This window comes from Apium graveolens, chromosome 2 (genome assembly GCF_009905375.1).
Source record: "Apium graveolens cultivar Ventura chromosome 2, ASM990537v1, whole genome shotgun sequence".
NCBI lineage: Eukaryota > Viridiplantae > Streptophyta > Magnoliopsida > Apiales > Apiaceae > Apium > Apium graveolens.
The window spans coordinates 103,013,302-103,085,390 of record NC_133648.1 but is presented as its reverse complement, the minus strand read 5'-3'; the positions used below and the strand labels follow the sequence as shown (position 1 = coordinate 103,085,390).

The window sequence follows — 72,089 nt, the reverse complement described above, 5'->3', positions numbered from 1 at the left end:
AGAGTTCGATATAAAATAAAATTGAAATTAGTAAACAATAGAGGAAGTTGACTTTAAGATCAATTAGAATTAGAATGGATCGACCCAAAAATTAGAATTAACAATTAAGTACGGATAATTAAATAATTTCAGCAAGTACCGACAGACCAACTACCAAACTTTTAATGTTTCGTCTATTATAATATAGTACTGTACTAGTTTAAAACCCGTGCGATGCACGGATCGTTTTAATATTATATATTAAAATAAAATCATTGAAAAATTTAAGATAAAAAATTTGTTTATATCTTATTACTTTATTTTAACCCAGATAAAAGTATATTTAATTTTATTTTAGTTATTCAATTTATTTTTTTATTTTAATTTTATATACAAATCATTTTGATCCGGGATGAATATTTATATTATTTTATTTTATTACGACACTAATATACAAACTAACAAATTATTTTTAGTTTCTTTTTACAAAAATAGTATGAATATTTTTGATATAGAATAAAACCATAATGACATATAAGCCGGTTATATCAACCAAATCCTTATAATTATATTCGGGTTGTTTTAAATTTTATTTTAGTCTGATATTATTATGTCAATCTGTTAGGTCACACACACTGTATAGGGGGTGAATACAGTGTAAAGTACAATCAAATCGAACTCTAATAACTCAAGTAACAGAAAACAAACTTTATTGAAACAATAAACTCTGTTACAATATGGAACTGTTACCTCTCAGTGATGAACAAATATCACGAGAGCTGCTAGGGTTACAATGAATAACCTTCTCGAATATGATAACACTTATAGTGTAAACCCTATGTCTGTGTTTATATACTACACAGTTACAAGATAGTCGCTAATTGATATGGAATATAATTCTGCTTCCTAAAATATATCAATCAGATATCTTTTCTTCCAAGTGTTCTATTCTTCATAGAATTCCTTCTTCATGCATATCTCTTCTTATGTTTATCTCGATCTTCTTTCCTTTAATCAGCTACTGTCCTTATCTGAACGTCCTTCAGCACTTAAGTTCTGATATCCATCTTCTGATGATTATCTCCTGATAATATAAGTACTGATATCCTTAAGTCCTGACTTCCAGTAAGTACTGATTTATCCTGTTTAAGTAAGATCTAAAAACTAAACATAAATCATATTAGCCATGACATTATCAAATATATCTAACAATCTCCCCCAACTTGTAAATTAGCATAATATACAAGTTTAATAGATATTTGATGATGTCAAAAACATTAAGTACAAATGCATGAGAATTAGACTAGATAACTACAACTTACAGTCCTTAAAACTTTACCAATATTTAACTTCTGATAACAGCTTCAGTGTGTACAAATATCAGAATTTAATCAGTTGTAGATCTTGACTTGGCTTCATCTTCTGATCTCTCTGATGTCAGGAGTTGTTCTGAGATAGTTCTTCAACAAACATCTCTCAGCATATTTAAGTTCATCAATCATCCTCCTTTTAGCATCTTTAAGCTCTGCAGTATCTTCACCAATTTGAAAGATTGCAGCCCTGAGATCATTAATCTTAGCTTTTCTTATATCCTGATCCAGTCTGATCAAATATGCCTTATCAGACTCAAGATTTAATTTCACAGCCCTGTAACCCAGAAAGGTAGTTATAATCTTAGCAGTGTTGGGCTTCATTTCAACTATATCACCCTTGTGATCTTTGTACTTTGGAACATATGTGCTGTCAGACTTAACAGAATAAAGCCTTTTCTGTCTCTGAATCTGATCCTTCAAGTAGTTTGCAGCACTTCCTGTCAATCTGTCATCCACTTGAAGTAAGAATAGTACATGCTCCAATTCTTCAAAATACTTCAATGGAATGGCATTTTGCCTTATATGATAAACCCTACCATCTGTCATGAAGTACAACAAGATGTGTTCTTTCAAGTAGGTATGGTAAACCATTCGTACAGATTCTAGTTGATTCAATCTCTCAGGAGTTGCTCCAATACCTGGTTCACTCAAGGAAGTTGGATCATTGGTAGTGTTATGTATTCTTCTTTCATCAGCACTTCCCAATCCAGTTTTATCTCTTGCTTCCTTTCCGGTAACTACTCTTGCTTCAAAACCACTTGCAGCAGTCTTCAAATGTTGAGTCTGTTTTGCTTTAGTGAATCCCGGTAGGAGTTTCTTTGATCTATCTTCTGATATCAAGTTAACTTGAGTTGTGTCAGAGGTTACTTGCTTCTTCAAAATATCAGAACTTACAGTCTCTTGACTCTGAACAACTTGAGCCATGTCAGAGGTTGTTTTAAGAACTTTTCTTGAAGTTAGAGCAAGATCATCCTTTTCATTAGTGATTTCTTCATTCTCAGGAGGCACATAAACCTTGATAGGTTCACCAACCTTTTCTTTACCCTTGGATCTTGGATCTATCTGCGGTTGTGATTTAGCCAATGTTGCTTCAGTATTTGTCCTTTCTTTTATCACAATGCCTTTGAGTTTTGGAACTGTCTTTTCACCAGAAGCTTCAGATTTAGATGTGACTTTCTCTGATTTAAGTGTAGCTTCTTCTTCCATTAAACTCTCCAAGTCCATTCCTGGATTTTTCTGAAGAAATAACTGTCTTGACATTTCTTCATCAAGATCTAAAAGTTCATCAGAACTTATCCTTTTACCAGTAGCAGAACTAATTCTTTTCCCAGTAACAGAGTTTGTCCTATGACTTGTGATTTCAGCTTTTCTTGATGAGAAACTTCTACCTTGACTATGACCTCTACCCATTCCAGAGTTTCCTTGATCATCCTTTTCGTCATCCTTCCCCTTCAGTGTCTTATCAGTTTTGCATTTGGACTTAATTACTTTCTCCCCCTTTTTGGCATCAGCAGGTAATAGAAGAGAGACAAGTAATTCCACTGAGGCTTGGATTTCATTAAGTTGAGATTGCTGAGAAGCTTGATTTTTCAGAATATCATCAATCTGAGCTTGTTGAGTCTCTTGAGTCTTCTCAATATAAGCAATCCTATCAAAGGTAGGTTAGAAGAACTTTTTCTTATCAATCTTTTGAATTTGTTCCTGTTTGATGAATTCTTCCTGAATCTTGTGTAGCTCTGCATGAGTAGTAGAATGAAGACCTTGTAGATGTTTAGTACTCAATGCAGTGACTCTAAGCTGTGTTTTAAAATCATCAGTATTTAACATCTCATCAGCTTTTGTCAATTGCTCAGCCAGATTCTTTGCAGATGGAACGCAAGTAATTGAGTTCCATTCCTTAGTCCACTCCCGTCCTGTAGGAGTTTCACTCCAAGGCACTGGTGCTTCTCTTATAACAAACTTCTTAACAAGTTCAGATTTAAGAACAGTTTGTTGAGGGGCATGTCCTGAAGGACCTGCTTCATCAGCATCTGCATTTGGAGCAGCATCACCAGTATATCCATCATTTGCAGCATCAAAACTTACAGAATCAGTATCTTCTGATAAAACAACAGTGTGAGTAGCAATGGAGGCTTCAACATCCTCTAATTGCTGATCTGGTTCCAAGTTCTGATCAACAGCCATATCCTGATGCTCACCTATATTCTGATCATCAGTATTTAGATGCAGAGAAGGTGTAGTAGATAATTCTGGAGTTTGAGCAGCATCAGTAACAGGTGTTGTTGATGGATTAGTTGCTGTTGGAGCTTCTAAGAAAATTACTTCTGGCACAACCAAGGTCTGGATATCAATATCAGCACTTGTGCCTGTATTAACACGAGATACAGACTTTTGAACATGAGACACAGATGGTGTGTTGGCCTTTTTAGTAACAGCTTCCTGAGTTGGAGTTGATGGAGAAACAGTGGCTTTAGCAGATTCTGGTTCTTGTGAGATCAGAGATTCCTGATCTCCTTCCTTAGCTGCTGCTTCCTCATCATCTGAAATTGGCCTTTTTGCCCTTTGTTTCTTGTATCTCTTTAAAGATATAGATTCCTTGGGAGTTTCAGCAACAGTCATTCTTCTAAGCCTTTTGAGAAGCTTAGATCCCTCAATTCCAGAATCCTTCTGGAAAGTCACTTTCTCAGCTTCTTTGACAACAGGTTCTGATGTAGAAACATGTTCCTCACTGTCTGACTCATCTCTCAAAGCAATCCTCCTTCTCTTTTGAGGTGTTTGAGTAACAGTCTTTGTCCTCTTAGGCTTGGAAGATGAAGGCTTCACAGTAGGTTCTGAGGATGAAGATTGAACTTTCTGTGAAGTGGTGAGATATGATTTGAGATATTGCCTGAGGGTTGGTTGAGTAGTATGGGTGGTATGTTCTGTTTGGGAGGTGGTTGTTGGTTGAACATCAGGATAAACAGATCTATAGGATCCAGGATCAGCATTTACTAAGATCTGTTTTACAGACTGAGGAATATGTAAAGGTCTAACCACTTGTTTCTTAGTGTCAGCATTTACTAGGTCATTAAAGTAACGTTTCGCAACTTTGAAAGGTGGAGTTAAGGTATTGGCTAGTCGAGGTTCATCAGTACAAAAAGTATATATAAGTTGACAGAATCTAGCAAAGTAGACAACATTCCTATCCTCTGTCATCCTATCCCCAATAAAACCTATTACAGCAGTTGCAAAATCAAAATGAGTTTGGTTAATGATGGCATATCCGATGTGCTGACTCATTATAGGGATGGCATCAAAGTTTGAACACTTATTCCCAAAAGCTTTAGTGATGCAGTCAAAGAAGAAACTCCATTCCCTCCTGATATGAGCCCGTTTCAACTGTCCAAACTTGGCCAAACTCTGCTCATACCCCAAACTGGCCATTAACTCCTGAAGAGCTGATTCCTCTGGAGTTGAAAAAGTACATCCTTCTGGTAGATGTAGAGTCTTGCGTATTGTACCAGGAGTGACTGTATATGGAGAATCACCCACTTCGAAGACAATACTAGGAGTACCATTTTGACCAGCATTATCAAAGTTTCCCGTCCTCCAAAATGTCAGAACTTGTTGGCTTGAGAAGACTGAAGGTTGGGTCAATGCATACCCTATTTCACTGTGTGCAAGAAGATCTTGCACAAAATGCAATTCAGACGGAGCTTCAGCATTATCAAGAATTGCAGCATAGTTGTTTGGAACAAATTTAGCTCCATCAATGATTAAATCCTTAGATGCCATGAAAATAATCAAGATTTATAAGTGCCTGTTAGGTGTTTGATAGAATGTCTATATGAAAAACCAACGTTAGAAGAAGAAAGAGAGTAAAAGCAAATAGAGAGAAAAAGTATAAAAGTGAATAAAAGATTAGAAAATCCTCTCTCTGTCTTACTTATACTTTTAAAAAAAATGTAACCGTTGGACACCTGTCAGACATGTAGTAATAACGAATAGTTAATGAGCACGGGAAAACAGTAATCATTACTTACCCACTTGCAGTTTTTCAAGGAAAAATCGTTCCATTTACCCAGTTATTCCATTAATCAAGGTAAATCAGTTTTAATTCAAAATTGAAACTGTTCCACTTATTCAATTTTTGTTTTTACTGAAACACCAATATTCAAAAAAAAAATCGAGTGAAAATGACCAAAATAAATCAGATGAGCAAGTACTGATAAAGTAAAATCAGAACTTAATTTAAAACAAAATTTATATGGTCAACAGAATATGAATATTTATCAGGATTTATCAATGCATTACAAAATATCTCAGAGACAAGATCTTGAAAAAAAAACAAATTTCATTAATATATCAGGAGAATACATTCATGAAATTTAAATTACATCAGAACTTTTACAAGATTGCCCTAAGCTGCTAAACCTAACGTCAACAGCCTTTGTCCTAGCTCAAGAAGCAGGGCAAGGCTGATGTAAGTCATATGTCATAGCCTATTTGTATATTCGAGGATTCAACTCAACTCAAATAAGAATGTAATAAGTAAATAGTGGATCGACCGTCAGAGAGATCTCGCAAAGTAATATCTGTCAAAGGATTCAGAAACAAGGTTCATCTACAGACTTGAGGAGGTAATTCACTGGAAGAAGTTCAAGAAGTTGATCATGCCTCAGTGATATAAATCAAGATCGTGGATTTAATCAAGTGACAGAGATCTCGTCAGGGTATCAATTAATTACAAGGATTTAATCTGAAGAAAATCAAAGCGTCAAAGTCAAGACATGAAGAAACGTCACGGAAGTTAGTCACTCATGAACCAGACAGTACATCGAGTGTCAACGTTGAAGTGGTGGAATTGATTCATAATTTTCAGTGATTTTCAGAAGATTTGCAGAAGAATGGTTGCTGCTCAAGACTAGAATTAATTCTCTATTAATTAATTAAGTCATCTAATTTAATTAAGAAAATAAATTATATCTGCGAAGAATAATTTATTTATTAATTGAATTAATTGATTAATTAATTCTGAATTAATTTTAGGAATTTTTAGAATTTAAATTGGATTAAAATCTGCATTAAATCAACAAGACAATTGAAAATGAACTAGCATGACAATCAGGATTGTCATACGGATTGTCATGCTAGGCCATTTTCAATAGTCTCACCGAAAGTTACACTAGGAGAAGGATTGTCTTGCTAGTTCATTCTGATTGTCATGCTAGTTCATTCAGATTGTCTTGCTAGTTCAATCCATTGTCCTACCGAAAGTCTTGCCAGCTATAGGATTGTCATGCCAATTCAATTCTATTCGGCTGTTGATTAAAAAGCAGCAGAGAAGCAGCAACTCAATAATCCAGAACACAGAAGTCAAGAACAAAGCAGAAAAGAAAAATAAGAAGAAATATTTCATCTTTTCATCTGCATACTTCAAGATTAAATTTCTAGATTGTAAAGTTAAATCCAATCCACTAGAAATCTTTATCTTGCTCTTGTGTAACAATCTAGCGGATCAAAATCCCTAGAACTTAATCTTAAATTGCGTTTAGCATTTGATTCTAATTATTGCAAAAATAGAAAAAGTTCATGTCGAATTTATTCTAGATTTGTGATAATTAATTTGAGATTAATTCCTTGTAATCGATACAGTTGTTGTAACACCTTTCAAGTTTAATAATATTTTTATTTAACTTGAATTTTGTTTCACATTTTTTATTCCGCATTTAATTCGATTATTCGGTACTGTTTGTATTCAACCCCCCTTCTACAAACACATTGGGACCTAACAATTGGTATCAGAGCCTTCTGATTAACGTACAAATCTAGATCCTAGACTTTTGTGATTTTTCAACTCCTTGAATTTTTATTTATTCAAAAATTCATAATGACTTCACATAAAGTTGGAACCGTTAAAATTCCACAATTTGATAAAGAGAATTATATCATGTGGAAGAAGAAGATGCTATTATTTTTACAAGTTGCAAATCCCAAATATTCAAACTTGTTAAAGAAGGGTATAAAAACTCCGATGGTTATTGAACCGGAGGTAATAATAGATGGTGTGGTGACTACTAAAGCTAGAACCTATCCAAAAGAGCCCGAAGATTTTACTCCTGCTGAGAAGGAAGAAGCCTCCTTGGATGCCAGCCTTCAATTAATATTGATTGATTCCCTTGATCCCTTGATGAACAGACATGTGATGAACTGTAAAAATTCTAAACACATGTGGGAAACTATTGAGGTAATTAATGAAGGCACAGAGGAAGTTAGGGAGAACAAGTTGGAAATCCTAACCTCTGAATATGAACATTTCAAATCAAATCCAGGAGAAGGAATTACTGAAGTGTTTGAGAGGTACAATGCGTTGATCAACAACCTGAACATCAATGGAAAGTATTATTCAATCAGGGAGGTCAACAAAAAGTTCCTTTTAACACTGCCAGCTCATCTTGAACATAGAATCACTGCCATTAGAGAAGCTAGAGATCTGAGTGAGATTTCTTTGGACAGGCTCTATGGAGTGTTAAAAACCTATGAGTTGGAGCAGATTCAACAGAAGGAAGTCTACGGGAAGGATAGAATGGTCAGCACATCTACTGCACTTGTAGCTGAAGGTCAACAACAACAACAATCTCAACAGTTAGAAAGAATGGTACAGTTTTCCAAGGGTGAGGAAAATGAGTTAGTAGCAGAATATGATACTCCTACTACAAATCAATCAAGTGATGATTTTTATTTCTTGGAAGAACTGGAGCAATTGGAAGACGAGTCAATGGCCCAAATTGTCAAGAGATTCTCCCATGTCAGATTCAAGAAGAATCTCAAGCTTAAGTACAAGTCCAACTACAACAAATTCCAGAAAGGTGGATCTTCATCCTCTAACACCAGCAGTGGTGGATACAAAATAGGGATGGTTGATCGGAGCACCATTAGATGCTATAACTGCAATGAGTTGGGACACTTTGCCACAGAATGTAGGAAGCCAAAGCAAGTAAGAAAGAACTCTGAAAGGGCTTATCTGGCAAAGGGAAGAAGCTGGGATGATACTGACAGTGAAGATGAAGATGAAGGAAATCTTGCTCTTATGGCTATTGATGGAAAAGCTTCATCGTCAAGAATAGAGGTAAAACTTTCTGATGCTGAAATGGTTTATCATCTAAGAGGTAACTTAGATTGTGCACGTCGTGATAATGAACTGTTAAGTTTACAGATCACAGACCTTGAGAAAGAGGTCAATGAATTAAGACTTGTGCACATTAATCAAGACAAATTAAAAGAACAAGTATCTTTTCTAGAGAATAGAGTTGACTGTTATAGAAAACTCGAAACTATTCTCAAAGACAAGATCACCGGTCTTGAGACTAAGGTTAGAGCCTACTTCAATTCTTGTTCGAAGGCTAAAGAGTTCTACAGTAAGCAAGCTGTTAATCAAACATCTGGAATAGGTTATGATTACAATGCTGCTATTGGAGAATTAGGCATAAACTCCCCTCCCCATGTCTGTGCTAAAGGGAGGGAAGTACCACATGTGCTTAAGGGTGTTGATGAACCCCTCTATAAAGCATCAATTGCTGAACCATTTGATGCGACCTCTTCTGTTATTCAAGAAGAAATACGTGCTGAGGATCATGCTTATGAGAAGATTGTTTCCAAGTCAAGTGAGTCGAAAGTTCCAGTCAAAGTTGTGAAAGCAACTGAGACTAACTCAGACACACATGAGTTGGATAACAATAATGCCATGTCTACCATGCATAAATTACCTGCTGTTAATCACTCTCATAAAGCATGTGGTGTTGCTAATTGTATGTCTTGTGCTTTTAATATGATGTATGCTTATTTTAATGGTAAGCATGTGTCTAATGATAAGACTACTCCTCGTCAGCATGTGAATAACAAGAAGCATGATAGGTCTAAGACTGCTAGTCCTTCTAAGGCTAGAAAGGAGACATTTGTGCCTAAGCTTAAACAGAAATTTGTTAACGCTGTTTACAAGGTCAAATGTTCAGTCATTGAGAAAGTTGAGGCAATTAAAATTAAAAATGTTGTTTTGCCTGACAAAGGACAGTTCTACAAATATGCCGGGCCCAACCAAGTTTGGGTTCCGAAGAAGGTCTAATCCATTTGAAGTGCAGGGCAGTATACAGGTGTAACCGGTAGTGTGGATTCTTGACAGTGGATCATCAAGACATATGACCGGAGATAGAGCCCTACTATCAAATGTGGATTGAGAAAGCTGGCCCCCTGATTACCTTTGGAGATAACAGCAAAGGTTTATCTGAGGGATATGGCTGTTTGCAAGCTGGGAATGTTATCATTGAAATTTTGTATATTGTGCTAGGTTATTATCAGGAAGCAGTATCTAACATATAGCACCAGTGACGAGACTTGAGAATATTATGACATATCAGGCACCTGCTGCACATTACACTTGGAATTGGACTCTAGTAAGATGTGTACAAGTGTACTCCTGGTTGGTGAGTTAAAAGAGGAAGTCACCACAGTTCATGGACTTTGCAGCTGCATATCTATTGGACTATGCAATCTCTTCTTCACAATCTCACTTCAGGTTGGTATGAACTAGTATACTGCTCAAGCAATCATCAAGGACATGGTATGGCACTCTAACTGCAGTTACAGTTTTATATGAATAAATAGAGTCGTCATATTTATAACTATCTTATCACTAGGCACAATCATATTGTTTTATATGTGCAGTGGTATATTGTTTATGCAACATAACAATTAGTATCTAAAGTACTTGACAAGTATCGGTCAATGATATGTTGTTAACATTATGTTGCAGATATTTGTAAGTTTTTGACATGAATGAGAATTACTTAGACTTTACCCTAAGTGATCAATGTTTTATCAAAAACTCATTCATATTGAAAAAAAAAATCAAACTTCTTTCTACATTAGTGATTTCTTATTTCATGTAAAATCTTTTGAAATCACTATTGTAAATCATTTTATCTCTCTATATTGCTCTATGTTCTGTGATACAGGTTCAGTCTCCAATGACTTTCTTTCATTGACAGTCATGAGGTTGAAAACCCACAACGTCTATCCCAGACTGTAAAGACAAACACAAAAACAGAACCAACCAACACTCTTTTACCACTAAAAGTAGTATGAATGAGCGTGAGGGAGATAGTGCCTAGTGCACCACATAAGGAAGGTTCTGTAGTAAACCCAGTAGCTCTGTCTCCTACATAGATGAGTAGTATTTAAACCGAGACAACTGCTAGCCCCCATACATCTTCTCAAAAAGATGTAATGGCTGAAAAGGCACAAAAACAGTTACTAGATTCATTCTCTCAACAGGGTGCGTCTATTGAATTTTGCCTGTCGGCCAAGGTATCCGATGTAGTGTCACCACTTCAAACATAATCAATTCTTGATGCACAGGGAGAGGTTACACACACAAAGGATGAGTTGACGGAAATAAGAGTTTCGACCATTTTAAGGTCAGATTCGATTGTTCAAGGTTCGTTAGTGGACCAATTTCCTTTACAGGTGTTAGGAGAGGATACTGATCCAAAAGCCATATGTCAGTGGTCAGTATCTACCTCCCCAGGCTTTAAATCCCCTGGATGCATCTGCGGATAGTGGATCTGACATAGGTGCAGATCGGCAACTTGTTGACAATGATTCAGATATTACCTGATGAGTCACAAGGAAGTGTCTTCACAGACATTAGAAGGGAACTTTGATCTTTATGCTAAAATCGTTGGATCATTGTTTACCTTCCCAGAATTCAAATCTGGAACCCTAAAAGGGAAACTAGCAACTTGTAGATTATGACTCAGATTTATCTGATGAGTTTAACAAGGATGGGGATTTGTGAACTCCCATTGCACCACCTGTGACCTCCTTTAAGGATGGCTAAGGTGATTTTCCTTGCAGGTACAACTGGATTATGGAGCTATGAGAGAAGAGTGATACACTTGTGAGAATGAGTGTAAACACGAGTGGAGAGAAGAGTGAAACACATGTGAGGTACACTAAAACACAATCACACACTCACAGTGAGGAAGAAAGAGAAACTACTTGTTATTTCTTTTCCAACCAAGTGAAATATGAGAACTCCTTCAGACGACGGCATACATTCCTTCTTTAAGGGGGAGATAAAAGCTTAAGTAATAGTTTGGAGGATTCCTCAACTAAGGGGGAGAAATAGCAGGGAGGAAGAAAAAGATCCTAAAAAATGTACACTACACCACACCATTGTTATTTGTAACTACGGATCCTATTGTACGGGAGAGGTGGTAAACACAAGGTGATTTCCTAGTAAGGGAAGAAGCTGTTAGGGGAGTACCATTGGTTTTTATCTGCGGATCCTATTGTACGGGAGAGGTGGTAAAACGAAGGTGATCTTCTTTAATGAGTTGATTCTCATAGGGGGAGAAGCAAGAGATATGGGCTTCTCAACAGGAAATGTGGTTGTACAAATGAAGATGGAACTACTTGAAGATATGTTCAGTCTAGAGGAACATCTACTTGGAATCTGGAAAATGTTAAATCTCATCCAGAACTTTTCTGCTATTTACTTTGCATGTATGTTTATATCTTTTTCTTATTTGTTAGTTGAGTTATCCTCTAGGTATTTGTGTGTTATTGTCTAACAAACAAATAGGGGGAGATTGTAAGTCATATGTCATAGCCTATTTGTATATTCGAGGATTCAACTCAACTCAAATAAGAATGTAATAAGTAAATAGTGGATCGACCGTCAGAGAGATCTCGCAAAGTAATATCTGTCAAAGGATTCAGAAACAAGGTTCATCTACAGACTTGAGGAGGTAATTCACTGGAAGAAGTTCAAGAAGTTGATCATGCCTCAGTGATATAAATCAAGATCGTGGATTTAATCAAGTGACAGAGATCTCGTCAGGGTATCAATTAATTACAAGGATTTAATTTGAAGAAAATCAAAGCGTCAAAGTCAAGACATGAAGAAACGTCACGGAAGTTAGTCACTCATGAACCAGACAGTACATCGAGTGTCAACGTTGAAGTGGTGGAATTGATTCATAATTTTCAGTGATTTTCAGAAGATTTGCAGAAGAATGGTTGCTGCTCAAGACTAGAATTAATTCTCTATTAATTAATTAAGTCATCTAATTTAATTAAGAAAATAAATTATATCTGCGAAGAATAATTTATTTATTAATTGAATTAATTGATTAATTAATTCTGAATTAATTTTAGGAATTTTCAGAATTTAAATTGGATTAAAATCTGCATTAAATCAACAAGACAATTGAAAATGAACTAGCATGACAATCAGGATTGTCATACCGATTGTCATGCTAGGCCATTTTCAATAGTCTCACCGAAAGTTACACTAGGAGAAGGATTGTCTTGCTAGTTCATTCTGATTGTCATGCTAGTTCATTCAGATTGTCTTGCTAGTTCAATCCATTGTCCTACCGAAAGTCTTGCCAGCTATAGGATTGTCATGCCAATTCAATTCTATTCGGCTGTTGATTAAAAAGCAGCAGAGAAGCAGCAACTCAATAATCCAGAACACAGAAGTCAAGAACAAAGCAGAAAAGAAAAACAAGAAGAAATATTTCATCTTTTCATCTGCATACTTCAAGATTAAATTTCTAGATTGTAAAGTTAAATCCAATCCACTAGAAATCTTTATCTTGCTCTTGTGTAACAATCTAGCGGATCAAAATCCCTAGAACTTAATCTCAAATTGCGTTTAGCATTTGATTCTAATTATTGCAAAAATAGAAAAAGTTCATGTCGAATTTATTCTAGATTTGTGATAATTAATTTGAGATTAATTCCTTGTAATCGATACAGTTGTTGTAACACCTTTCAAGTTTAATAATATTTTTATTTAACTTGAATTTTGTTTCACATTTTTTATTCCGCATTTAATTCGATTATTCGGTACTGTTTGTATTCAACCCCCCCTTCTACAAACACATTGGGACCTAACAGCTGATGATGAAGAAAAACAGGAAGAAGAAAATAAATCATTTCTTCTTCCTACTCTCGACAAACAGAATAGCGAGTCGTATGATTCGCTCTTGCTGGCGGAGAGCTTCCAACCTTTCCTCCTCCAATCGCTCCAGATGGCGATGGTAGTCCATGTAGAAGAACAGGAGGTGGGTGAGTACCTCATGGGGAACTGAGTCCCATATCTCATCAGGAATGGCAGTGACGTGCCATTCCTGCTGCCAATCGGCACAGCTCAGCTCCATGTTGAATGTTTCATAGTTCAAATATATATTGTAATTTATCATGGTATTTTTGATATAAAGATTATGAAGGTGAGTTTGTGATAAAAGATCTGATGGGAAGGCTGATGTGAAATGGTTGTTTTTTTATAGGCAAGAGAATGCCAGGAGACGCAAAGAAATTTAATGCTGACAGGTAGAATTAATTCTACCTCGTCTCCCCAGACTTGGAAAAAGAAAAACAGCCATTGGAAAGGTAAAACATGGTTTAATGCGCACAAGTAGCAAGTAAAAAATTGACTGTGCATGTACGAGTATCACTATCCCTAAAGATAGTGACTGTTAATCTTCCACTTCAACATATTCTGGTTTAAACTGAGACTGTTTTTAAATTTTATCCACAAATAAGTCAAGTGAAAAATCAGAATTTAATATCAGAACTTAGACTTATATCAGAACTTAACGGTCATCAGAACATGATTTCTTAACTCGATAAATGAATGTCTATCTTAGTAAGTCCTCACACAAGTTCTGATATAGGTTCTTCAGAACTTAATCATCAGAACGTGCAATCAGAACTTGTCCTCAGAATTTGTGCAATGTGACACAGAAACTGTTCATCTAAAATAACATAGGTCACCACAGTTATTTTCATCATTCATATGGAGTGTGGAGTGTGTGCATTAAGCTAAATATCAGACAAAGAGTAAAGTCAAATTTACTTCAGTACATCTTAGAAATAAGGCATAACTAAAACTTTACTAAAAACCTGTGATTATTCTGAAACCTGCTATTGAATGAATTCATGCTTGAGTCCACCTCAACTATTTTGTGCTAATTTTGTGCATCTTTTTAAATTCCATTTTACAGTGGCTTCTCAGTGTAAGTGAATCACGACTGCTTATCAGAATTTATGTTATTATCAGAGTATTTCTCCAGTAATCATAGAGTGTGAAAAGTCACCAAGAAAATATTTTATTTGCTTTTCTGATGCATAATACTTAATACCAGCAATGCACTTGGGTCTTCCCTTCCACATTTTTTACTCTAGATCTCAAAGGAGTACCTGATTTTTAATCCTTGTTTCTTTTTCTTTTTCTTTTGATAAGTGAGGTTTATCAGCACTTAGTACTTTCAACAGATTTACTGGCATCAGAACTTAACAGATGAGTGGCATTATTCTAGTTTGTGACTTAGGAATAAGATAGACAAAGTAAATTCAACTAAGCTCAATATCAGAATTTGCTTGTGTCAATAGATTTCCACAGAAATAATTACTTATAACATGGGATCATTAGTATATTGAAGATTACTAGGTCAGCATCTAGCACAGGTATCCTCATAGGATTGAATAGTTACATAAACAGACATATCATTTTTAGAGTTTAGAAACATATATCAGACAACAGTCAGTACTTAAGCACATTTTTCAATTAAGCACAGAATACACAAAGAGAGTAAATTCTGTAAAGACTGATCATAAAGTCCGATGCATCAGAACAAAACTAAGCAGATTTAGAGAAAGAACCTGAAACCATTCAAGTTCATTTACCAATCTTGTAAAAGTAGCTTCACACAATGGTTTTGTGAAGATATCTGCTAGTTGTTGATCTGTTGGAACAAAGTGCAATTCCACTGTACCTTCATCCATATGTTCCCTGATGAAGTGGTACCTGATGCTGATGTGCTTTGTCATAGAGTGTTGAACTTGATTACCTATCATAGCAATAACACTTTGATTATCACAGTAAATAGGGATTTTGAAATATGTTAACCCATAATCCAGTAACTGATTCTTCATCCAAAGAATCTGTGCACAACAGCTTCCTGCATCAATATACTCTGCTTCTGCAGTTGATGTGGAAATTGACTTTTGTTTCTTGCTAAACCAAGAAACCAATCTGCCTCCAAGAAATTGGCAGCTTCCACTTGTGCTTTTCCTGTCAATTTTGCAACCTGCAAAATCTGCATCTGAGTAACCTATTAGTTTAAAATCTGATTATCTGGGATACCACAATCCCAGATCAGCTGTTCCTTTAAGATACTTGAAAATTCTTTTCACAGATGTTAAGTGAGGTTCTCTTGGATCTGCTTGAAATCTTGCACAAAGACAGGTAGCATACATGATATCAGGTCTACTAGCAGTTAGATAGAGTAGAGAACCAATCATACCTCTATAATCAGTAATATCTACTGATTTACAAGTATCCTTATCCAGTTTTGTTGCAGTGGCCATGAGAGTGGATGTACTTGAACAATCCTGCATTCTAAATTTCTTCAGCAAATTTCTGGTGTACTTAGTTTGACAAATAAAAGTGCCTTCTTCATTCTGCTTGACTTGAAGGCCCAGAAAATAGCTAAGTTCCCCCATCATACTCATCTGATACCTTGACTGCATCAGTTTGGCAAACTTTTTGCAAAGTCTGTCATTTGTAGATCCAAAAATGATATCAACAACATAGATATGGACCAGAAGTAAGTCCTTTCCATGGTTGAGGTAGAACAGTGTTTTGTCTATTGTTCCTCTGTTAAATCCACTTTCCAGAAGAAACTGAGCTAAAGTCTCATACCATGCTCTAGGAGCTTGCTTAAGTCCATAAAGTGCTTTATCTAGCCTGTAGACATAATCTGGATATTTGGAATCTACAAAGCCTGGAGGTTGTTCAACATATACTTCCTCCTCCAATTCTCCATTGAGAAAAGCACTTTTCACATCCATTTGAAAGACAGTAAACTTTTTGTGAGCAGCATAAGCCAAAAATATCCTTATGGCTTCTAACCTAGCAACTGGTGTAAATATTTCATCATAATAAATTCCCTCCTGTTGAGAATATCCTTTTGCAACCAGCCTTGCCTTATTTCATGTAATTATGCCATCACTGTCAGTTTTGTTTCTGAATACCCACTTTGTACCAACAACAAATCTATTTTTTGGTCTTGGCACTAGGGTCCATACTTTATTTCTTTCAAATTCATTTAACTCTTTCTGCATTGCTTGCACCCAATCAGCATTTTGAAGAGCTTCTTCCACTTTCTTTGGCTCAGTATGAGAAAGAAAAGAATTGTAAAGACATTCATTTGAAGTACCTGTTCTAGTTCTGACACTTGTATCAGGATTTCCAATTATCAAATCAGGTGTATGTGATTTAGTCCATTTCCTTGCAGATGGAAGGTTTTCTCTAGAACTGGATGCTCCCCCATGATCCATGCTGTCTTCATTTTCATTTTTTGATGCTCCCCCTGAAACTATGCTATCTGAGTTGGATTCTTCAGAATTTAGATTTTCAGAACTATCAGAACTTGGCTTATCAGAACTTGACGAATCAGAACTTGAAGAGCCAGATGTATGTTCTGATGCTTCTTGAGATGTGGTAAGATCTTGAGTATGCTCCCCCTGCATAGGTGCATCTTTCTTTGGCGCAGTTACCACAGTTTCAATAACATCAGAGTTTACAGTATCAGGACTTAGACTGTCAGGATTTCCAGTATCAGAATTTGAATCTTCATTTTCAAATCTCAGCTGATCATGATCAATAAAATCTTCAAGTCCAGTAATCTTCTTGTCATCAAAAGAGACATTGATAGATTCCATGACCACTCTTGTTCTCATATTATAGACTCTGAAGGCTTTTGTGGAAAGTGGATATCCAACAAAGATTCCTTCATCAACTTTTAGATCAAACTTGGATAGCTGTTCAGGATGAGTCTTGAGAACAAAACACTTGCATCCAAATACATGAAAATACTTCAGATTTGGCTTCTTTTTCTTCACCATCTCATATGGTGTATTTCCTTGCTTGTTAATGAGTGTTGCATTTTGAGTAAAGCAAGCAGTCTGCATAGCTTCAGCCCAGAAATAGGTTGGAAGCTTTGCTTCTTCAAGCATTGTACGTGCAACTTCAATGAGAGTTCTATTCTTCCTTTCAACAACTCCATTTTGTTGTGGAGTTCTAGGAGCAGAGAATTCCTGCTTGATTCCATGGTTTTTGCAGAACTCTTCCATTATAAAATTCTTGAACTCAGTGCCATTATCACTCCTTATTGTCTTCACAGAATCTTTGACCAATTTATCCAGTTGTTTGACATGATCAATCAAGATAGATGCAGTTTCACTTTTTGTGTGCAAGAAATACACCCATGTGTATCTGGTGAACTCATCCACTATGACCATAGCATATTTCTTCTTTGCAATAGACATGACATTTACTGGACCAAATAGATCAACATGTAGTAGGTGATAAGGCTCAAGAATTTTCTTCTTTGCAATAGACATGACATTTACTGGACCAAATAGATCAACATGTAGTAGGTGATAAGGCTCAAGAATTGATGATTCAGTCTTGCTCTTGAAAGAGGATTTTCTTTGTTTAGCCTTCTGACAAGAATCACAAAGGCCATCAGGAGCAAATACTAACTTTGGCAGTCCTCTCACAAGATCTTTCTTGACTAGTTCATTTATATTGTTGAAATTTAAATGAGAGAGTTTCTTGTGCCAATTCCAGCTTTCTTCAATTGATGCTCTACTCATCAGACAGATTGCAGAACCATCAGTACTTGTTGAAAGCTTAGCTTCATAAATGTTACCACGCTTGTATCCTTTCAGAACAACTTTTCCTTTAGATTTACTCACAACTTCACAGTGTTCTTCAAAGAAATCAACATGATAACCTCTGTCACAGATTTGACTTATACTCAGCAGATTGTGTTTAAGTCCTGAGACTAGAGCTACTTTAATGATGACATTCCCAAGATTGATATTGCCATATCCCAATGTTTTTCCAATGTTGCCATCTCCATAAGAAACACTTGGGTCAGCATTCTCCACAAAGTCTGATAACAGGGCTTTATTTCCAGACATATGTCCTGAGCATCCACTGTCCAGAACTAGGATATTTTTCATGTTGCCCTTTGTTTCAGCAGCTTCAGAACTGCTCTCAGCACTTTCATTATCAGTATTTGCCATCAAAGCATAGTTCTCCTCACTTTCAAAATCTGAGGTGTCTGTCCAGCTTTTCTTCTTTGTGACAAGAGCCTTGCCTTTGTCACCCTTCACTTTCTTGTAATCAGGAGATATGTGGCCTTTCTCACCACAGTTATAGAATTTGACATTGGTATAATCTCCTCTATCAGACTTTCCTCCTCTGCCCTCAGATCTTCTGAAATTCTTCTTATCAGAACTTGTGCCTTTCCTGGAAAACTTCTTTCCCTTCCTGAACTTCCTGTATGCAATCTTTGTGATCCCTTTCACCATAAGAGCACACAGCTTCATCATCTCCTCATCATCATCAGTCTCAGGCAAGCTTTCAGAATCTGATTCATCATCACTTTCAGAACTTGATGACTCGGTATCAGACTTTGTGAAAAGAGCTTTACCCTTGTCTTTCTTTGAGGTAGCTGCCTTGGGGGATTCTTCTTCAGCTTTAAGAGCAACTGTCCTTGACTTTCCTCTTTTCCTCTTGCTTCTTTGTTTCATCTCAAGTTCATGAGTCTTGAGCATTCCATAAATTTCATCAAGAGTTGTTTCATCAAGATTGTAGTTGTCTCTTATTGTTGTTGCCTTCAAATCCCAGCATTCAGGAAGAGCTAACAGGAATTTAAGGTTTGAATCTTCAAGATCATACTCTTTATTAACCAATGACAAATCATTCAAGAGTTTGACAAATCTATCATATAAATCAGTCAATGACTCATTAGCCTTTGAGTCAAAGTGTTCATACTCTTGAGTGAGTATTGTCTTCATGTTCTTCTTAATTGTATCAGTTCCCTGACACCTTGTTTCCAGAGCATCCCATATCTCCTTTGCAGTCTTGCAGTTAATTACCCTGTTTGACATTACATTATCAATGGCACTATGCAGTAAGTGTCGTACCTTAGCATCCTTAGCAATTAATGTGATATCTTCAGCAGTATAATCACTCTTCTCCTTTGGTACAGTCTTTACTGCTTCACCTGCAACTGCAACAGCGAGCTTGGTTGGTTTGTGAGGTCCTTCCTTGATTCTATCAAGATATTCTGGATCTGTAGCTTTCAGAAACATGGTCATCCTCACCTTCCATATAGCATAATCGGATGGTCTCAGTATGGGAACTCTGATGGTCTCATACCGACTTTGAATTTGTGTCTTTGGAGGTTCTTCAGTTTTGGTAGGCTTAGTTGGAGTTTCTGTGTCAGACATGATTGTGTTTGGATCTTAAACTGTATGTGCGTTAACAGAAGGCTCCGATACCACTTGTTAGGTCACACACACTGTAGAGGGGGTGAATACAGTGTAAAGTACAATCAAATCGAACTCTAATAACTCAAGTAACAGAAAACAAACTTTATTGAAATAATAAACTCTGTTACAGTATGGAACTGTTACCTCTCAGTGATGAACAAATATCACGAGAGCTGCTAGGGTTACAATGAATAATCTTCTCGAATATGATAACACTTATAGTGTAAACCCTATGTCTGTGTTTATATACTACACAGTTACAAGATAGTCGCTAATTGATATGGAATATAATTCTGCTTCCTAAAATATATCAATCAGATATCTTTTCTTCCAAGTGTTCTATTCTTCATAGAATTCCTTCTTCATGCATATCTCTTCTTTTTTTTATCTCGATCTTCTTTCCTTTAATCAGCTACTGTCCTTATCTGAACGTCCTTCAGCACTTAAGTTCTGATATCCATCTTCTGATGATTATCTCCTGATAATATAAGTACTGATATGCTTAAGTCCTGACTTCCAGTTAGTACCGATTTATCATGTTTAAGTAAGATCTGAAAACTAAACATAAATCATATTAGCCATGACATTATCAAATATATCTAACACAATCAACGAATTATTTTTCAATTTCAGTTTTATTTTAGGTTGATTCAATGGTATAATTTTGATATAAAAAAGGAATTATAAATAATCATTATCAATTAAAAATAAAATTTAAGATAATAAATAAAATAAGCGAGTACCCAAAAAAATGTACAGATCAATCTTATGTTACGTTATTACTTGTGAACAACATAAGAAGAGAAAATATATATATGCATCAAGAAAATTTACAAAGATCTGAAATAGATTAATTTATGTATACAATTTAAAATAATAATACAGTGATAAACATAGATGATTAGATGATAACCTTGTCCCTGTAGAAAGTTTAAAATCTGAAGCTAGTCATTGTATCGAAGTTTGAAGACAAAATCTAAATAAACATGAAAACAGAGTTTGTAAGAGTAAATTTCAATAAATTAATTTGTAGAAGTTAACTTAAGCGCTGGTATTATGCCCAAATATAGACATGGGCTCTAAACAGGCCCATTACAAGAATTATTAATAATATTGAGCTTAATAAATAAGCTCAAGAATATGGAAGAGCTCTCCTAATTTGTATATGGATCGGGATCATGTATCGCATGTTGACCAAGACTTCACATGACGACACATGGGAATATATAAAGAGGATAGTCATGTTCACCTTTTACTAGGAGGTGAGTCCTGCCCTCCTTTTACAAGAAAGTGAGTCATGCCCTCCTCTTACTAGGAGGTGAGTCTTATCCGGCTCTCCAGCAGTAAGGGGGTCATGTGCACCTCTCAACAAGACCGGAGTCTTGTCCACCTCTCAATCGGGAAGGGAGTCATGTCCACCTCTCAACAAGATATGGATCAAGTCCACCTCTCAACAAGAGGGGAGTCCTCTCCTCTTATCCGGCTCTGGAGATGAAGGTGGTTGATTGCAATGTCTACAATGACTTCATGTTAGTGACTCCTCATATTTTTTGTGAAAGGCTCATCAAGTTCTTCAATGAAGATGGGGTGAGCCGATCCGAAGGGATCAGAATCAAAAGGCAGATGCATTGACAAAGTTGAGCTCTCAAAGAGAGGCCATACTACTTGAAAATATTTTCCATTAAATTTCAAGTCAAGGCTAGCGTGTCTAATGAATTCACCATGAAGATAGCGACCTCGGGGCCTATATTGATGACCCTCTCCGGGCTATGTCAAAATGGAGAATTTACCTCAAAATAGGATGGAAACATGAACTATCAGATAACAAATGACCTTCTATCTTATTTATGACAAGGTTCTACAAGGGAGGCTTCAATACACCGCTACTGAGGTGTGTGGATAGACTAGAGGGAACTTACTTAAAAATAAATTACACGAAGACATTAGTGGCAATTACCTCGGGGTAGCGTTGATGAGGCCTCATGTCCCCGGGATAGCATTGAAGAGACAATTGAGTCGTGATAATGTTGGACATATGGTGTTAACTCAAATAGCACAAAAAGAGCACTACAATATTTTGATTCATCGTCGCATCTCTAATGGTAACAAGGAATCAGGGGGTAGTGGTACTACCGAAACACCTCATCCAGCATGATATTAAAAATTGTAGGGTAAGGCCAGCATCCAGTGACACGAGGCCGTAAATTTGGAATCTTGCAATATGAGACTTCTTGACCCTGCTGACAGTCGATGATGGGCCAGTTCGTAAGTCCATACATTATGAATCGATCTCAATGTATGTGCTAAAGACAATCTGTCAGCAAGGAGAATTATTTGAAGACTCAATCAATTATCTTAAAGCACTTGGGAAATTTTTAAAAAAAATTATGATCTGCACGAGGCAACGCGAGTCTCTCGAGGCTGACACTTATGATGCAACGTCTTCTTGCATGAGTCATGAAGGTAGGGAAAATGTCCGCCATGTAAGGTCGATAAGAGCTATACAATAATTTTATAAGGATCATATTTGCAATATATATTTTACAAGAAGGTGAAGATATAGAGCTCTATTCTCTAATAGCCAATCTTCAACAATGTGAGGCCAACCAACCATCGTATATGAAGCAAGTTTAGAGCTAATATCTTGCGGTATGAGACCAGTATGAAAGAGATCAAAATTGTGCTCCTAACAATCACAAGACCTCTCCAAATCATTCAACTTTTTGGTTGCCTTGCGGAGATCCCTCCTCAAGTCCTTGATGTAAACCTCATTCTCTAGTCCGGAGTTAAAAGTAATCAATATAGAATCTTTTTGCGGCGTAGAGCTTATATGAAAAAGATCCCACCCAGAGTTGAACTCTATGATCACAACGTTATTATCCACAATATCAGTAGACCAAGAATTCACGCAATCACGCATAACAGCCTTAAATTGGCCTATGTCTGAGCTGCTATATTAGAAGAAGGTGAAAGAAGGCTAGAGTCCTTGCCCTACTTTGGTAATCAGTTTGAGCAATCATTTAGTGGCGATTCCCCAACAAAGGTTCACTTCTTCGGCTCCTAGCGGTCACTCGGAAAGGCTTCCTGTTTAGATGCACATTCAATGTAGTAACTGGACCTTTCCCATACGTCACTTCAAGGAGGAATAATACTTACTTGATTTCACATTGCATTCATAATGACAACATGAAATTGGGGGGGGGGGGGGTAGTTGTTATGCTCAAATATGGACATGGGCTCTAAACAGGCCCATTACAAGAATTATTAATAATATTGAGCTTAATAAACAAGCTCAAGAATATGGAAGAGCTCTTCTAATTTGTATATGGATTGGGATCATGTATCGCATGTTGACCAAGACTTCGCATGATGACACATGGGAATATATAAAGGAGGATAGGCATGTCCACCTTTTACTAGGAGGTGAGTCCTGCCTTCCTCTTACAAGAAAGTGAGTCATGCCCTCCTCTTACTAGGAGGTGAGTCTTATCCGGCTCTCCAGCAGTAAGGGGGTCATGTGCACCCCTCAACAAGACTGGAGCCTTGTCCATCTCTCAATCGGGAAGGGAGTCATGTCCAACTCTCAACAAGTTATGGATCAAGTCACCTCTCAACAAGAGGGGAGTCCTCTCCTCATACTACTAAGAGGGGAGTCCTCTCCTCATACTATTAAGAGGGGAGTCCTCTCCTCATACTACTAAGATGGGAGTCTTCTCCTCATACTATTAAGATGGGAGTCCTCTCCTCATACTACTAAGAGGGGAGTCCTCTCTTCATACTATCAAGATTGGAGTCATCTCCCCATACTACTAAGAGGGGAGTCCTCTCCTCATATCACTAAGAGGGGAGTCCTCTCCTCATATCATGCATGACTCCATATTACTAGGAGGGGTGACCTACCACCATATCACTATGACGGGTAGCATGTCCCAATATTAACAGGAGGGGATTCCTCACCTCATATTTTTAAGAGACTTGAAAAGACAAGTGAGAGTCCACGATCATATGTCAATTGCACAAGGAATATTATTACAACACTTTATGACTACATTACCCTATTGGGGCACATCATGAAAATCTAGCGAGACTATATTACGCTTGGAAGGACCTTTTCGAGGTCAGAACTACTCACATATTTCTGGGTCCACATCACATGACCAGACTCTAAGGGGTCGCATGTGAGACCTCTAGGTGTTCTCGTGCCTCACCAACGAGATATCCCCGCCTAATGCCATGACAACCTATTACATCATAATTGGGCTTGGGCCATGGAATAATATGTGCTTATTACAAACTATCCAACGGTCAACGAACCTGGGCTTTGATGGACCGGGCCAAACCCTAACCCATCTAGGTAACTTGTTCTCCAAGAACTACGTGTAGCTTGAACCTCTATAAAATGGTACGTAGGCCTCTTGTTTACGGATGATCAACAGTTTGAAATAAGAGAGAATAAACACTATTACTCTGACATTCTACGAATCATCAAACAAGATCAGCTACAACAACCATCAATTTTCTTCTCGTGTTCTTCGTGTTCTTTGTGAAAATAACTTCAAATCAATATAGTTTGCTCCGTGATTCCAGCAACCTCTGAATTCGTGTTGTTACGAATTTCTCCCAACAACAGCTGGCAATTTTGTTTGAGATCAAGTCGTGCCAAGAGTCAGTGTTGCACAAAATTTTGGTCTTGACCTGAAACCCGGACCGGACCGGGTCTACCGGTCCAAGACCTGGACCAGACCGGACATACCCAGTCCGGTCTCCCGTCCTTATAATTGAAAAAATTCGGTCTTCGGTCCGGTCCGGTTGAAGACCTGAAAAAATCTGGTCCAGACCTGAATGGACCTGAATTCATATATATAATTATTTTTATCTTTAATTTATGTCTTATAAGATCATATATAAATATTAAATATTCACCAATATCATATTTTATTGATCCAAGTTAATCGATAATAAATTCATATAATAAAATAGATCGATACTATACTTTAAATTACTAAATTTCGTAACTCATGTAATAAAATATTGATATTCATACTCTTAAGATTTTATATTTACTTTTAAAATAATAAAATATGTATTTACTTCTAAATTTTTATTGACGTACCAAGTAACAAAATTTTTAATGTATATAAATTTGAAAAAAAATTAAAAAAAAATTATATAAATAATTTTTATATAAATATTTATATAAATATAAATATAAATAATTTTTTCCGGTCTCAGGACCGGATAGAGTCGGTCCGGTACTCGGTCCTTAATTTTGAAAAAATCCGGTTTTCGGTCCGGTCCGGTTCGATTTTTGACCTTTGTGCAGCCCTAGCCAAAATGTTGTCATGGTCGGAGCCTAACCCTTCACAGACTTTCTGTTAGAATACCTGTTTTAATTAAAATTTATTGTTTAAAATAATTATGTTCTAAAATTAAATTAAGGGTAAATAAGTAATTTTAGGAAGGATCGACCGACCGACTATCAAATTTTGGGCGATGGACAAGATTAAACTTTTTTTCAAATCAAAATAACAAAAATAGCCCGACCTGGTGGAGGTGGCCAATTTTGGCCGGTGAATTACGCATTTACCAACAGGGTAATAAATAATACGCATTCTTCGTTGGGTATATATCTTTTTTGTATAGGATACGCAAATTGAAATGGAGTATTGTGTATATAAGCATTGTTCAAATGACCTGATATGCATACTCCAAATGCGTAATAATATTGTGTATATTTATGCCAGAACTATGCTAGAAGTTATAGCCTATAACTCGCGGCTAAAATTGAATATACATGGGTGAAGATACAATAGCATTTTAGGGAATGTGATTACATAAAATGCAGTGTAGTAATGCATATCCGGGATTAGGGAATAAATTTGATACATATTTTACGGGGGTGTAATTCTTATTAATTTATTTTTCAATTTTTTTAAAACCCAAAATTAAATTATTAAACTTTGAAATGTTAATTTTTTTAATGTTTTACATTCAATTTCTAAATATTTCTGAAACTCAAAAGGGGCCATTAAACCCTAAAAATTTAAAATCTATTAAATTAGTATCTAAGATAATAAATTTTTCGTTTGGTTCCTAGGGTTTAGGGCCTAACTAGATTATATTAGGGTTTAGGCTCTGGGATTTAGGGCCTGAACTCTAAACCCTAAATCGTTGCATCGTTTATTGATTTATTTTTAAATATTTCTAAAACCCAAAGGGGCTATTGAACCCTAAAAAATTAAAACATATTAAATTAGGTTACAAGATATTAAATTAAAATATACTATTAAGTCATCTACTTAATTTAAAAAATTGGTTTCAATAAGTAATATTTAGTGACTTGTTTATTAAATAATTATTTTAAAACTGATTACACTTTTTCTGATTGCATAGCATGAATACGCAAGAGTCAGGTGGGTATTGAACCGGCTATAATTGGCCAACTTGTGGGAATGGACTATATTTGTCTAAATGATTGAGAAAATGGTCATTTATGTCATTTTTTCTTAAATTTTCAATATTTCGTCTATTATAATATAATATACATAGATAGTATAGATTGATAGATTTATAAATTAGGATTAGAAAGAAAATAGCTAATGTAGAAGCTAAAATTAGTCGACCGTCCATGTTTATATATCTATATTATTACCTCTAATATCAATATTTTATAATAATAAATGTACTTTGATCTGCATAAATAAGTTTTTATATTCCAAAACAAACCGACAATATAGTCAATCACATGGAAACTAATATTTAAAGTGTTTCTGAGAGTACTGATGTTAAGTTTCTGAAGGTAACGCCAGGTTGCCAACTGTTCCAAGTACTAAATTTGATTCAAAGTCTTTTTGAAATTATTTAGTATGTTATTTTTATTACTTCGGCTTGAAAGCTCTGCAAACTTTTTATTTCAAACTTATAATTACAAACACATGTATATCCTTTTTCTTTCTTTTTCTCTTTTGAAAATGGCAATGAATTTTCATTCATGTAAGTGAGACCAAAAGGATGGGGGAGGAAGCTGTACATCTATAATTAAAGAGTAATCCAAATATCTTTTTCAAAATATTTAATATTTACCGTATGACTTGGCTTATATATTCCTGATTTTAATTCGTGGGCACATTTAAAGGGCGCATTTAAATGCACGCGAGTTCTCATATTATTATTACGAATAATACATATAGTACAAATAACGATACATATATTTACTTAGTTTGAACTCATTCTATAATTATAGTTTTTAAGGCAAACTCCAAGAGTGGCCTAAAGGTCCAAATTTGAACCGATTTCGGTCCAAATTCACCTAACAGTGGCCTAAATCTCGGTCCAAATTTGGACCGAGATTAAAATAATAGTTTTTAATATATTTCTTTTAGTTTATTACATAAAGTTTTGATTTCAGTTATTTAAAAATTCAATTAACCGATAATAGGATATTATTATTATTTATTTAAATAATAATATAAATTAAAAAATATTTAAACGTAATTAAATAAATATCATTATATTTCTTAAATTCAAATTACGAACACATTCAAACATTAAAATAAAAATTACAACACATAAAACTTAATTTGAAACACAATATAAATGGAAATGCAATGAGAACTAAATTATTAATTTAGTCCGACAAATTAAATCGATTTCCTCCAAGATAGTTAAAATATTACCCGTAACTATTTAGGTTGTATTGAGCATTTGTGGGAAGAATATATTAATTCTGAGAATTAGTATTAGTTAATGATGTTTTACGATTTAATTAATAATTGTACTTTTGTTATTTGAATGTAATGTTTTATTAACAGTTTTATTATAAAAATTATAACTAAATATGTTTACTATTTTTCATATATATTTGAAATTTAATTAGAATTATATTATTCATATATTAACAATTTTAAAATATAACAAGTAATTAATAATAATAATAAAATATAAAGATAATATCTTACATCATAAAAAAATAATATATTTATTATTATAAGACCTTAAAATAATTAAATAAACATTTTGAGATTTAGACCGAAATTTAGATCAAACTGTTGGAGTTGGAGAGGGGTTCGGTCCATCTTGGAGTTGCTCTAAGTGAACAGAATTTATAACACAAAAAATATGCAAGTGGCAGAAGTTTAGAACTCTAATTCTTTTAAATTTCGAATAATTTTATACTAATCAATACTAAACTATAATAATCGTAATGTAACATAATTTGTTATGTTTTTTTGATTGACTTGATTATCCTCATTAGGGCTGAGCATAAATTAGTCAAACCGACCGAAACCGCCCAATCCAAACCGACCAAACCGAATTTTACGGTTTACTAACGGTTTGGTTCGGTTACGGATTGACATTTTAAAAACCGATTTTTTTCGGTTTGGTTTCGGTTTTTACCTCCAAACCGACCGATATAACCGAACCGAACCGAATACCTAAATTAAAACATTAATTTACATATATTAGTAAAGTGCAATTAATAACAAATTATAATGCATCAATATATGTGTAAACTAAAATATATAAAATAACTAATCATAATATATTTTATTCTAAGATATAAATATTTATGTATGTGTTATGTTTTCACTAGTTTTATTCAATAAAAGCATAAGAATTGGTCGCATCTTTTTCGTCTTCTTGCCTTTTTTTATTTTTCAAAGTCATTATTTTTATATATTCTTTTTGAATATGATTATAATAGAAAATATATTTCTATAATATGATACAAAATTTCGATTCTTATTTACAAATTCAAGTTTAATTTAATTTCTAATTTTATTTTATAGAAAAAACGGTTTAAACCGAAACCAAACCGAACCGAACCGTTTTAAACAGATTGGTTTGATTTGGTTTTTTCACATAACGGTTTGGTTTCAGATTGAATTTTAGGGAAACCGTTAATTTCGGTTTGGTTCGGTTTGGACCCTCCAAACCGCCCAAACCGACCGATACTCACCCCTAATCCTCATTTATGATTGTCGACCGTTAAATCCCAATACTAGAAAAATATACGTTACTCAAGTTTTAGGTGCGAATCCTCTCGATCAATATTTTTATATTATTATTTTACACTACTCAAACTAACAGGTTCGAACCCGCTAGCTAACAACAAAAATTTATATTATTATTTACTAGCTTACGACCCGTGCGATGTACGGGTCTTGATTAAATATTTATATATATTTTTTTCTATTTTATGTAATTTTATTAAAATTCTATGTAAACAATTAAATACTAAATATGATTAAATAATTATACTTTGATTGTGTACAATTTCAAGTTAAGTTTAGTGAAATCCAAACCTAAAAACTTATATGTATATTTATAAATAATAATATAAATGTTTTTTGTTAACGAGATTCGAACCTGAAAACTTATATATATTTTTATAAATAATAATATAAATATTTGTTATTGACGGGATTCGAACCTGATAATTTGTATAATGCATTTTTTTAGTTTTTGGATCTAACAATTCTGATTATTTGATGAAGAAGATCCGACGGTCAAGATGAAAAGGGATAACCAAAATGAGGCGTTAACCAAATTACAAATTATAACTCATTCCGGTTATTATAATATAGATAGTATAGATATAGATACGCTATCTAAAGTTTCATGTTCGAATCCTGGAAATAAAAAATATTATTATTATTATTTATAAATATGTTATTAAGATTAATGGTTCAAATCTTATTAATTATATACCATTTAATATTAATTAAAAAATTATTATAATTTTAAATAATATAAAAATATAAATGAAAAGAACACGAATAAGTTGTAAAGGTAATATAGATAACACTGTACATGTAGATATTTAATTAAAAAAAAAATCTAATCAGACGTGATTTAGAACTGTACTGTCCCTTGAAGATGGGTTAACACAAAATAAATGAATTAATATTCTCCTCTCGCTAGAAGATTTTCAACACAAAATTATATAATCAAACGAAACAACAAATTAACGTGTGTAAATTTACCGGAGATAAACGACACACAGGGGAGTCGACGAGTAGAGTAAGAAACAAGGAGGAGATAGAGAGAGAGAGAGAGAGAGAGAGAGAGAGAGAGAGAGAGAGAGAGAGAGGCGTCTTAATTTGTTAGTAAGTAATACTTGGAGCTTTCACAACTCCCTCCAGTTTATTCAACTCTACACACACACACACCCCTTGTATCTCTATATTTTATTATTCGATTTTAATTCTTCTATTCGATTACAGCACTTTAAAGTAAGTTTTAATTAATCTCTTCGAATTATCTGTTACTGTTGCATATTATCTGATTTTGATCTTTTTTTTTTTGTTTTCTTAACTTTATTTGATCGTTATTGTTTTAGATCTGTTGTGTTGTGTTTTGTTATTCGTTTTTTCATTTTGATGAATTTTAATATGATAATCACGCGCTGCTTAGTAGTAAGTGATCTATTAAGTTTGTTTTGATTGGTGTGATTACTGTATCGTTTTCAAATGGATGATTCTGTTTCCGTTACGCTGTCGATTGTGTCTGAGGAAGGTGTTAGTTAGGGTGTTGGATTGTGTATCATTTGGTTCGTAAATAGGTAGGAACTTAATTGATTGATTAAGGTTTAGTTGACGGAAACTAGAACTGATTTTGTTGCTTTATTTGCGGAATTTATTGCCGTTAGTTTGCTGAGAATTCGTTCGTTTTGTTTAATTGACTTGTTCCGAAACATGATTAGGTATTGCAACTGTAGATTTTTTTGGCTGCGAGAGTCGGGAATTTTGTGCATTAGATAATCATTTAGTTCCCGTTAAATATATTGGGCGCCAGGTATATTCAGTATTAGAAGAGTGTTTGTGTGTGTGTGTCAACATTGAGAGTTTGTGTTGAATCTCGCTGTTTGTCTCCCTCTCGCACATACTGGCATTTAATTATTTATATAATGTGTAAATTTGCACGCGTGTTCTAACATGTATCCGCCCACCAAATTAAGAAACAGAATAAAATCATAAAAATACAAGATAAATTTACTTAATAGATGGATGAGTAAAACTAGAAACTTGTATTTGAATGAATTGTGTTAGCCTTTGCTTTTCATGAACTGTATTTTGTTTCTGATTTGGTTATTATATAATAAAATAAGTTTTGTTTGAAAGAGTGTAGTAGCATCGGAATCCTTAATGTCTGATGTATCTGATTTCCAGGGTCATCGATCTATTATTCTTAAGTGTTGCCGACTCTCGTCACAACCTCGGACCTTCAATATTGTGTAGCCTCTAGTATCCATGTTCACTGCTTGAGGCCACACTATATAGTTTGTTACTCTTAAAAGTGCGTAATTCCTCTATTCTTGCATACCATTCTCACAGTATCATGACCTTGACATTTACCTCCACTAGAAATATCTGAAGAAGTGGGAAACTGATACTTCTATAATGGACAATTCAAAAAACTACAATCATTTTCCCCAAAGTAACATGGAACCACAGAATGTAGAATTTGGACATACATCTCAGGGCTATGTGGTAGATCCCATGGGTCGTGTAAATTTGAATGTGAGGCCTTCGGAGCTTAATTTTGCTGAAGCTAAACCTGTACATAATTACTCTATACAGACAGGTGAGGAGTTTGCTCTTGAATTCATGCGTGACCGAGTGAATCCGAAGAAACCATTTATTCCATCGGCTGCAGGCGGTCCTAGTCATACGACAGGTTACCAAGAATTAAAAGGCATATTAGGGATCAGTCATACCGGGTCGGAAAGTGGATCAGATATATCTATGCTTTCCGTTGTTGGGAAGGAGCCGAAAGAGTTTGAAAGAAATAACTCTTCTTTGTATGAAGACAGAAGTAATTATGGGTCTGTAGCATCAGTACAGCGTAATTCATCTGGTTATAATGGTAACCAAACTATAATACGTGAGTATTCCTCTTCCAGAGCATCTGATAGCTCAGTAAGGAAAATTAAAATCCTGTGCAGCTTTGGTGGTAAAATTCTACCTCGGCCTAGGGATGGAAAGCTGAGATATGTCGGGGGAGAAACACGTATTATCAGATTAAGGAAGGACATTTCTTGGGAGGAAATATGGCAGAAAACTACAACAATCTATATTTATACTCATTCTATCAAGTATCAGCTTCCAGGGGAGGATCTTGACGCTTTAGTTTCGGTATCTACCGACGAGGACTTGCAGAATATGATGGAGGAGTGCAGTGTACTAGGGGATGGAGAAGGATCAAAAAAACTTAGAATGTTTTTATTCTCTATAAATGATCTGGATGATACTAATTTTGGTTTGGCCAGCTCTGGTGGTGATTCTGAAATCCAATATGTGGTTGCTGTCAATGGAATGGATATTGGACTAAGAAGGGACTCAAATCTGCATGGTCTAACTACTTCAGCAGCTAATTTGGATGAGCTAGATGTGCAGAATGTTGCTAGAGACACTAGTAGAGTTGCGACTGTTGTTGCTGCATCATCAATAAATCAATATTCTGAGTCAATTCTTCCCAAATCCTCCAATGCCCATGAAACTGAGTCACAATCTCATTCTCATCAAGGTCAGATGCATCACGAAGAAGCCGAGAAGAGCTTGCATTCTATCTCTGAACCCTACGCTTCTAGTTATACCCCTGTTGGAGATAGTACTCGCCCATTGCCTTCTCCTGCACCAGTGACTCTAGAAGGAAGTTTGCCAGATGATCAGCCATCTGGTGCATTAGTAGGCTTACAGGATATTCTTAATAAAGAAGTGGAGGTAAATAAGAAAACTGATGGTTCAAGTAATCAAGACATTGAATATGAAAATAGTCGGTCCATGGGGAAGGAAGTTAATTACTCTCCCGTTCAAGAGGCATCAGCGACCATACCAACACTTGACAAAAAACTTCCTTTAAGACCTTCAAAAATTGAAGGCAGTCACCTGGAATCTGTGCCAGTCACTTCACCTGATGTGATTTATTCTATAAGAGATCCGAAATCAAATGAAAATGAGTTGTTGACATCTAGTAGTGCCATAGCATCCGAACATGCAAACTCACAGACTGATCTGATTGATTTAAGCTATCTTGAGCCCCCTGTACCTCCTCAAAGTGTATTTCGCTCTGAACGATATCCTCGAGAGCAGGGAGAGTCCTTAAATAGATTAACCAAGTCGGATGATCTTGGTTCACAGTTCCTTGTTTCTCATTCTCGTTCTGATAGTGCACAGCAGGACTCTCTGGAAGAATTTGGTGAAAATTTGCACAATTTTGAGCCGGCTTCAAAGATTGAGCAGTCTCTCTCAAGCGCAACGCTTAACAAACATGGAATCTCTGATAATGGACTTGCAAAATACCAGAATAAAATTGTGGAGACAAAGGCCCAGTTAAATAACAAAGAGAATGGAACATATACTCAGGTTCCTAAGCCTTTTGACAAAGCAAGCTCCATCAAAGGTAACACAAATAGTTCTGCGGTTAATGAAACGACGAGAGATTACCACAATGAGGATCCTGCATCTAGTCTTCCAGACTATCCTTGGGTTGACAGGTCTGAAAGCGATATCACTTCTAACTACACTCAGGGGAATTCTCAACCTTCTGCGAGGACAGGAATATCAACTAGAAATGTTTCATGGGGGGAAACCACTGTTGGTGCATCCAGACCAGAGCGAGGGGATATCTCTATCGATATAAATGATCGATTCCCTCATGATTTCCTTTCTGATATATTCTCAAAAGCCGTCATTTCAGAAAATTCTTCTGATGTTTCACTGCAGAAGGATGGAGCTTTGAGCATGAACATAGCCAACCATGAGCCTAAACACTGGTCTTATTTCCAAAAATTGGCGAATGATGATTTTGGTCAAAAAGATGTTTCTCTTATTGACCAAGATCAAATTGATTTTTCATCTAGACTTCCGAAAGTAGAAGAAGAATCCGAAGCTTATAAAATAGCCCCACTAGTGAGAGGTGGAATTTCTTCGAACCAGATAGATTCCCAAAATAATTTAGGTATTCAGAGAGAATTACCTGGTGTAAGCGAACGTTCTACCACAGATTTGCACTCTGACCATAATCCGTCCCTAGTGGAAGGCAGGGATGCAATGCAGTTTGAAGAATCATCCGAGAACACAAGAATTCCAGAATCTGAGTACAAGGTGCATATTCTTGTAGTGAGTAATTTGAAAATCTTTTCCCTGGATATATTCATTTTGCAAAGGCGATTCTAAAAGCTTTGTTGCTTGCAGGATGAAATCAGGAGCCTACCTCCTTTGGAGTCTTCTTTTAATGATTTTGATATCAGTTCTTTGCAGGTAAGTTGTATCTGTTTGCCCTAGTAATTATTTGTGGATATTTGGACCAACTGTTGTGCGACTATATGTCTGACTTTCAGATTCTTTCTGAAAAAGAACATGAAACATACTCCCTCTGTCCCTCCCATTTGTTTATACTTTCCTTTTTGGGATGTCCCTTCCAATTGTTTACATTTTAAATTTTTCCAAAAATAGTAACATTTTTATAATTTTAAAAATAACTACATCCACTACTTCTCTCCATTATACCCACTTTATACATATAATATTAACCGGTCCCAGTACTTTACTCATTTTTTTAACTTTCCTCCACTACTTTATCATTTCTCTTAAACTCCGTGCCCAACCCAAATGTGCCCAACCCAAATGTAAACATTTGGGAGGGACGGAGGGAGTACATGGTATGCCATATTAATTCGGAAGAGTGGTACAAAGGAGTTGGTAACGACACTCATAAGATTTTATTATTTTCTAGAGTGCCACTGAGATCATCTTAAGCGAAAGTATCACAAGTACTCTTAAAAATTTGACATAGCTATCTTCCAGATTTTAGAAGTGTTGAGCAATGTGACTTAATCCTCACTATTTATAGATTTTCTTCCTCGATTTTAAAGAATTATTGCAACTCAAAACTAGTACAAGGTTACTGGGAATTATCTACCTGCATAGTTTCACTGCTTCAAATCTAACATTTAGCAAGATATTATAGAAATCTTAATTTATTTTAAGTTGCTTGCAGATCATAAAGAATGAAGATCTCGAGGAACAAAAGGAGCTTGGTTCTGGCACATTTGGAACAGTTTATCATGGTAAATGGAGAGGATCGGATGTTGCCATTAAGAGAATAAAGAAGAGCTGCTTTGCAGGTCGATCATCAGAGCAAGAGAGATTGGTATATGCTTCTTTGTAACTTAAACTAATTAACTAGCATCATATTATATTTTGTTGGTTGATTTACTCTACAAGATCTGTCACAATCTAAAAAGTGATGCTGAACTGTGTTTTAGAAAAATTTGTAAAAATTAAGCTAAAACTGAGTTTTGGAAAATAGTTGGAATTGGATAACTGAGTTGCCTCGTGTAGCTTGTTTCAAGTGGTTTATTTACATTCACAATGTCATATATGTGTATGCGCCCATTGGCATATATGTACCCAGTACCTATATATATATTAATAGTTCTGTTCACCCATTGTTGCTCATATGAGTATGTGTATGCACCTAAAGTTTGTTAAACTCCTTCCTTTACAGACTATAGAGTTCTGGCGGGAAGCTGAAATTCTGTCAAAGCTTCACCATCCAAATGTGGTGGCATTTTATGGTGTTGTACAGGACGGACCAGGGGGTACATTAGCTACTGTGGCGGAGTTCATGGTTGATGGTTCTCTCAGGCATGTTTTGCTCCGGAAGGATAGGTAAACTTCCATACATTAGTTCCAATCTGGATTAATGATTTAAAAATAAACCCAGTGAAAAAAATCCAAATTCTAGTAGTAACACTGCTAAACTGATACAAATTAGTAATTATGCAATTCTATGCATATGAAAATCATTAGTTTGTTGTATCAATTATAAAATTTCCATTCTTGAATTTTTCTGTTGGTTTCTTTTATCAATTATACAGTTTTCATTCTTAAAACAGAATTCGGCCTCTCCTTACTATCTATTCCCTTGTGGCCCTATTCCCTAATATTAAGAACAAAAATGTAAATTGGTTAACTCTTCTTCCATGTTTGTCCCAGGCATCTTGATCATCGGAAGAAACTCATTATTGCGATGGATGCAGCCTTTGGAATGGAGTATTTACATTCAAAAAATATTGTGCACTTTGATTTGAAATGTGATAACTTACTGGTGAACTTAAAAGATCCTTCTCGGCCCATATGCAAGGTTTTGATTTAATAATTTTTTAAATTATTGTCTTTCTGATTAGTTGCTTTTGGATGGTTTAACTGGTACATTTTATAAAAATCATGATTCAGTTCATACAGTCTGTTCATATAGTTTCACTATAACTTTCCAGGTTGCTGATTTTGGCCTGTCCAAAATCAAGCGTAACACTTTAGTTTCCGGTGGAGTTAGAGGAACATTACCTTGGATGGCCCCAGAGCTACTGAATGGAAGTAGCAATAAAGTTTCTGAGAAGGTATGGCTCTTCTATCTTTATAATGTACTTGTTGAAATCTGGAATCAAATAGTATCAATTTCCTTAATGTAATTACTATAAATTAAGTGTCTAAGATGAAAGGTTAGGTTAGTAAAGTTTTTTAAAAAATCGGAACACTGCTTTATTAAAACAACATCTTTAATCAGTACTTCCTCCCATTGTCACCTACACCAAGTTCTCTATCCCAGATTCTTATACACAGGCTCATCCATTTATGTTTTGACCAATTCCATTTGAGATGTAGTAAAATAACAAGCCCTATGCGTTCGCATCTTAGCAACAAGTCCACACGCAACAACTTCTCACCAAACGGCCCAAACTTAATTAGTTTTTTATTCATTTGCTAAATAAAAGGGGGAAGTATTAATAGTTGATACAAATAAGTTTAGTTGAGCCGGGATAAAAGCATAGATTTGAAATGAAACTTGAAAAACACTGAGGTCTTGGTCCCTTTGTTTCTTCCTAATTCCTTCATGTAAAATCATTTGTAATCACTTCCCATGGTTCCTTGCTGATGCAGGACAGCTTGTCGAAAGAATAATTATGTTATAAATAACAATAATATAATGAACTTAAATGGATTAACCACAGAAAATCCACTGCCCCAAGGGTACCGTAGAAGGGGTATAAACTATGGATTGGAACCCATAAACAAAGAGGAGACCCATTTTAGTGTTTAATAATATCTCAAAAACTGAATGTGTGGAGATTACAATACTTATATAGGGAATGGAAGGCTATTAAAATAACCTAATGGACTAAGGGCCATAACAATTGGGCCTATTTTTATATCCTTCTACTTTTTTGAATGAAGCTACTAGGCCCACATAAAATACAGAGATAAATATAGTATTTTATTACTATAATTTATGTATCTAGACTAATTACTGATATTTGTAGATATTCTTCTTTATCCTCACATCCGTTCCCCATCACTTGCATAACTGAACAGGTTGACGTTTTCTCTTTCGGTATTGTGTTGTGGGAGATTCTCACCGGAGAAGAGCCTTATGCAAACATGCACTATGGTGCAATCATCGGTACGCTTTCATGTCATGGTTAACTTATAGACTTCTCGTTTGGTGTTAGGAAGGATGACTGTTACTAATAGTAGTGTTACTGTGTATGAGTGTTACTAAGGGTAGTTAAGTCATTTTCTGTTAGTCTTGTTCAAGAGTGCTTATAAATAGCTTGCAGAATGTAATGTTCTGGTTATGAAATATATGAAATGGAAATGTTTCCACCAATCTCTCTCTCACTTCTCTCTCTAAACTCTCTCTCTATAACTGAATCTCTGTCTTCTTCCTCACTCTACCTCTGATCTCTTTCTCTCTAATCTCTGATCTCTTTCTCTCTAATCTCTGATCTCTATCTATCTCTGTTCTCAATCGACTACTTTTCCTGCCTTTACTTGCTTTACTTAAACAGAAAATCACAAACAAATCATAAAATACCAAACACAAAACCTAGTTCCTGACATATTTGGTATCAGAGCTCTATTTTTGATCAAACCACAGCTTCAAACGTGTTGAGCACTCTAAGGCGAGCTATGCGAGTCCAGAAAGGAAGTAATCGCAGCAGTTTTCAGAAATTACTTGTTCTGCACTCCAGGTGTTTGATATTTGTCCTCTACTACTTAGTTTGTTGGATTTCAGTCTAGATCTGTAGCAATTACTGAAGATTGTGAAATTGTTGTTGATCTAAGTTGTAAAAATACATTCGATTGAACATTTATGGTTAAATATTGGTTTGATAATCAGAGAACAACAAGAGTTAGTAAATACTTGCTAGTTAGAAGTTTTTTTGAGGAGTTAGGATATAATAGCTGAATGAAATGAAGGAGGTGAAGGAGAAATCTTATAATGAGTTGATGCAAGAAGTCCAACAATAGTTTTTGATGCATAGGGAGGAAACTAGTCAAAAACTTGATAAGGTTGAGGAATTAATGGAGCTAGCTGTACAGAAGTTTGCAATGTTACAGGCGAGACAAACGCAGAAGAGAAAAGAAGTGTTTGTCAATCCTTTTGGAAAACATTCAGCAGATAAGATAGTGATTAAAGGAAATAGCTCTAGTCAACTCCAACATTTGAAGCTTAAGTTTCCTAAATTCACAGAAGGAGGCGGTGTTAGTGAATGGATAGAGGATTGTGAGCACTACTTTGATATCTTTGAAGTAGGAGACTCCAAAAAAGTTGTTGTGGCTGGTATGCACCTTGAAGGTGTGGCTAGGAGGTGGTATCAGGTTTACAATGTAGGAAGGAAACAAATGGAATGGTCTGATTTCACCTTGCAATTCTCTGCTAGGTTTGGGAGTATGGAACAAGAGCTCTTATATGATACATTTAAGCAGCTCAAGCAAACTACTACAGTAGATCACTATTTCAACCACTATTTCAACCAGTTTGAGAAATGTATGGAGCAACTCAAAAGAAAAATGCCTCAACTGACAGAAGAATTTTCTTGGAAAGCTTTTGAAGTGGATTGGAGGCTGATATTAGGAATGCTGTGGTGTTGTTGACCCCAACATTAGTTGAAATAGCCTACAGGAAGGCTAGACAGATTGTGGAATCTAAGGGAAGCAAAAACATCAAGGTAAAACTTCTGTCAATAAGGTCAGTAGTGCATCTGGGAGCAAGGTTGGAATTTTGGCTCACTTACAAGATGAAGGTGACCAAAGCAACAAAAAAAATTTGTGTCCATGTCCTGCAGATCAGAAGCAGAAGGAAAAAGAACAAGTTGAGAATAAATCAAGAAAAAATAAGTTGGAAGCAGGTAAGGAGACTTCAATGGAGGTTTCTGTTCATGCCATTGAAGGGAACCATAACAATCAAACCATTACTATGACTGGATTGATTGGCAAGAAAGAATTCTCAGTGCTGATTGATGGAGGAAGCACACATAGTTTCCTGGATGAACAAAATGCCATCAAGCTCAAGTGTCAACTGGTGAAGATTAACCCAATGAAGGTGCTTGTGGCTAATGGTCATCTAATCAGTAGCTATGAATGTACAAATTTTAAGTGGAAAATGGGACTAAATGAGTTCAAAACCACTGTTAAGACTTTGCCAATGGGTAACTATGATCTAGTATTGGGAGTGGATTGGCTGAGCACACTTGGACCTGTTACCTTTGATTTCAAGAAATTGACATTGCAGTTCCAAAATCAAGGTCAAATAATCATGCTACAGGGTAACTCACAAGGAACCAGGCCTGCTTTACAACAAATGACAGCTAAGCTAATGCCTTCTTCAGGAGTTGTCAAAGACAGGGGCATGGGCTGATGTATGTCTTATATGCTAATTCTGGACCTGAAACTGCTGTGAAACAGGTTGAGGAAATTTCTACTCCTAATGAACACAGTGTGCTTTTGCAACAGTTGATTAAGAAGTATGAGGTTCTTTTTCAACTTCCAGAAGGGTTACCACCTCATAGAGACATTGAGCATGGTATTGATCTGAAGGAAGGTTCTCAGCCTTTCTCAATAAGACCTTACAAAACCTCATATGACCAGAAAGCTGAAATTGAAAGGTTGGGTACTTGAAATGCTGGACAGTGGGGTCATCAGGCCTAGCAGCTCTCCATTTGCATCTCCCATATTGTTGGTAAAGAAGAAAGATGGCAGCTGGAGGTTTTGTATAGACTATAGGAAACTTAATTCATTAACCATTAAGAATAAGTTTCCTATTCCTTTGATAGAGGACTTACTAGATGAGTTGCAGGGGGCAACATATTTTACTAAACTAGACTTGAGGGCTGGGTATCATCAAGTGAGAATGAAGGCAAGGGATATTGAGAAAACAACTTTTAGGACTCATCTTGGGCACTATGAGTTCACAGTGATGCCTTTCGGCCTCACCAATGCCCCTGCCACTTTTCAAGCCTTGATGAACAAAGTATTTGCACCACATTTGAGGAAATCTGTTTTGGTGTTTTTTGATGATGTACTGATTTACTCCAAAAGCAGTCAGGAACATTTGAAGCATTTGGAGGAAGTCTTTATACTTATGAAAAACCATCAGTTATATGCTAAAATGTCTAAATGTGACTTCATGAAGGATCAAGTTGCATATTTTGGTCATATTATCAGTAGGGAAGGGGTGGCAGTTGATCAAGGTAAGGTTGCTGATATGTTATCTTGGCCTGTTCCTAGGACTGTTAAAGGGTTACGAGGGTTCCTAGGGCTGACTGGCTACTATAGGAAATTTGTCAAAGGGTATGGCTTAATTGCTAGGCCCTTAACTAATTTGCTGCAGAAAGACAACTTTCATTGGACTGAAGAGGCCTCCCAAGCTTTTCAAGCCTTAAAACAGGCTATTTCTAGTACTCCCATTCTTGTTCTTCCCAACTACGACAAAGATTTCACTGTTGAAACTGATGCTTCTGATGTGGGACTAGGAGCAGTTTTGACTTGAGATGGGAAGCCTTTAGCTTATTTCAGCAAAGCCTTGGGACCTAAAGGGCAAGCAATGTCTGCTTATGAGAAGGAATTGGTTGCCTTGGTGACAGCAGTTAAGTAATGGGGTTCTTACTTGATGGATAAACATTTTTATATCAAGACAGATCACTGGGCCCTAAAGTTTCTGACAGCAGAGGGTCACCAATTTATTGCAGCAGAAGTGGATAAGCAAGCTGATGGGATACACCTATACAATTCTTTACAGAAAGGGAAAGGATAATATCGTGGCAGATGCCTTGTCCAGGATTCCTGAGGAAACTGTTGCTAAGGACCCAGCTGCTTGTTCTAGTACAAACCATGAGGACATGGTTGTTTTTGAAGACGGGAGTGTTGTTAGGAAGGATGACTGTTACCAATAGTAGTGTTACTGTGTATGAGTGTTACTAAGGGCAGTTAAGTCATTTTCTGTTAGTGTTGTTCAAGAGTGCTTATAAATAGCTTGCAGAATGTAATGTTCTGGTTATGAAATATATGAAATGGAAATGTTTCCACCAATCTCTCTCTCACTTCTCTCTCTAAACTTTCTCTCTCTATAACTGAATCTCTGTCTTCTTCCTCACTCTACCTCTGATCTCTATCTCTCTCCTAATCTCTGATCTCTTTCTCTCTAATCTCTGATCTCTATCTATCTCTGTTCTCAATCTACTACTTTTCCTGCCTTTACTTGCTTTACTCAAAACAGAAAATCACAAACAAATCATAAAATACAAAACACTAAACCTAGTTCCTGACATTTGGAAACTTCCAAATAAACGCTTTTCCTATAGATATACACCAATATGTCATTAGGTTGAATGGTCCGTCTTGATTTTCTTTATTTCGCTATTTAATTTTGATTTATTACTGATTTTGATGGAAACCATGTCAAAAACTGATGTGCTGAACCATTACATCAAGATATAATTAATACACTTCAAGTTAACTGTTATCTTTTGGTACTGCTGAACTGTGTAGCAGCCTAGCAGGTAGTTAGTGACTGAGTGTTGATAAAGGACTCATTTCATGGGAAACTACCCGGGATACCCGAGTCAATGTTGATCTAGGTTTACACAATGACCATTTTCACACCCTTAGTCTGATAAAAATTGTTGCCCAGATATTGATTTTGGCCAACTGTGGAAGTGGAAATTCCAGTTCAACTTTAGCAAGGACAAAGATATGTTTTAGTGTTTTCCCTGCGTCAGCTTTAGTTAAGAATTGGTTTGTTTTGATTTATATATAAGCACATATAATGTTTTCTGTACGCCGTTGGTTAAAGATGGTTTATCTTGATTTTCAATAGGCACTATAGTTTTATATTTTGTGTAAAATATAACAAGTGATACAATCAAAACTTAAGTTATAGTGGAGCTGATAACTTAACATGGTCTATGTGCCTAGATTAGGAGAGGTCACGAGTTTAAAACCTCCTACAGGACCTACCCCCATTTTTTCTTAGTTATTTTAATTTGGACAACTAAGTTTGATTCCTTGAGGCAATCTTTGGTTCATATTTTGATAGGAGTTGATAGATGGTATAGAAATGCGGGATACTTTCTGTGAACTGAAGTTAAAACAGTTTCTATTTTGGAAGCCTTATTCATGGAGACCTACAGTTTTTGTTGTAAATTTGAATATTTTTAAAAACTTGGCAGTTGCTTGGCTTCTGGACTTGGATGAGTAATATGTTTGTGCCAACCTAACAAGGATTTTGTATATCGTCATCCATGTTGATTAAGTGATTTTGTTAGACAAATTTTTTTGTTAAAATTTCTTCACCTTGTAATAGGCTACTGTAGTTCTGAGTATAGACTTCATAGGTTCGTCTGGTTTCTTTCTTTTTCAGGAGGCATTGTTAACAACACACTGAGGCCAGCTACCCCAAGCTCTTGTGATCCTGAATGGAAAAAACTTATGGAGCAATGTTGGGCTCCTAATCCTATGGTCAGGCCAACGTTCACTGAAATAACAAATCGCCTGCGTATAATGGCTGCAGCTTGCCAAACCAGAGCACCCATTCACAAGGCATCTAGCTAGTGGTTTATATATCTCGTGCTGTTGGGGGTGTTGGTTATTCGGTATACATTCACTTGTATTTTGTGTGGATTTGTTCATATTACATTGTTTATAGGGAGCGGAATTATATATATATATATAGTTTTCATGGAATCAAAGTGTCCATTTCTTACTGGCGTCATTCTCCAATGATGCATTTTATGTTTGTTTTATAATGATTTTATTATTGCTGTTGCCTTTAGTTGGTTATAAAAGCTTCGTATGAAATGCATCTCGGGGATAATTGTTATTTTATTTTTGCTAAAAGAGATGGAATATTTGTTTTTGCATAAACGCTTACATATAGAGTGCAACCCATTTATATAAAATTTGACTTTATATTTTTTTACGAATATTTCAGTATCCAAGTCGCAGATCAAATGGATGTTTGGATAGGGAACTATACGTGTTTACCGATTAAGAGTATTTTCAATAGTTTTTAAGTCACTTTTCAAATATATTATAAAATATTTTTCAATTATGTTATAAAATATTATCCTTTAACAATTTAATGTTCATTTAACTTCAATATCATTCTTTATATTTCATCTTTAAATAACATTAGCTTAAAACTCGTGTGATGAACGGATTGCATAATTTTTTTTTAATATTATATAAATTTTTAAAAATTTTTAAATTCAATTCTTAATTTTGTTCATTTAAAATTTTAAATGATATAACTTCATAATAATTATATTAGTAGATGTATATGTTCATAAATTTTTAAAATATATAAACTTGTTTAAAGCGATAACATTAGTAAGGGGGAAATGTTATTATAACAAAATTATTATTTTATTGAAGTTAAAAATATAATGTCTTCATTATGTTGGGAGCTTAAAAAAATAGTATTTTAGCATGGTGATTATTTAATCGATTAATTATAATTCTATAGTAGATATTTGAAAAAGACAATATTATAGATTGAACGATATACTTTTACTGATAATTTTATGTGTATTTAAAAATAATAATATTTATGTTTTAATTAAAATTTGATTTTTTTTCACATCAATAGAATACGAATTATATTTAGTCTAATATTAGTTTGATTTATCTCAGATCAGTGATTTACATTATTTTATTTTAACTCGATGTCCAATACACCGATTATATCAAACTAATTATTTTTATTTTAATTCTTTTCAAAGTGTGGATCAATAAGATCATTTTATTTTAGACTGAATAATTAGCATATATGATTTTATTTTTGTTGGTCGAATTGTATTTTTATTTTAGTTTTGTGTTAGTCTGAATCAATTGTATATTGTATTTTTTATCCCGAGTAAATAAAATTTGTTATTTTGTTTATCCAAGTTCATTAGTATAATTTCTTTAGAAGAATCGACAGTATTATAATTTTATCTTAGCTCGATTCGCATGATATATCAACTAAATCTTAATAATTATATTTAGTTTGTTTAAGTTTAATTTAGTCCGAAATAACAAATTAGAATAATATAGAACTCAATATGAATTAAAATATAAATTGATAGAAGTTGAATTTAATATAAATTATAATGATACATATTTCGATATAAAATAGAATTAAAATTGGTAAAACCATAGAGGAAGTTGACTTGAATATCAATTATAATTAGAATTGATCGACCCAATAATTAGAATTAGAATAATTAAGTGAGGATAATTAAGTAATTTTAACAAGTACCAACCGACCAACTACCACACTTTTAATGTTTCGTCTATTATAATATAGTATAAATTTTAATTTTAAATTATCTTTATTAAATAAGAGTATAATGCAAAGTGTAGAGAGAGAAAGTGGCTGGTTAGATTATTTTATAATAAAATATGAGCAAGTAATTGGATCTTAAAAAAGAGGAGATAAATGAGTCTTTTAAGATTTTAAAGAGACTTTAACAGCCTTTTTGAGCTCCAATTTTATTAATCCTCTAAATTTTTCCAACTTGTTTAAAAAATTGGTTGTAGATATTCTAAATCCTCGTTATTCTAGTGAAGGTAAACGGATGGACATAGTTTTCTCAACCTGAAAATTATAAAAACAATTGTTAATGGTGTCACTTCATCCCAATTAGTACAAACTAACTTTTCAGGCTCAGAATGCAAGTAGTATGCTATATCTACACCCATATTAAATGTAGACTCCTAATCCTACATTATATCATTAAAGCATATGTATTAAAGCATTGATATAACAAATTTGAATTTAATGTTACAAATATGTATTTCAATTACCTATAAGACTTCATGTTTGAGAATTTGTTCCCTGAACCGAACCAAATTAGAAATTTGATCAAATGAAACCTTGGATATTAATTTTTAGTAGTTAGCTGATTGAAATAGTGATTTAATTCTGAAAAGTTAATTTTGAAAAAAAATACTTGGAAGAATTTTTTCCGTTAGATAATTGTCCCCGTGTCTAGTGAAAATACAAAAACGCTAAATTCAATTCACTAGTCAAAACATGTAAAATCCATAATTTTATTTTTATTTATTTATTAAATATTAGATATTAATTCGTTTAGATAAATATTTATTTAGAGTATTCTGGAAACTTTTTGTGCAAGTTATTTGATTTAAGAAAAGATTTGTTATTTGTGGAAAGAAGTGTGAGAAATAAATTAGAAAATCGAAATATTTTTAATTTAGGTAATTGTGTGTGTCAAATATTTTATTTTAGGAATTTATTTTGAGAGGTTGTAAATATTTAGGATGAAATATTATTATTTTGTAGTTGAAATTAAGGTTTTGTGCGGCTATATAAAACCCCTATGATGTGATTAAGAAAAAGTTGTACAGGGGGTCATCAATTTGATTTGCTCAAGAGGTATCGAAACCTATATTTATTTGTTTCTCAGTTCTGCAGCTTGTAGGTGTGTCATGACCATTGTTTAACATATTTTAACATGAATGCTTTGCTTCTGTACAATTATACTCATTTATATAGTGTATGATAAAGCCAATTAAAAATTATATGTGATCCTGCTTTCATAAACCATGTTTAATTTGTCTATACACGTCAGCATGCTTCCGTTATTTTTTTTTAATATGCTTCCCTTAGTGTTTTGAATATTTATGAAATATTTAATTGGCCTCCTCTAATCTCCTCCTCATCGTATTTATTCGAATATGCTAATAAATTTTCACGGACTTCAAATTATTATATAAAATAAGAATTGTATTGTTTTAAGAAGGGGCACGTAAGCTAATAAATAATTATTTGCCATGTATATTAAATTTCTAAATAAGAAGACTAAATTGTGAGCTTCCTAGTTTGATATGTATATTTTTAAATTAGGATAAAACATGTTCTAGTTGCATGGATAATTATTTGTGTAGGTTAAAAGACTGATAAATGTGATTATTTGCTTTATGTGATTAAAAATATATTTATGATATTTAGACCTGATAATTAATTCATTAGTATGATTTAAAAAAAAGCTTTAAGAAATAATATGTAATATATTTTGATCAGTAGCTAAATTAATTTTCTTTTCCGTTTAAGTTAAACGAATGAATGCATGTTAATAGTTGATTATAACATGCTGCAAATAATGAAGTGAGGCTCTATTGTGTTATCATGTGATTTTTTTTATAATTAAATGCAATTTAGCCATATTAATATCATGTTGGGCTTTTAAGGCCCATTTACCTATGTTTAAACATTTGCTTATGTATAATTCGTCATCTAGTTAGTTGATTTAGTATTATTAAATTATTTTATTTGGATTCATTAGCATGTTTTTAAGTCTCTGCTGCATGTAATTTGATTTTGTTTTCGAAGTCTGTCCAATCTTTGTGTGATTTAATATGGCGAGTCTAAACTTGTGTAAAATTTGTTTATAGAATAATTTAATTAATATGTTCTGCTTATTATATTTTAGGAATTGTCAGTGTTATTAATTTCAGATTTTAAGTGTCCACTTTGAGGTAAGTACTTTTGACTTACTTTTAATTTTCGGAAAAGATATTTCATTTCCGTTTTTTTTTAATTTCGTATAAGATATAAGAAACTTTGATTTCGAAATTTATAAGATATAAGTATTTGTGAATATTAGAACCAGTCTCTACGTTTTCGAAACCGTTCGTAATTTACGTTATAGTTCCGGAACTAGTCTTAGATAAATATTAAGGCGCACAAGTGTACAACTTTAGTTACCTATTAAGGACGCGTAATTATTGAACTTTAGATGCCGACCATTGGCAAAGTGTGGTATAAAGAATAAGAATAAGAATAAGAATTAGATGCCGGTTACTGGTAAAGTGTGGTCGTAGATCAAGACTATAAGAATTATCGTTTCGTTTCGTTTTATTCTGTTCTGATCTGTTATAAAATCTGTTCTGTTTTAAATTCTGAATTTTAAAATATAAAACTTTGGGTTGGATTTATTTTAGAAAATGTTTTACAAAATTATTATTGTTTTAAGAAAAATCATTTTATTAAAACACCCATTGTTTTTCTGTTTAAGAGTTAGTCAATTTGTATTTGTTGAGCTTTGTAACTCACCCCTTTTAATATTTCAGGTTCGGAATTTGGAGTATCTTAAGAATAAGGAATGAGAACTATGTGGAGATCTGTGCTGCTTAATTTCGTGCTATTTGAATTAGATAAAGACTTTGTTTTTAGAGAATAAATTTGATTATCTGTTTAGACAATTAATATCGGATTTGTGGAGTTGCACTTCTATTTTTATGATTTTGATTATTGAGTTTGACCGCTGCTTTGACCTTCGTTATATATTGAATTTTTCGATTAAAAGAACGTGTTTTTAAGTTGTGTATTTAAATTTAATAGTCCGAAAAGTCGGCTGTTACAAAACATCTTATTCAATGAGTTAGTCAAAACAGCTTATTCAATCGGATACAGAACAGTTAATTGTCAAAGAAGGCATACATAAAAGAATTGGACATTTACACTTTAAAAGAATAATCCCTATAAGTATATCAGCCTGCTGCCTGCACAAGTGCACTATCATCAATCTGTGATCTCATCATGTATAAAGCCCTGACCTGTTTTCTTCTCCTGTGTAAAACCATCATGAAATATTTAAATGTATTCACTTTGAGTAATCCAATAATTTGATCTCATGACTAATATCTACTCAGCTTTCGAGATAACTTAGGATATAAAGAATGCAGCTCTCATGGGGCATATTTTATTCAAGAATAATAGCCAAATCAAAAGAACATGACAATAAACACATTAGGGGGAAGCTGGCAGGAAGAATACCTGCGCTATCATGCGAAGCTTGTTCCTAAACTGAGTCTTTCCTTTGCTCATTATAGAATTACGTGAATTATTAATTAGCCGCTGCAAGAAGATTGTTGCATAACATGTATATTTATGGTTAATTATAGTGGAAGAAAGCTTTGGTCAAATGTACCATAATAGAGAAAAAATATGCACTTAAACAATAACCATCGGAATTCTTTCAGTTTGAACTTTAAAGGTACCTCACGGTTACGGATATCTCTATCTCCCGGAATGTAAATTTCAGCTGTGACCTAAAAAGGTATAGCATCAATAAGCATCATGGGTGTATTTATGAATTGAGGAGAAACTCTGACAACTAAAACTTAAAGTGTCTGATAAACTAGTACCTCCTTTTCTTCGGGCACGTACAAAGTCAGGCCTCTATATTCTTCTATTTTACAATTAAAGACATTGTGAAGGAAATTGTTATCCTGCTTAAAAAATTTGGATATAAAATTCAGCAATTTATGTGAACAGAATATAGACCAACACTTAATTGAAATGAGGGTATCCACCACAATGTGCTTCTTGAATCCATCTCCTAGAAAATGCTTCAAATAGCTCATCTGAACATCAAAATTTACTACTAGTCAATAGCACGCAATTATAGTGGATGAGGACAAGAACAAGATTAAAACTTATATAACTAACCTTTTTCTGTTCAGACGATGTGGCGAGTTTAAAGATATTACGACCAACCTTCAAGGAGGTCTGCTTACAGCAATATTCCTAAAACAAGATTTGGATGACTAAATATATAAATTTACCATAGGACATCAAGAAATTAATAGGGTGTATTACCAAAACTAAGAAACCAGTACCTTAAGTAACTCTGGCACATTCCATTTTCCGTCAACTGCACTTTCATCATGCTTCATCTCTGCAACCCCATGTACACGTATGTCTGAATTATCATCTGCCTCAATACAGAACTTGTGCTGGCTGCCCTTCTCAGACACTAAAGCAAGGGCTTCAACAACAACTGGATGGTAGATTGCATATTCGGCACTAAGCTCGTACTTGCTCTTTAGTAGTTCCAAAAAGAAAGGGATCACCCTGCATACGTTTCGAAAACAAAATTAATAAAATTAGTAGAATTTAAAGTTTACAGTATTAAAAAAGATACCCACTTCTCGGCAGAGCGTGCTTAATACTAGCAAATTATTTTATATAAAAGTGCTCTTACACTTTCCAAAAGTTGTTATCAAGTCTGAAATGATCAATTTTTGCGACGAGGACCGACCAGGCAGATATAGCAGAAGCAACAACAGAAGCTGCATCTTTCTCTATAAATTTCTGCAGGAAAAAGGCTCATCAATTCAATTAATTCACATAAGCAAACTGCAAACGAATGGTTTGGATTAACCTTCTCCAAGGTCAATGAAATTATAAACAACGAACACTGCAATGGTTGAGTATTTCTTAAATCAATTCTGATAGACTATAAGATGTACCGACAGGACTCCAATACCTTGTTGATGTATTCCCATATAACTTGCATTGATCTTTCCGTCTCATCAAAATCATTATCTCTGACAAAAGTCACAATAGCTAAACACTCCAAAATCTATAAAGAAGAAACATTGATAATGTCATGCAATCATTTAGTATATGATGTAGACACCAGCCATTGTATGTATGAAGAGTCGAACAAAAAAATACCGCTATAGGTTGAGATTTGGATCTAAGAGCCGGAGAAAGCAGATGAAGTGACTCATTATAAATTTCATTTGCACAATCTCCTGGCCCAACAGTTAATGCCAGTAATCCTGCAAATTGCAAAATTTAAGCCTACAGCATAGTGCAAAATAAAAAATATAAGATAATTCAAGTACAAATTAGTAGTATTACAAACCTATGGCTTGGGCAGCTAATTTGATCTCGGCCGCAGACCCTTTTTTAAATGAAATTTCGCATCTACTTAGAATAGTTATGTAACTGCAAGAGATAAGTTCAGAACCAACATGTTCTAGTTCTATATTATCACAAAAGTTAGCCTATGATCATAAATTGTTCTTGAAATATTTCGACAAATTACATTCTATAAACAAAACAAAGTTCAAATTGACAAAGAAAAAAGGGGGCTTACTTATTTTGTGCAAAGCCTAATCTGATGTCATTATTAAGATAATTAATCAATGCAGTTAAAGCTTCCTCTCTAATTGAGCCTCTACAATAAAGAATGAAAAAAAATTAAAAAAAATAGAAAATCTAAAATCAGCAGTTAATTACTCAAAAGATAACAAGTAGCATAAATAAGCTAGTAGAAGCAAAAGGGTAATCAAAAGTAATAACCTTTTATGAAACAAATTATCCAGAGAAGGAGGCATCTGTAGTACAATCTTTCTCTGTAAAACAATATACACGTCAGAAGAAACAATGCTTACGAGAGAGAGAGAGAGAGAGAGAGAGAGAGAGAGAGAGAGAGAGATTAGTAGTAGGATTGCAATTGCGAGGTTAGGAAGTCAGGTCCCGGAGGTGGAAGAGGGGTGACGCAATGCTCTCCACAACAATGTGGAAATAAATAGGAACACATCAAATACGAAAAATAAAATCTGCTTTGGGATTTTAGGTTTTCCGGACCTTAACAAATAAACAAATGATAAAGGAAAATACTTTTGAAAAAAATGGGGAAAATTAATTCTTTAAGTTTTAAAAAAAATTGAGAAACAAATTACTTGAATGGTGGGTCTCATGTGTATCTAGACCAAGCAAATCGGGTAACGGGATCAGTTTTGGATTAAATCAATTTCGGATCAGTTTCACTTTTGAATTATGATATAAATGGAGGCCATTCAAATGTGATTAGGTTCGATTCTAATTTAAATTAAAAGCGGATGAAATTTAGATAAAAATTAGACAAAATTCAGTTCGGATAATAATTTATTTATTTTTTCACTTTGTGAGACTTAAAAAATATACTTTTATTAAATTTAGTGCTTTTAATATAATATAATGTACATTTATAAAATATTATGATTAAATAATTATATTACCACAAACATAAAATAATTTTGAGTATAAATTTTGCTTATTTCTGATCATATTCGGTTCAGATAATATATGATTCGGTTTTATTCATTCCAATTTATAATCGGATCTAGTATTTCGGTTTATTTTCGGTTCGGGTAATTTTCGAATCGGTTGACTCCTTGGCTGTTTTTGAAATACAGATGTGCTCCGTGCACCAGTATTTGTCAACTTGACCTTCTTAGAAGAACCTTGGTCAGTCGTTACTGTTTCTGACCTTATGTTTTGAAATTTTAATGAAAAAGGAGCATTGTCTTCTTAGCAACCATATACTTTCTTTTTGGAGTAGTAGAAGGTTTAAGTAATTGAGAAATTTGAGGCTGTTTTCCACCTTGCTTTCAGTAGATTTAGAGTGTGGTTTCCGAAAAGTCCTAAGTCCTGATCCTTGAGGGGCATCAAACTTTGGTACCTTCTTTGTTTTTACAACAGATGCCTTTTGAGAGACATCTGAGGGGGCTTGTATTTCTTGTTCAGTGTGGGTTGTAGAGCTTGGGTTAACTATAAGGGGGTTCCCAACAGTAATTGTCTGTAGCTTAGCTCTTTGCACATTTTGTTGTGTATAAGTCTCGGGAATTCTTGTAATTAGTAAGTCCCTGGTAGAGATTGGAATCCTTATAGGTGCAAGAGCAGACCTCTCTTTATCTTTAGAAATTAAATCAGCAAAAGCCCTTTTTGTAAGCTTAAATACTGATACAATTTGGTTAACAGTGATTGGGATATCAGGAAAGCATTGATTAAAGATAAGCTGACATAATCTAGCATAGTAAACTACATTAGGATCAGTTTTTAATCTATTTCCTATAAAACATAAAACCACTCCACCAAAATCATAATTACATTTATGAATTAGAGAGTATCCAATCCGTTGTGACATTATAGGGAGTGCATCAAAATTTATGCACTTGTTGTTGAAAGCCCTTATGATGCAATCGAAGTAGAAATTCCATTCTTTTCGAAGCCCATGTCTTTCAATTGCCCCATATTTTTCAGTTCTTTATCATATCCAATCTCTGTGAAGAATCTTCGCATCTCAACATCACCAATAAAGGTAGTATAAGATGGATGAGTAGGTAGATGAAGAGCATCTCGAATTATTTGAGGTGTTACAACCTTGGTTTCTTCATTTTGCTCAAAAGTTGTTAGGTCACACACACACTGTAGAGGGGGTGAATACAGTGTATAGTACACTCAAATCGAACTTTAAGAACTTAAGTAACAGAAAACAAACTTTATTGAAATAATAAACTCTGTTACAGTATGGAACTGTTACCTCTCAGTGATGAACAAATATCATGAGAGCTGCTAGGGTTACAATGAATAATCTTCTCTAATAATGATAACACTTTTAGTGTAAACCCTATGTCTGTGTTTATATACTACACAGTTACAAGATAATCACTAATTGATATGGAATATAATTTTGCTTCCTAAAATATATCAATCAGATATCTTTTCTTCCAAGTATTCCATTCTTCACAGAATTCCTTCTTCATGCATATCTCTTCTTATGTTTATCTTGATCTTCTTTCCTTTAATCAGCTACTGTCCTTATCTGATTGTCCTTCAGCACTTAAGTTCTGATATCTATCTTCTGACGATTATCTCCTGATAACATATGTACTGATATCCTTAAGTCCTGACTTCCAGTATAAGTACTGATCAACAGTTAAGTACTGATTTATCCTGTTCAAGTAAGATCTGAAAGCTAAACATAAAACATATTAGCCATGACATTATCAAATACTTAAGTCCTGACTTCCAGTATAAGTACTGATCAACAGTTAAGTACTGATTTATCCTGTTCAAGTAAGATCTGAAAGCTAAACATAAAACATATTAGCCATGACATTATCAAATATATCTAACAATCTCCCCCAACTTGTAAATTAACATAATATACAAGTTTAACAGATATTTGATGATGTCAAAAACATTAAGTACAAATACATGAGAATTAGACTAGATAACTACAACTTACAGTCCTTAAAGCTTTTACCAATTTCAACTTCTGATAACAACTTCAGTCTGTATAAATATCAGAATTTAAGCAGTTGTAGATCTTCGACTTGGCTTCATCATTTTCTGATCTCTCTGATGTCAGGAGTTGTTCTGAGATAGTTCTTCAACAAACATTTCTCAGCATATCTGAGTTCATCAATCATTCTCCTTTTGACATTTTTAAGTTCTGCAGTATCTTCACCAGTTTGATAGATTGCAGCTCTGAGATCATTGATCTTTGCTTTTCTCAACTCCTGATCTAGTCTTATGACATAAGCTTTGTCAGACTCTATATTGAATTCAAGTCCCTTAATACCAAGATATGTTCTGATTTGTGCAGTATTAGGCTTCATATCAACAATATCACTATTGTGATCTCTGTACTTTGGAACATATATGCTGTCAGACTTAACAGAATAAAGCCTTTTCTGTCTCTGAATCTGTTCTTTTAAGTAGTTTGCAGCAGTCTCTATTATTCTGTCATCCACTTGAAGTAAGAAAAGTACATGCTCCAATTCTTCAAAATACTTCAATGGAATGGCATTTTGTCTTATATGATAAACCCTACCATCTGTCATGAAATACAACATGATGTATTCTTTCAAGTAGGTATGGTAAACCATCTGTACAGATTCCAGTTGATTCAATCTCTCAGGAGTTGCTCCAATACCTGGTTCACTCAAGGAAGTTGGATCATTGGTAGTGTTGTGTACTCTTCTTTCATCAGCACTTCCCAATCCAGTTTTATCTCTAGCTTCCTTTCCAGTAACTACTCTTGCTTCAAAACTACTTGCAGTAGTCTTCAAAGATTGAGTCTGTTTTGCTTTAGTGAATCCTGGTAGGAGTGTCTTTGATCTATTTTCTGATATCAAGTTAACTTGAGCTCTGTCAGAGGTTACTTGCTTCTTCTGAATATCAGAACTTACAATTTCTTGACTCTGAACAACTTGAGCCATGTCAGAGGTTGTTTTAAGAACTTTTCTTGAAGTCAGAGCAAGATCATCTTTTTCATTAGTAATTTCTTCTTCCTCAGGAGGTACATAAACCTTGATAGGTTCACCAACCTTTTCTTTACCCTTGGATCTTGGATCTATCTGTGGTTGTGATCTAGCCAACGTTGCTTCAGTATGTGTTCTTTCTTTGATCACAATGCCTTTGAGTTTTGGAAGTGACTTTTTACCAGAAGCTTTAGATTTAGATGTGACTTTCTCTGATTTAAGTCTGGCTTCTTCTTCCTTTAAACTTTCCAAGTCCATTCCTGGATTTTCTTGAAGAAATAACTGTCTTGACAATTCCTCATCAAGATCTAGAAGTTCATCAGAACTTATCCTTTTACCAGCAGCAGAACTTATTCTTTTCCCAGTATCAGAACTTGTCCTGTGACTAGCTTGTCTTGATGTAAACCTTCTACCTTGACTATGACCGCTACCCATTCCAGAGTATCCTTGATCATCATTTCCATCATCCTTTCCTTGCAGTGTCTTGTTAGTGTTGCATTTGGACTTAATTACCTTCTCCCCCTTTTTGGCATCAGCAGGTAGTAAAAGAGAGATAAGTAATTCCACTGAGGATTGGATTTCAGTAAGTTGCGATTGCTGAGAAGCTTGATTTGTCAGAATGTCATCAATCTGAGCTTGTTGTTTCTCTTGAGTTTTCTCAATATAAGCAATCCTGTCAATGGTAGGTTGAAAGAACTTTTTCTTATCAATTTTCCAAACTTGTTCTTGTTTGATAAAGTTCTCCTGAATCTTGTGTAGCTCTGCATGAGTAGTTGAATGAAGACCTTGTAGATGTTTAATACTCAATGCAGTGACTCTAAGCTGGATTTTTAAATCATCAGAATTTAACATTTCATCAGCTTTAGTCAAGTGCTCAGCAAGATGTATTGCAGTTGGAACACATGAAACTGAGTTCCATTCCTTAGTCCACTCCTGACCTGCAGGAGTTTCACACCAAGCAACTGGTGCATCCCCGATAACAAACTCCTTTACCAGTTCAGACTTAGGAAGAGTCTGTTGAGGAGTATGTCCTGAAGGACCTGCTTCATCAGCATCCACAGTTGGAGCAGCTTCACCAGTATCTCCAGCATTTGCAGCATCAGAACTTAAAGAATCAGTATCTTCTGATAAGACAACAGTGTGAGTAGCAATGGAGGCTTCAGCATCCTCTAATTGCTGATCTGATACTAAGTTCTGATCAACAGCCATATCCTGATGCTCACCTAAAGTCTGATCATCAGCATCTTGATGCAGAGAAGGTGTTGTTGATAACTCTGGAGTTTGAACAGCATCAGTAACAGGTGTTGTGGAAAGATTATTTGCTGTTGGAGCTTCTAAGAGAAATACTTCAGACACAACCAAGTGTTGAACATCAATATCAGCACTTGTGCCTGGATCAACAAGAGACACAGATGGTGAGTTAGCCTTGTCAGATACAGCTTCCTGAGATGGAGTTGATGGAGAAGAAGTGACTGGAGCAAATTCCTTGTCTTGTGAGATCAGAGATTCCTGATCCCCTTCCTTAGCTGCTTCCTCTTCATCATCTGAAACTGGCCTTTGTGCCCTCTGTTTCTTGTAAATCCTTGTTGATTTGGATTCCTTGGGAGTTTCAGGAACTATCATTCGTCTAAGCCTCTTGAGAAGCCTAGAACCCCCAATTTCAGAATCCTTCTGAGAAACCTCTTTCTCAGCTTCAGAAACAACAGGTTCTCTAGAAGAAACCTGTTCCTCAGAATCAGATTCATCTCTCAATACAATCCTCCTTCTCTTTTGAGATGTTTGAGGAACATTCTTTGTCCTCTTTGGCTTGGAAGATGAAGGCTTCACAGTAGGTGCTGAAGATGAAGGTTGAGCAGTCTGTGAAGTGGAGAGATAGGATTTGAGATATGTTCTGAGGGTAGGTTGAGTAGAATGAGAGGTAGGTACTGAGGTTGATGGATTTTGGGTGTTTGGAGTTGGTTGGACATCAGAGTAAACAGATCTATAAGTATCAGGATCAGCATTTACCAGGATCTGTTTTACAGACTTAGGAATCTGTAATGGTCTAACCACTTTTTTCTTAGTATCAGCATTTACCAGATCATTAAAGTATCGTTTTGCAACCTTAAAAGGTGGGGTTTGAGTGCTGACTAAATGAGGTTCATCAGTACAGTAAGTGTAAATAAGTTGACAGAATCTAGCAAAATAAACAACATCTCGATCCTCTGTCATCCTATCCCCAATAAAACCAATTATTCCAGTTACAAAATTAAAATGAGTTTGATGAATAATAGCATACCCTATGTGCTGACTCAGAATTGGGATAGCATCAAAATTTGAACATTTGTTCCCAAAAGCTTTGGTGATGCAATCAAAGAAGAAACTCCATTCTCTTCTGATATTAGCCCGTTTCAACTGTCCAAGTTTCGTCAGACTCTTTTCATATCCCAATTCAGCCATTAACTCCCGAAGGGCCGAGTCCTCTGGAATTGAGAAAGTACAATCTTCTGGAAGATGTAAAGCCCTGCGTACTGTACCAGGAGTGACTACAAAGGATGAATCACCCACTTGGAAGATAATACTGGGAGTTCCACGTTGACCACCATCATCAAAAAGTCCAGTCCTCCAAAACCTCAGAACTTGTTGGCTTGAAAAGAATTCAGGCTGTGTTAATGCATACCCAACCTCACTATGTGCAAGAAGATCTTGCACAAAGTGCAATTCAGATGGAGCTTCAGTGTGATCAAGAACTGCAGCATAGTTGTTGGGGACAAACTTAGCTCCATCAATGATTAAATCCCAGTTGCCTAGTTTCAAGGGAAAACCGTTCCATTTATCAAGAGAAACAGTTTTAATTCAAAATTTAAACCGTTAGCACTGATTGAATTATTTTTCACTGCATCATTGATATTCTGAAAATACATCACATGAAAATGACCAAGATAAATTAGATAAGTAAGTGCTGAAAATGAATCAGAACTTAATATAAAACAAAATTTATATGGTCATCAGAATATCAATCAGGATTTATCAACACAAGATAAAATAACTCAGAGACAAAATCTTGAAGTAAAAACAACTTTCATTAATATATCAAGACAATACATTTATGAAATGGAAATTACATCAATACTTATACAAGATTTTCCCTAAGCTTCTAATCCTAACATCAACAGCCTTAGTCCTAGCTAAGAAGCCTGACAAAGCTGATGATGAAGAAAAACAGGAAGAAGACGAGATTAAGTCATCTTCTTCTTCCTACTCTCGACAAACAAAATGGCGAGTCGGATGATTCGCTCTTGCTGGCGGAGACGATGAAGATGAAGTTCTCTTCGAACGGCCACCAGATCACGTTTGATAACCTCGGGAAATTGAATCCAGAGATTGTGAGGAATGTTGGTGATTGGGTATGGAGTTGGAATTCCATTCAAAAAGACATGAACAGTCTCATCACCATAATTGTAGAACCAGCCAAATTCAGCCATTTGTGATGATAAGTGAAAAACGAGAGTGAGTTTGTGATAAAAGTGTGATGGAAAGGCTGATGTGAAGTGGTTGCTTATATAGGCAAGAGAATGCCAGGAGACGCAAAGAAATTGAATGCTGACAGGTAGAATTAATTCTACTTCGTCTCCCTAGACTTTGAAAAAGAATAACATTCATTGGAAAAAGGAATCATGGTTTAAAACGCACAAGAAACAAGAAACAGTGGACTGTTCAAGGACGAATACCATTAATCCTAATCATAGTGACTATTAATCTTCCACTTCAACATATTCTAGTTCGAACTGAGACTGTTATCAAATTTTATTCACAGATAAGCCAAGTAAAGGATTAGACTGAGAAATCAGAACTTAGACCTATACCAGAACTTAACAGTCATCAGAACATAATTTCTTAACTCGAAAAAGGAATGCCCATCTTAGTAAATCCTCATACAAGTTCTGAGTTATAGACTTCAGAACTTAATCATCAGAACGTGTAACTAGAACTTGTCCTCAGAATTTGTGCAATAATGACACAATGACTGTTTATCTAAAATAACATAGACCACCACAGAAATTTTCATCATTCAGATGGAGTGATTAGTGTGTGCATTAAGCTAAATAAAAGACAAAGAGTAAAGTCTGATTCACTTCAGTACATCTTAGAAATAAGGCATAACTAAAATTTTGCTAAAGAGCTGTCATTGTCCTGAAACCTACTGATGAATGAGTTCATGCTTGAGTCCACCTCAACTGTTTTGTGCTAATTTTATGCATCTTTTGAAATTCTATTTTACAGTGGCTTCTCAGTGTAAGTGAGTCACGACTGTTTATCAGAATTTATGCTATTATCAGAGTATTTCTCCAGTAATCATAGAGTGTGAAAAGTCACCAAGAAAATATTTTGCTTTTCTAATGCATATCTACTTAATACCAGCAATGCACTTGGGTCGTCCCTTCCACATTTTTACTCTAGATCTCAAAGGAGTACCTGATTTTATTCTTTGATCTTTTTGCTTTTTCTTTTGATAAGTGAGGTTTATCAGCACTTAGTACATTCAACAGTTTTACTAGTATCAGAACTTAACAGATGAGTAGCATTATTCTAATTTGTGACTTAGTAATAAGATATACAAAGTAAACTTAACTAAGCTCAATTATCAGAATTTCCTAGTGTCATAGGGTTTCCACTGAAATAATTACTTCTTACATGGAATCATTTGTTTATTGAAGACTACTAGGTCAGTATCTAGCACAGTTATCCTCATAGGATTGAATAGGTACTTGAACAGACATATCACTTATCAGAGTTTAGAAATATATATCAGACAACAGTCAGTACTTAAAGACATTTATCAATTAAGCACAGAATACACAATGAGATTAATTCTGTAAATACTGAGCATAAAGTCTGATAACACAGAACAAGACTAAGCAGATTTAGAGAAAGAACCTGAAACCATTCCAAGTTCATTTACCAATCTTGTAAAAGTAGCTTCACACAGTGGTTTTGTGAAGATATCTGCTAGTTGTTGATCTGTGGGAACAAAATGCAATTCCACTGTACCTTCATCCACGTGTTCCCTGATGAAGTGGTACCTGATGCTGATGTGCTTTGTCATTGAGTGTTGAACTGGATTACCTGTCATAGCAATAGCACTTTGATTATCACAGTAAATAGGGATTTTGAAATATGTTAACCCATAATCCAGTAACTGATTCTTCATCCAAAGAATCTGTGCACAACAGCTTCCTGCAGCAATATACTCTGCTTCTGCAGTTGATGTGGAAATTGACTTTTGTTTCTTGCTGTACCAAGAAACCAATCTGCCTCCAAGAAATTGGCAGCTTCCACTTTCTTTGGCTCAGTCTGAGAGAGAAAAGAATTGTAAAGACATTCATTTGAAGTACCTGTTCTAGTTCTGACACCTGCATCAGGATTTCCAATTATCAAATCAGGTGTATGTGATTTTGTCCACTTCCTTGCAGATGGAAGGTTTTCTCTAGAACTGGATGCTCCCCCAAGATCCATGCTATTTTCATTTTCATTTTCTGATGCTCCCCCTGAAACTATGCTCTCTGAGTTGGATTCTTCAGTATTTAGATTTTCAGCACTATCAGAACTTGGCTTATCAGAACTTGAAGAGCCAGATGTATGTTCTGATGTTTCTTGAGATGTGGTAGGATCTTCAGTATGCTCCCCCTGCATAGGTGCATCTTCCTTTGACGTAGTCTCCACAGTTTCAATAACATCAGAGTTTAATCCATCAGAGTTTACAGTATCAGGACTTAGACTATCAGGATTTTCTGTATCAGAATTTGAGTCTTCATTTTCAAATCTCAGCTGATCATGGTCAATGAAATCTTCAAGACCAGTAATCTTTTTGTCATCAAAAGAGACATTGATAGAATCCATGACCACTTTTGTTCTCAAATTATAGATTCTGAAGGCTTTTGTGGAAAGTGGATATCCAACAAAGATTCCTTCATCAGCTTTTAGATCAAACTTTGATAGCTGTTCAGGATGAGTCTTGAGAACAAAACACTTGCATCCAAATACATGAAAATATTTCAGATTTGTCTTCCTTTTCTTCACCATCTCATATGGTGTTTTTCCATGCTTGTTAATGAGTGTTGCATTTTGAGTAAAACAAGCAGTCTGCACAGCTTCAGCCCAGAAATAGGTTGGAAGCTTTGCTTCTTCAAGCATTGTACGTGCAGCTTCAATGAGAGTTCTATTCTTCCTTTCAACAACTCCATGTTGCTGTGGAGTTCCAGGAGCAGAAAATTCCTGCTTTATTCCATGGCTTTTGCAGAACTCTTCCATTATCAAATTCTTGAACTCAGTGCCATTATCACTCCTTAAAACTTTCACAGAATCTTTGACCATTTTATCCAGATGTTTGATATGATCAATCAAGGTTGATGCAGTTTCACTTTTTGTATGCAAGAAATACACCCATGTGTATCTGGTGAACTCATCCACTATGACCAACGCATACTTCTTCTTTGTAATAGACATGACATTTACTGGACCAAATAGATCAACATGTATTAGATGATAAGGCTCAAGAATTGATGATTCAGTCTTGCTCTTGAATGAAGATTTTCTTTGTTTGGCTTTCTGACATGAATCACAAAGACCATCAGGAGAAAATATTGTGTTTGGCAATCCTCTCACAAGATCTTTCTTGACCAGTTCATTTATATTGTTGAAATTTAAATGAGAGAGTTTCTTATGCCAATTCCAGCTTTCTTCAATTGATGCTCTACTCATTAGACAGATTGCAGAACCATCAGTACTTGTTGAAAGCTTAGCTTCATAAATGTTACCACGCCTGTATCCTTTTAGAACAACTTTGCCTTTAGATTTACTAACAATTTCACAGTGTTCTTCAAAGAAATCAACATGATAACCTCTGTCACAGATTTGACTTATACTCAGTAGGTTGTGTTTAAGTCCTGAGACTAGAGCTATTTGTTTAATTATGACATTTCCAAGATTGATATTGCCATATCCCAATGTTTTTCCAATGTTGCCATTTCCATAAGAAACACTTGGGCCAGCTTTCTCCACAAAGTCTGATAGCAGGGCCTTATTTCCAGTCATATGTCCTGAACATCCACTGTCCAGAACTAGAATATTTTTCCTGTTGCCCTGCAATCACAAAGACCACTAATTATTAATTTTAAGGACCCAGACTTGCTTGGATCCTTTGGCCTTATTAAGTTTGTTAACATTTGCAGCGGATTTAGCATCATAGTTTATGTTAACATTTTTCTTATCAGAACTTACACTATCAGACTTTGAATCAGAATTTACACTAGAAGGAACAATGAAAACTTTCTTCAAAGAAGGTTTTATTTGATAATAATCATAGTACAAACTATGATATTCCTTACAAGTATAAATGGAATGCCATAAACTACCACAATGAAAATAAGGATTTTGTGGTTTGTATCTAACAGACTGACTCTTAACTCCTGATTTTGAAGGTAAGGAGTTAATATTCTTATTCTTCCTGCAAAAAGAAGCCAGATGGTTAGAACTTCCACAGTTATGACATATTTTCCTAGGAGCATCAGGAACAGGTTTATAATCATTGCTTTTATTCACACCTTCCTTTCCATTCCTATTTTTCCTAGGTGATTTTACCTTGTTTGCATTCTTGACATCTTTCAGCTTATGCTTAAGCTGCTTCTTTGTCATTAAGCCTATATTTACTTCAGCTGTCTTTTCCTGTTTTAGTTTATCAGAAGTTAATTTCTTTGTAACTTCTGATTTTTCATTTTCAGACTTTACAGTTACAAACTTAACAAGTTTTAACTTTGGCTTTCGTTTATCAACAGACTTAATTTCTTCAGTTCCTTTATCTTTCTTATCTTCTCCATAACCTAAGCCCTCTTTCCAGTTTCCACTCTTAGCAAATTTTGAGTTGTTTTGCCAGAGTTAGTCCAAGTCCTGATAATCTCTCTTTCCTTTTCTAACTCAGTTTTTAGAGATTCATTTAATTTTAGCACTTCATTCCTAACATAAAAAGCATCATCTCTATCCTTCTGAGTTTGATGGAACATGACTAACTCTTTTTCTAAGAAATCATTTCTTTTCTTAAATGCAAGATTTTCAGAAGTTAATCTTTCACATGTTAAAGTTTGATCTCTATAGCTAACAAACATGGTTTTAAGATATCTTCTCAACTCATTAATATCATCAGTATGAAAAGCATAAGTAGTCTGAGGTACCTTTGTTTCAGCAGCTTCAGAACTGCTCTCAACACTTTTTTTATCAACATTTGCCATCAATGCATAGTTTTCCTCACTTTCAGAGTCTGAGGTGTCTGTCCAGCTTTTCTGCTTTGTGACAAGAGCCTTGCCTTTGTCACCCTTTACCTTCTTGCAGTCAGGAGATATGTGGCCTTTCTCACCACAGTTATATCATTTAACATTGGTGTAATCTCCTCTGTCAGACTTTCCTCCTCTGCCTTCAGATCTTCTGAAATTCTTCTTATCAGAACTTATGCCTTTCCTGGAAAACTTCTTTCCCTTCCTGAACTTCCTGTATGCAATCTTTGTGATTCCTTTCACCATAAGAGCACACAGCTTCATCATCTCCTCATCAGCATCAGTCTCAGGCAAGCTTTCAGAATCTGAGTCATCATCACTCTCAAAACTTGATGACTCGGTATCAGACTTTATGAAAAGAGCTTTTCCCTTGTCTTTCTTTGAGGAAGCTGCTTTGGGGAATTCTTTTTCAGCCTTAAGAGCAACTGTCCTTGAATTCCTCCTTTCCTCTTGCTTCTTTGTTCCATCTCCAGCTCATGAGTCTTGAGCATTCCATAGATTTCGTCAAGAGTTGTTTCATCAAGATTGTAGTTGTCTCTTATTGTTGTTGCCTTCAAATCCCAGCATTCAGGAAGAGCTAACAGGAACTTAAGGTTTGAATCTTCAAGATCATACTCTTTATCAACCAATGACAAATTATTCAAAAGTTTGACAAATCTATCATATAAATCATTCAATGACTCATTAGTCTTTGAGTCAAAGTGTTCATACTCTTGAGTGAGTATTGTCTTCCTGTTCTTCTTAATTGTGTCAGTTCCCTAACACCTTGTTTCCAGAGCATCCCATATCTCCTTAGCAGTCTTGCAGTTGATTACCCTGTTTTACATTACATTATCAATGGCACTATGCAGTAAGTGTCGTACCTTAGCATCCTTAGCAATTGATGCTATGTCTTCAGCAGTATAATCACTCTTCTCCTTTGGTACGGTCTTTGCTGCTTCACCTGCAACTGTAACAGCGAATTTGGTTGGTTTGTGAGGGCCTTCCTTGATTCTATCAAGGTATTCTGGATCTGTTGCTTCCAGGAACATGGTCATCCTTACCTTCCATATGGGATATTCAGATGGTCTCAGTATGGGAACTCTGATGGTCTCATACCGACTCTGAATTTGTGTCTTTGGTGGTTCCTCAGTTTTGGTAGGCTTAGTTGGAGTTTCTGTGTCCGACATGATTGTGTTTGGATCTTTAACTGTATGTATGTTAACAGATAGACTCTGATACCAATAAATCCTTTGGTGCCATGTGAAAAAAAATTGAGATTCAAGTATGCCTGTTAGGTGTTTGAGATAATGTCTGTATGAAAAACCAACGTGAGAAAGAAAGAGAAAGAGAGTAAAAGTAAGGAGAGAGATAAAATATAAGGAAAACAAAAGATTAAAGAAATCTTCTCTCTGTTGTACTTATACTCTGAACAAAAATGTTACCGTTGGACACCTGTTAGACATGCAGTAATAACGGACAGTTACTGGGCTCGAGAAAACAGGAGTCATTACTTACCCAGAAGTAATATACAGACTGAAATTGTTATCAGAAGTTGAAATTTATACAGACTAAAGTTGTTATCAGAAGTTGAAATTGGTAAAAGCTTTAAGGACTGTAAGTTGTAGTTATCTAGTCTAATTCTCATGCATTTGTACTTAATGTTTTTGACATCATCAAATATCTGTTAAACTTGTATATTATGTTAATTTACAAGTTGGGGGAGATTGTTAGATATATTTGATAATGTCATGGCTAATATGTTTTATGTTTAGCTTTCAGATCTTACTTGAACAGGATAAATCAGTACTTAACTGTTGATCAGTACTTATACTGGAAGTCAGGACTTAAGGATATCAGTACATATGTTATCAGGAGATAATTGACAGAAGATAGATATCAGAACTTAAGTGCTGAAGGACAATCAGATAAGGACAGTAGCTGATTAAAGGAAAGAAGATCAAGATAAACATAAGAAGAGATATGCATGAAGAAGGAATTCTGTGAAGAATGGAATACTTGGAAGAAAAGATATCTGATTGATATATTTTAGGAAGCAAAATTATATTCCATATCAATTAGCGATTATCTTGTAACTGTGTAGTATATAAACACAGATATAGGGTTTACACTAAAAGTGTTATCATTATTAGAGAAGATTATTCATTGTAACCCTAGCAGCTCTCGTGATATTTGTTCATCACTGAGAGGTAACAGTTCCATACTGTAACAGAGTTTATTGTTTCAATAAAGTTTATTTTCTGTTACTTAATTTCTTAAAGTTCGATTTGAGTGTACTATACACTGTATTCACCCCCTCTACAGTGTGTGTGTGACCTAACAAAAGTAATACCGGGAGAACCAATTTCACCACCATCATCATAGATTCCAGTTTTCCATAAAACAAGAACATTATCCCCAGAAACAATAATAGGGTTTGTAAGAGCATACCCTACATCACTCGCAGTCAGCAAATCCTGAAAGATGTGATAATCAGGATGAACAATAATCCGGTGACGTCATTCTAAACTGTTTGAGAAAAAAACTTAAAAACTGATTAGGTATCAGAGTTTAATCGAGAGATAAGAAGAGAGCAAAAAGAGTTTGAGTAGAGATAAAGTGATATTTTTAAAGCAAAAATTGATTGTGTATATCTCAAGACTATTTTACTAACAAATAGTTTACTTTAGTGGGACACGTGGCACAATCTTATTGCTAAGAAAATAATCATGGAACAAATAATTAGAAAGTAAAGATGTGCACAATTACACAAAGTAATGTGCTGTAATTACTGAAACATTTTTCCTGAACACACGCCACCAACCATGCAAATTTAATTACTGCATAAAATTACTCACTGGCTCACAATTATTATTTTAAATAAAATACTGAATTAGATATTTTTGAATAAATTCAAAAATCACAAGTAAGTAATAGTCAATCAGAGTTTGACCATTATCAGTGTTATTCCCAGTGAACTACAGAAGGGGGGTTGAATGTAAATCTCAAAACTTTTTCAAGTTTTGAGCAGTTTCTAGTCTATGTGTTTTGATGAGCAAGTGTGTGTGAATTGTTTTGAGCTAATGCAGACATATATATATTCAAACACAAATGTAAAGAACACAACAGACTTAAAAACTTTTCTGGTGGATTTGTTATTCCACCATAGATGTGTTATTTCAGAAAATCTGTGATTCAAAGAATTAAATCACAGCTGCTTCCTAGTACAAACTAGATGATTTTCTCTCTGGATTTTTCTAAACAGCTCTGGAAAATTCACATCTAATTACTAGCTACTACTTGGTTTATATATTACCAAGTTTACAAGTGAAGACAAAACTGTAAAATACAATTAAAAGACTCTTCACATGTTTCTTCTTCATTTCTCTATCCAATGCAATTTAGGTTTAGCTGTGAATCTTCGAATACTTCCTTGTTTGCACCAGAATGGAAATGCTGCATTTTCTTGATTCCTCCTAGAGGCTGCCACATTCCAGTTTGTCTCTGTCAACCCATGTGCCTCTGTCAGCTTATAAATTGTCACTATCAACTGCTATTGAACTAAGCATCCGTTGAAGCTTTTATCCGTTGATGACTTTATCCGTTGAAGCACTCATCCGTTGATGGATGTTATCCGTTGAAGCTTTATCCGTTGATGCATTAGCAGTTGAAGCATTATCCGTTGAAGCACTCATCTGTTAATGGATGTTTTCCGTTGAAGCTTTAGAGACATCCGTTGAAGCTTTGTTTCTCATCCATCCTTTAATATCAGTTGATACTATTTCACTTATACAAAATTAAAAGGCATGAAATATTTACAATTAGCCCTCCTATTTGCATATCCACTTGTAGTCAACATGACTGATAATTTCCCACAACATCTAAGAATTACAACTTAAATACAGAGAATGAAATGTGCTACAATACTAAACTTATTTCTAAGTAAAGCTACTCCTTCAACGGATAGCCAAAATGGTCTTATCCGTTGAGGCTACAAACACTAAATTTCTACTTAAGTGTTTTGTTTAACTTATCATCAAACTAATACACATATTCCTAACAATCTCCACCTATTTATGTCTACTAGAACTGTAGGCATAAATTTTGGTTTAACTTGATGATAACAAAACATTTAACAAACATATGAACTGAAATAAAGTGGAAATTCAAAAGTGCTGCAAAAGTGTGTATACTGAGATAGAATTGAAGAATTACATTGTTTCCAAGGGTGCTCCTTTAGCCTGAGCAGATTAATTTCTTTTCCTTTGATCCCTTGTTTTGTTTCCTAGCCTCCTGTCATTCTCCTCTATTTGGAGTTGAAGTTATCTGTAGAACTCAGCTTCATCTTCTTCATTGATGTCCAACTTAGATTGCATATTCTTGAGAGTTTCATTACTGGCAATCTTGAGCTGATCTTCAAGTCTGAAAAATCTTCTGACTCCTTTATTGTCTCTGAACTCCATCAACCAATGAGGTGATTTATGAACTGTAATTCCTCTTTCTTGGATGAGTAATGTTCTAGGCAAGGCATTGGGCTCCCACCAAGTCTTCCTTATGCTGGCAATCTTGTTGAGAATCTCAGTTTTGGCAGTTCTGGTAAAGCCAGGATCCCTCTTTATGGCTGAGTAGACTCTAACCAAGGTAGAATAGCCTTCATTCAGAATCCTGTAGAGAGGCCAAGTCCTTTCCCCACTTCCTTTATATTTGAACACTAGTATTTCTGGAAGCTGTCTGTAGGCATCTATTCCCCTTACTTCCTCCAGCTCATCCAGATAGAGTTCAATGTCTAAAAATTCCTTTATGTCATAAATGTGAACATAATCATCCTTTGAGGCTTGTGGCTTAGGCTTAGGCTTCTGAGTGAATTTGATTGAGGTTAGAGGAGGTGTTGATTTGATTTTTCTTTTCTGTTTCTTTAATGGTGGAGAAGTGGTTAAGAAGGTGGGAAATTTGATGGTGTCCCAATCAATTGGTTCCTCCTTAGGAGTGATTGTTTCACCATGGATGTTTATGAAGGGGTCAGACACAATGGGCTCAGGAATAGAAGGTAGTGGTTTGGATTTTGATTGGGTTTCTTCAGTCTCATCTACCATCTTTCTTTTTGCATTGGCCTTCTTTCTGTTCCATTTCTACCATTCCTTCATTCCTTTCTTTCCTTACTTCTTTCTTCCACATCATCACTAATCATGTCCCCCATACCTACATCTTCACTCTTGTCTTCAATTTCTTTCTTTTCTTCAGCTTGACTTGACTTTAGCTGTTTTTCAAGCTTTGTTTGTGCTCTTTTGTCAGCCTTTAGCTTTTTAGCTTCTTCCTTAAACCTTCTGGTTTCTTCCCACTTGGCTATTGAGAATTTGGGATGTCCTTGTATCACACAAATACTCTTTCCCTCTCTAAAGATAATGGCCATATTCATCCTTTCAACCACATCCTTGGTCTCCTTGTGCTTCATGATATTACCACCCAAAACCTTGTCTTCATCAGGCTTTGGAAGAGGAAAGTCCACTTCAAGGCTTAGAGGGTTCTTTGTAGAGTCTTTATTGAATCTGTTGTTGGGCTTTAGAACCATAGGTTTCAGATTCTTGGAAGAAGTCTCTCCAACCTTATTTCTCCTTACTGGCTTGAGCTCCATAATGATTGGCTCCACCTTTGTGCTATGCTTCACAGATTGTGATTTAGAAGTTGTAGAACCAAAGATTTGTTGCATCCTTTCATCAATCTTCTTCCTTTGCTCTTTGACTTTCATCTCAGCTGCTGCTATCTGGATTAGATCAATTCCATCAAGCTTTCCTCTGATTTGAAGAGTTAGAGAAGTGGTGGTGATGGCAGGAACTAGCACTTTAGATATTTGAACTGTTGTTGATGGCTCTCCTTCCCCTTCCCTTTTATTCTCCCCCTTTTTGTTATCATCAAGGACAGGGGTCAAGCCTTGTGCTTTTACCAGCTGCAAAAGTAGATTTGTCTGAGATTGTTGATTTTGAAGAATGGTGACCACAAAGTCTTCAATGATTTGAACTCTGTTTTCCAACTTGGCCAGCCTCTTGTCAGCATCAGATTCTCTCCTCAATCTCAGCAACAAATCATGCATAGTACTATAAGGCATAACTGAATCCAACTTCTCAGAATTGTAGGATTTCAGATCAGCAATATCCCTTTTGAGTTCATCCACACTTAAATTCTGTCTGATATGCTGCAACTGCAAGAGATGCAGAGAGTCTAGATGAGCTTGAAGAATAGCCTTTGTATCAGCATCTGTAGTCTCCTGAAGGGCCTTTTGAATAGCCATTACTTGCTTGACCAAAGTTACACCAAACTGTCCTGGTGTAGATTCCTTTGACCATGCCCATTCAGGTAAATCTGGAACAGAACTTGGGCCTGCATCTCCCCCTAAGTTCATGCTCCCATCCTGAGAAATAGAGTCATCATCATTAGAATTTACTTCAAATTCTTCAGATGGCTCACCAGCTTGAGAAGGCATCATATTAACAGCAACTTTATCTCTTTGAAGAGATTCTGAAGTGTGCACTATGTTCAAAGCCTGCTCTGCCTCCACATTGCCCTGAGCAGCCAACAATTGATAGGCTGAAATAGGATGAGTAAAAGTGTCAGCATCGAAGGAAATGTTATCAATTTCAGCTTTGTAATGTTGCTGAAATTGTCTTCCCTTTTCAGCATCATCCACAATCATTGACTCACTAGCAATGGCTGGATCCACCCTTATAGCTTCTGTACCTGCTTTTCTCTCATTTTCTCTATATTCTTGCATCAGGGGCTCCCCCTGGCTCACACACACCCTCACACCCTCACCCTCACCTACTAAGGTGGCACTCCCCTCACTTACTTTTGCCATGCTGGAAGAAATAGCATGCATATTTTGACTCTCAACCTCTCCTTTTGCCTGGGAGCAACCCGGCATCTCACTCAAATTATCACTCCCTTCCCTCAATCCTAGAAGTGATTGTACAGTGACCATGTTTTCTACACTTGGAGTTGAATCAGTTATATGTGTAGAGACCATCAACGGATAGGGAGTATCCGTTGAAGTGGAAACTGATGATATCAACGGATAACTGCTGTTAGGCTTATCCGTCGAAGAACAACCACTTGTCAACGGATGAGAGATATCCGTTGAAGAAGGAAAAGATGTAGATATTGAAAGTGACATAATTGTTGAATCTGTGTGAATTGATTTTAAGTGAGGTGACACAGATTCTTCAACTAAGTCTGAAAGAATTGGCTGATGATCCAACAAGTCATCTAACAGACGATGATCACCAGGATTTGAGTGGGGCTCCTACCTGAGTTTTAAAGAGGGAGAATCAGGAATTGATGTGAATATCATATCCACATCCAGAGAGGGTGATGGAGAATTTGGTGATTGATGTGTGTCTATTATGAGAGAATGGGGTCGTGACTCCACATTTGATGGAGCCACATCAAGCTGAATTTGAGAAGGCAAAGATACAAGTGGATGTATCTGTGCAGTGTGTGCCCCCTGTGTGGAAACTTGGGTTTTAGCCTTCTTTCTTCTTGAAAAGGCTTTGATTGGTGAATGTGTGGCTTCAGTGTCCCTCCCTCTTTTGTTCTGTGTCCCTGGTTGGGGACTATTTTCAATAGCTGCATCCTTTTGGCGGGATGCATTAGGGATGTGTTTGACTCCTTTTGAACCACCACAGTCTTTTGAGAAACTGTGGCTTGGCTGGTTAGGGTTCCACTCACCTCTCCCACCTTATCCTGGGGGGTTTCTTGATGTTCACCCCTCCCCTCACCACTCACACCCTGTTCACTCCCTTCAGGGTTTTTGGTAGTTGTTACAACTGTTGTCTTTTGAGAAACAACAGAGGTGGTTTTCTTTGACTTGTGTTTTGGAATTTTAGTTTTGGTGGCTTTGGTAGGAATCTGTTGGGACAAAGACACAGATTCCATTGCCACACTAGAAGGCAAAGAAATAATGGGGGAGGAAGATGTAAGAGTTGCAGAAGTATTTACCTCACTTACCTGAGGTGCATTCATTATTGGTAAATATACCAATGGCACCTGGCTGTTGAGGTTGATTCTCAAAAGGTCTGCAAGGACCCTTTTCTCTTGTGCCCAACATTTTAGTTTATTGCTCTCATTAGTTATAACCAAACCTTCAGCAACATGGTTAGCCAATAACATAAAGAATCTAGCATAGTAGATGTTATGAGGTCTATTAGCTTTGTTACCTAACCTGGAACCTAATTCTAGCATGACATAGTTGCTAAAATTAAAGTACCTATCAGAAACTAGCATATAGAGCATATTAACAAGAGATGAAGTTATGGGATCAAAATTGCTAATCTTCCCAGAGAAAACCTTGATAAAGGCATCTCCAAGACTTTCCTAAGACCCTTTCTTCTAATGCTACCTAAACTAGCAGAATCAAAAGAATAGCCTATGGAATCTATCATAGCAGATACATCATTATCAGTGTGTGGTGTCATGGCATTGTTCTCAGGCAACTTAAAACAAGACTGTATATCATCACAGTTAATGCAATAATCCTTACCTTTGAGAGAGAAAGCAATGGTCATATCTGTGGGGTTGAACTCTGCAGTTGTCCAAATCTCCTCAATTACCTCATAGTAGATGGTTGGGGCTTCCAGCATTGCATAGCTTAGTTTGCAGTTTTTAGTGAAGTCCATCATCTTGTGATAATCAGAGTGGGTTTCATTCTTTTCAACAAAGGCTACGAAATTGTTCTTTTCGTAAACAAATCCAGATTGAGACATAATTTTGACTACTGGTGCCATTGTTGTGAGTAGAGGTTGCAGAGAAACGATTGAGAGTTTTGGGAGAGAAAAAGAGTAAAAATTGCAAGAAAGCGTAAAATGAAAATAGGAATTCAATGGGCTTTTATACTTTCTCGAATTAAAATGTAAATAAAATGATTAAATGATACTTTTAAATAAATTACAACCGTTTAAGAATAAGGAAAACTGTAGAAATTCTGAAAACTGCCTTTAATACAAATACATACAGCTGTGTATATATGTATCAACGGTTAAGTAAAAGAATCAACGGCTGTGACTTACTTAAAGTAACTGATGTGACACTTCAACAGATGAGGTAAATAGTTATCCGTTGAAGATTAACACAGTTTTTATCCGTTGAAGGATAAAATTACCAAAAATGTATTTGTCTTTCAACGGATAATGAACATCCGTTGATAGAACAATTTTGGCTTTCAACGGATAGGGAATATCCATTGATAAAATAATCTTTACTTAAAGCCAACTTTGTTCTTGCAGCAAATTCATTTCAGGCTTCAAAACAGATTATAATGAGGACATAAATTTATGAATAATTAAGCATACCTAGCTCACTTACTGTAATAAACCCAATTTTTGGAAATTTTTGAAACCCTTATGAATAGTGTTTTTGCTGAATGAGAAAAAATTTTCATGCCACGCTATGTAGGGGTTCTGTTATTGATCTTATGGAATATTATTAGTACTCTATGTGGTATATAAGTGTATGTAAAGATCGTCAGAATCCAATTCCGAACACTTTGATTTTTCCCGGAAATCCAATAGATACGGAAAGAATTGAGTATAAGGTAAGAGGATAAAAAGGATTTAAATTAAAGGATTATAAGAGAGGATCATAAAAGGAATACAATATATTGAGAAAGGTTAAGGGAACCTAAGTAATAAGATCCCGGGTATGATCCCTCAAACGATAAACGAAAACGAAAGTTAAGCGAACCGTATAACAGATCAACGGTCATTAGGCAATCGATTAGGAAGTTAATCAAGGGGATTAGTGGGGATGATGTCATCCAACCAATAGAAAGAGGACAAGGAGGGGAGGATGACATCATGAGGATGACACAAGCATGACATGGGAAG

The 72,089-nt window shown here is 35.2% G+C and overlaps 2 protein-coding genes across 6 annotated transcripts; one reads left to right on the top strand and one right to left on the bottom strand.

Moving 5' to 3' along the window:
- Positions 1-29,686: 29,686 nt before the first annotated feature.
- On the top strand, positions 29,687-42,902 carry LOC141707700 (RAF-like serine/threonine-protein kinase 20). 2 transcript variants are annotated; one of them, XM_074511025.1, is made up of 9 exons: positions 29,687-29,860; positions 30,923-33,859; positions 33,950-34,015; positions 34,755-34,907; positions 35,265-35,428; positions 35,756-35,903; positions 36,037-36,159; positions 37,133-37,220; positions 42,462-42,902. In XM_074511025.1, exons 2-9 carry the CDS (start codon positions 31,154-31,156, stop codon positions 42,650-42,652), a joined length of 3,639 nt encoding a protein of 1,212 aa, XP_074367126.1. In that variant the 5' UTR covers positions 29,687-29,860; positions 30,923-31,153; the 3' UTR covers positions 42,653-42,902. The 2 variants fall into 2 exon arrangements, with proteins under 2 accessions (XP_074367126.1, XP_074367125.1); XM_074511024.1 differs by having other exon boundaries at positions 29,845-29,986.
- Positions 42,903-47,461: 4,559 nt separating this feature from the next.
- LOC141707699 (uncharacterized) lies at positions 47,462-50,479 on the bottom strand. Of its 4 annotated transcripts, none has more exons than XR_012569121.1 (13): positions 50,202-50,479; positions 49,996-50,076; positions 49,762-49,844; positions 49,569-49,675; positions 49,378-49,473; positions 49,093-49,202; positions 48,728-48,962; positions 48,558-48,635; positions 48,422-48,472; positions 48,254-48,340; positions 48,107-48,150; positions 47,883-47,963; positions 47,462-47,675 (listed from the first exon to the last, which is right to left on the bottom strand). XR_012569121.1 is itself a non-coding variant. In XM_074511022.1 (13 exons), exons 1-13 carry the CDS (start codon positions 50,234-50,236, stop codon positions 47,628-47,630), a joined length of 1,143 nt encoding a protein of 380 aa, XP_074367123.1. In that variant the 5' UTR covers positions 50,237-50,477; the 3' UTR covers positions 47,462-47,627. The 4 variants fall into 4 exon arrangements, 2 of the variants coding, with proteins under 2 accessions (XP_074367123.1, XP_074367124.1); XR_012569122.1 differs by having other exon boundaries at positions 48,254-48,337; positions 50,202-50,478; XM_074511022.1 differs by having other exon boundaries at positions 48,107-48,157; positions 50,202-50,477.
- Between the last annotated feature and the right edge of the window lie 21,610 nt (positions 50,480-72,089).

Excerpts from the sequence above, each read along its gene's own strand:
- LOC141707699 (XM_074511022.1), bottom strand. The coding sequence starts at position 50,236 with ATGCCTCCTTCTCTGGATAATTTGTTTCATAAAAG. Across the intron at positions 48,473-48,557 it reads CATCGTCTGAACAGAAAAAG|ATGAGCTATTTGAAGCATTT; the intron begins GTTAGTTATATA and ends TTTGATGTTCAG. Across the intron at positions 48,158-48,253 it reads ACGTGCCCGAAGAAAAGGAG|GTCACAGCTGAAATTTACAT; the intron begins GTACTAGTTTAT and ends ATACCTTTTTAG.
- LOC141707700 (XM_074511025.1), top strand. The coding sequence starts at position 31,154 with ATGGACAATTCAAAAAACTACAATCATTTTCCCCAAAGTAACATGGAA. Across the intron at positions 34,908-35,264 it reads CATCAGAGCAAGAGAGATTG|ACTATAGAGTTCTGGCGGGA; the intron begins GTATATGCTTCT and ends CTTCCTTTACAG. Across the intron at positions 35,429-35,755 it reads GTTTTGCTCCGGAAGGATAG|GCATCTTGATCATCGGAAGA; the intron begins GTAAACTTCCAT and ends TGTTTGTCCCAG.